The sequence below is a fragment of the Bactrocera tryoni genome, chromosome 2, assembly GCF_016617805.1.
Source record: "Bactrocera tryoni isolate S06 chromosome 2, CSIRO_BtryS06_freeze2, whole genome shotgun sequence".
In the NCBI taxonomy this organism is placed as follows: domain Eukaryota; kingdom Metazoa; phylum Arthropoda; class Insecta; order Diptera; family Tephritidae; genus Bactrocera; species Bactrocera tryoni.
Window position 1 is genome coordinate 45,313,931 of NC_052500.1, and position 72,089 is coordinate 45,386,019.

General features: G+C 35.7%; 5 protein-coding genes and 2 pseudogenes across 8 annotated transcripts in view; 2 read left to right on the forward strand and 5 right to left on the reverse strand.

Annotated features, from left to right (window-relative positions):
- Window positions 1-13,355: 13,355 nt before the first annotated feature.
- LOC120768524 lies at window positions 13,356-14,649 on the reverse strand (annotated as a pseudogene).
- A 4,000-nt stretch (window positions 14,650-18,649) lies between these two features.
- LOC120768523 lies at window positions 18,650-20,247 on the reverse strand (annotated as a pseudogene).
- Window positions 20,248-24,529: 4,282 nt separating this feature from the next.
- On the reverse strand, window positions 24,530-25,696 carry LOC120769336 (60S ribosomal protein L13). The gene is made up of 4 exons (XM_040096293.1): window positions 25,636-25,696; window positions 25,113-25,366; window positions 24,743-25,048; window positions 24,530-24,679 (listed from the first exon to the last, which is right to left on the reverse strand). Exons 2-4 carry the CDS (start codon window positions 25,350-25,352, stop codon window positions 24,575-24,577), a joined length of 651 nt encoding a protein of 216 aa, XP_039952227.1. The 5' UTR covers window positions 25,353-25,366; window positions 25,636-25,696; the 3' UTR covers window positions 24,530-24,574.
- Window positions 25,697-26,142: 446 nt separating this feature from the next.
- LOC120768945 lies at window positions 26,143-29,136 on the forward strand. Its single transcript, XM_040095733.1, has 7 exons — window positions 26,143-27,044; window positions 27,106-27,430; window positions 27,708-27,844; window positions 27,904-28,053; window positions 28,116-28,273; window positions 28,334-28,536; window positions 28,599-29,136. Exons 1-7 carry the CDS (start codon window positions 26,253-26,255, stop codon window positions 28,934-28,936), a joined length of 2,103 nt encoding a protein of 700 aa, XP_039951667.1. The 5' UTR covers window positions 26,143-26,252; the 3' UTR covers window positions 28,937-29,136.
- Window positions 29,137-54,365: 25,229 nt separating this feature from the next.
- LOC120769670 lies at window positions 54,366-57,795 on the forward strand. Its single transcript, XM_040096789.1, has 5 exons — window positions 54,366-54,882; window positions 54,950-55,234; window positions 55,289-55,908; window positions 55,971-56,142; window positions 57,220-57,795. The coding sequence occupies exons 1-5, from the start codon at window positions 54,586-54,588 to the stop codon at window positions 57,388-57,390; spliced, it is 1,545 nt and encodes a 514-aa protein (XP_039952723.1). The 5' UTR covers window positions 54,366-54,585; the 3' UTR covers window positions 57,391-57,795.
- Window positions 57,796-60,434: 2,639 nt separating this feature from the next.
- On the reverse strand, window positions 60,435-67,967 carry LOC120769668 (transmembrane protein 184C). Of its 4 annotated transcripts, none has more exons than XM_040096786.1 (7): window positions 67,317-67,966; window positions 66,979-67,256; window positions 66,689-66,824; window positions 66,541-66,611; window positions 66,393-66,486; window positions 61,400-61,802; window positions 60,435-61,348 (listed from the first exon to the last, which is right to left on the reverse strand). In XM_040096786.1, exons 1-7 carry the CDS (start codon window positions 67,614-67,616, stop codon window positions 61,002-61,004), a joined length of 1,629 nt encoding a protein of 542 aa, XP_039952720.1. In that variant the 5' UTR covers window positions 67,617-67,966; the 3' UTR covers window positions 60,435-61,001. The 4 variants fall into 4 exon arrangements, with proteins under 4 accessions (XP_039952720.1, XP_039952722.1, XP_039952721.1 ...); XM_040096788.1 differs by having other exon boundaries at window positions 60,435-61,258; window positions 67,317-67,965; XM_040096787.1 differs by having other exon boundaries at window positions 60,435-61,261; window positions 67,317-67,965.
- Window positions 67,968-70,824: 2,857 nt separating this feature from the next.
- The window catches only part of LOC120769194 (zinc finger CCCH-type with G patch domain-containing protein), a 1,901-nt gene continuing 636 nt past the window's right edge, over window positions 70,825-72,089 (reverse strand). Inside the window, exons 3-5 of the mRNA XM_040096089.1 lie at window positions 71,773-72,089; window positions 71,542-71,705; window positions 70,825-71,488 (exon numbers count right to left, since the gene is read on the reverse strand). The exon at window positions 71,773-72,089 is cut by the window's right edge and continues 155 nt beyond it. Coding sequence (XP_039952023.1) covers window positions 70,904-71,488; window positions 71,542-71,705; window positions 71,773-72,089 — 1,066 coding nt within the window. The 3' untranslated portion in view covers window positions 70,825-70,903. The remainder of the gene's footprint in view (window positions 71,489-71,541; window positions 71,706-71,772) is intronic.

Here is a 72,089-nt window from a genome sequence, read left to right on the forward strand (position 1 = left end):
AATTGCTTAATACGAGAAGTAGGCATGGTTATAGTCGCCCATTTTTGCACTGCAGTATAGGAAAGTCAAATTAATACTAGCTACCAAATTTTAATGAAATCAAAAGTACCGTTATATGGGGAGTGGGCAGAGTTATTATCCGATTTAAACCATCTTCACATTCTCACGTCGGTAGGAGCATATAATCTTGATATATAAAAAGTACGTCTCACGTTGTTTGTCCACGATGGACTCCTAAACTACTGAACCGATTTTAGTAAAATTTAGCACATTGTGTCCAGTTCGAACCAACTTAAAAGATAGGATAGTTAAGACAATTCATAAATAAAGAATACAGTAAAACCTCTCTTAAATGGACGCCCTATTAAGCGGACATATCCATTAACCATGAACATTTTTGATGTTTGTTAAGTACGATCTGTTAAACGGATAACTCTCTCAGAAACGCTGGTAACCAGACATTGAGAAAGCAGCCTTAAACTCGTTATTATTTCCAATGAAATTTATTTATATAAACACTAGCTGACCCGGCAGCCGTTGTCTTGCCTGAAATTATGTGTTTTGAAATGAAAAGAAAGTTGAATTTATGTTGTGTTAAAAATCATTTATTTTCGATTTTTCCAAATTTTTTCAATGTAACGAAGCTTGATAAACAATATTTTTTTGTTTCTGTTTCGGTGCGTAAAGATGGTGCGAGAAGATGGTTTTTCAACTCGTGAGCACGCCACGTACTTATATCTGACCGTGTGAAGAACATACCATTTCCAAATTTATGCCACACACTTCTAGCGACTATCCTTGTGTCCTATTGATTCTCATCTCAAATGCAATTTTCACTGGAAATGGAATGCGTTGGAACTGAAATGGCAAATCGTTAGAACTCAAAGGAATTCGTAGAATCAAGCATTCTGTCCCCTTGTATTTGATAGCGCAGATTGCGGAACATAATAACGACAGATCCAACTTTGAGACGCAAATGATGCGGTGGCATACCAAGCCTCTCCAAAGAGGCGTCCGCAAGGTCCATGAACCAAAGTGGTTTTCACCATTTGGTATAATACTGTATCTTTCTCTGCATCAGGAATTTCCGCAGAAATGAGTTCATCAGTTTGATCTGGCGTTACCACCATCCACCATCCAAAGAAGAATGTGTGCGTGCGGCTAACTTTTTTTTGCTACTCAACAGAATACATCCAGCATCTAACAGCACCGTATATATGTACCATATGTTGCTTCAAGATAAAGTCCATCAAACATCGCTGTTATTGTTTGAAAAGTCGTGCTGTGACATCTTGACGATCGCTTGCTGATTGACCGCGTTCCATAATTCCACATGTATGTCATCGCATCCTGGGAGTAGTCGTTCATGTGTCTTGGGCTGCCATACGTTGATGGCAAAAGGAACGCCGACCGATATTAGAGCGACCTCTTCGTGGCTTCGTAAGAAATTTAATCTGTAATTGATCACTTTATGTGAAACATAACGTTTTCACTGAATAATTTTCAATAATTTTTCTTTTGAATAGCCGGAATAAAAAAAGCATGCGACCGAAATTGAATGATTCAAATATTTGGCAAATAAAAATATTGAAAAACAAAACAAACAAAAATTGAAAAAAAAAAATGTGTATGGAAAAATGTTACTTTTTGGGAATTTTCCAATTTCCCTTAACATTTAGGAGGATGAAAAATAGATGTTGTCCGATTCTCCACCCTAGCCGATATGCACGCTAAGATTCACGAAAATCGGTCGAGCGGTTTCATAGGAGTTCAATAACGTACACCGTGACACGAGAATTTTATATATGTACATATATATGTACATATTAGATATTCAAAATTAAACCTCAAGCACAATCCCTCGGATTCTTATACATACATACGTCAAAAACATTTCGCATTTATTGGTAAATAAAATTTTTACTGTATTGAATAGTTTATTATATGCATATGTAAAAGTATAAAATGTATACCACAGCAACGCGTGGCCGGATCCCCTAGTAATACTATAATATTTTCTCTGAGCGAATTTGGTTGTTGTAGTTTTTAATGGTTTAGAAGATATGTTTGTACATTAAACATATTAGAAGGAGGGGTACGTCCACCTTTTCAAGACTTTTAGCACACAAGTGCTCCTTGCTACGGTGATCCTCTGTGCCAAACTATTGTTATATATCTAAATTTTCTCTTAGTTACGGCACTTTATACGTTTTCGTTTAATGGTGTTTTGTCGACGTGAAAGGGGGCCAATTACACTCATCTACGAACTCTTCCTTACTGTTTTGCCAAGGAACACAGCTTGCACAGACAGATGGACGGACACTTTCATCTCGTCTTCCTCTTCTTTTTAATAAAACTTTTGGTTACAGTAGATAGATAGATGTTTACATTGGAAATACATAAGTAAGACCCTTTAGTTTAATTGTTTAGAAAAGTGTTATAGCTTTCAAATATGTCAGCTTAAACCTTAGTTAAAATAAATACTAAAGAAATTGTAAAAGAGAACAGATAGTCCGTTACAACAATATGTATGTACATTGTTCAGGCATTCCTTAGTTTTATATGTATATTGTATGAAGGCTTCAGTTTACATAATACAGAGGTATAGATAAAAAATGCTTGAGCAATACCAGGCGGTTATGATGAAATTTTTTTATATTTATATTTCAAACCTTTTTTTTAGATTCTTCTATTAGAAATTTTAGAATTTACAGACACGCTATTAATAACCTAACACCACATATTTTAGAATCTGATATTGGAAAACATATCAAACGTATACCCAAAGAACAAAAATATTTACACACTAGATTCAACAACTGTAAAAAATATCCTTCGCAGACTTCACATAGAGCACAGGCATATATACATACATAAGCATGCTGATATAAACACATTCCATGTATGTATCCTACCCTACAACAAATTTGCTTCTGCGAAAATTTACAAATATGCAAATTTGATTAGCAATTGTAATTGCTCTATACACTTTCACTATAATAAAATTGGCATGCGTTGATTAGTTCCTTTTTATTGTGGGCTTTGGTCGTTTATTTGGCTTCTTACGATTTGTTTTTCTATTGCAAAAAAAATAAAATATGCAAATTAACCACCAGAGCACTCGAACACTACAGGGGCGTTATCGTAGTTTGGATTAATAACCAAATAAATGCTGGAACAAGATTGATCGATTGGCCGTATCAATTGGAAAATTTTCATTTATTATGCTCAACCACCAAATGCTATATGGTAGCAAGACCTCTCTTTATTTGCATCATTTGCGGGGTCGCCTAATTTAGAGGGTGATAGAAATAAATGCTAGGAAAATGCTTATTTCCATATCGGTTTATTTGAGTGTGATATTATCACTTATTTTTTTGTGACAAAAATCTTATTTTGCTGGCATTTTGGAAATGTTGTTTTTTATGATGGATGGGTATTTCATACGCTCACTTGCACTTCAGCCGGTTAAGGCATGCATTGTTCTCTCACTGTCCGCTGACTGAGACCGCTAGGAGTAGGGTGGTTAAGTGCATTTAAATAGAGGTTAGGTATTAAGGAGATTTATGAGTGGTAAATCATATGGTAGTATAATAAAAAAAAAATTAGTCAGAATATAGCTGTATTCTTATTGCAAACGGTTACAATAAAAAATATTGTTACACAAATTATTTGCATATAAATTGTAGTAACTCACCGCAGAGTCATGCGACTCAATATAAAATTCGAAATGGAATAAAATTCGTTTCTGAATTAATTCAAGTACACAGTAACGATGAAGCCTAAATTTTTACACTTAAGAACTTTGCAATATAAAATACCAGGCGTAAACCCGCGGCTCCGTCCGCGTGTAAGTTGGGACTGGCATCATTTCTTTATTGCGCTGTTGTCAAGGATATCTTGCATTGTAGTTATTCCGATATTACTATACTCCTGCAACATGTCGCTATGGAGTATACTAGTTTTTATTATAAAGGAGCGCAAATTTGGTGGTCGGATTCGTGGTGGGAGAGAGACTCCATCGCCTAGTACTGTCATTCACCCCGGTGGATGAACGTCTAGCCACAATCCGCATCAAAGCGAAGTTCTTCAACATATCGCTGATTTGCGCCCACGCTCCGACGGAAGAGAAGGACGATATGACCAAAGATGCTATCTATGAGCAAAGAACAGCACAATAGTCGGTAAATTCAGCCTCCACGAGGAAACATCCCCGAATGGGTGAAGTTGATCGACTTCGCCGGGGCCCGAAATAAGGTTATCTGTAGTACTAGATTCACCAAACTGCCTGACTGTCTATATTATAGCCGAGTTAACAACAGCGCGTCAGTCGCTTCTTCTTTGGGCTTGCCAATTGTCCTTCTCCACCTAATCTTTTCAACGAGTGGAGGACTTTCTCTTCATCTGCTTCCCCGGCGGGTATTTCGTCGAATACTTTCAGAGCTGGAGTGTTTTCGTCTATTCGGACGACATGTCCTAGCCAGCATAGCCGCTGTGTCTTGATTCGCTGAACTATATCAATTTCGTCGTATGTCTCGTACAGCTCATCGCTCCATCGTCTGCGATATTCGCCGTTGCCAATGCGCAAAGGACCATAAATCTTCCGCAGAACCTTTCTTTCTCTCGAAAGCCCGGCCTCTGCACAATATGATATAACATTGTTGTTTGTTAATGCTGGTTCCAAAATAGATGAAATTATGTACGACTTTGAAGTTATGACTGTCAACAATGACGTGGGAGTCGATTCGCGAGTGCGACGACTGTTTGTTTTATGACAGGAATTATTTCGTCTTGCCCTCGTTCACTTAAAGATTTTATCCAGTCGGGAGAAAGCGGAACTTGCGCGGTATTTGAGGCCAATGATATCAATATCATCGGGAATACCAACAGTTTTACACTCTTATAGAAGATTGTACCTTCCCTTTTGCGATCTCCTGCTCGAATTATTTTCTTCAGGAGTATATTGGAGAAGTTGCATGATAGTCTCCTTATCAATATCTACATTATCCCCTATAACAAAGCGACAAATCATATTCTCTATGAAAAGTTTTTTGAACCCGCAGTATGGCTTTCGCGAATTAGGATACAAGCTAAAATTCTAATAGAAGAATTGTGGCTAGCCGGAACCATTTGTACAAACAATTGAAACCATTTCGTTTAGAAAAACGATCCCAGTTCGCAAACAATCTGAACGACATTACACAGATACAAATTCCACGATGGGTAAACTATTCCCCAAACTTTAAAGTCGAACTACGTGACTTCTGCGCCGCCCCTGAAAAGGCATATTATGCCACCATCTACATACTTACATATGTATGTATGTGCTCACACAAACCGGTACCGCGATGACACTTATTTGTAGCAAAGGCAAAGCTGGCTCCGTTAAAAACATTAAGTGCACCACGACTTGAACTACTTATGTATGTTGCGCGTTCCTTCTTGCTTAATTATTATCCATGGTGCAAACACATTTGAACATAGCAAAATAAAACAAGTAAGGAATGGCTAAGTTCGGGTGCAATCAAACATTTTATACTCTTGCAACTTGCAAGAATCAAAGCCAGGGAAATACTATCAGGCGTAAAACCAATCATATTGAGTAAAGTCAGCCGGATGTTCGAAAATCCTGATATTAGTTACATACATATATAGAGGCTAGGTCAAGTTTTCGCTCAAATTTATCTATTTTAGGCACTAAGATACACTGTTATGAGAAAAACACGCTCTCTTTTCATTTCATTATGATAACTCACAAATTGGCCGATATACATATGCGGTACAAAGTCACACCGAAATTCGAAAATCTTTATATTAAGTATATGGTGACTAAGGTAAGTATTGATCCTATTCAACCCATTTTTCACATACAGACATACCATTATAAGAGAAGGATTATCCTTTATGAAAAACTGGTTTTCGCACGAAAACTTGTGTTTTCGTCTATGTAAAATCTGTCAAACGAAAACACAGTTTTCGCTGAAAACTACTTGCTCTCGTTTAATCGATGTTTTTGGAAGACACAGATTGTCACTTGATATTTGTTTACATTCCATATACAAATACAGCTGTCACTTGATATTCGCATATTAGGGGGATTCTCTTGCTCTTGCAAAACCTTTCACGGTGCAGAAATTGCAGAATTTTCCTCTTGGTACAACGGCACAACAACAAACACACGCAGAAAATTATTTGCAATGGCTGTAAAATATGTCAGACCAAACCCATGTTTATTTTCGTGCCGTCATATATCACTAGATTCTGCAATGGGTGCTCTCTTGGCCTTGCATATTTCGGTATAGGATTTTTGCATTTTGTGTCATCGTGCAATCTTGCAAGAGCAAGAGAATGCCGCTGTGAAAACTCATCGAAAACACACATTGTCGGTCCGAACGACTTAGATTCCACAACATACCAATGTGTTTTCAAAATGTTTTCAATGTCGGTCCGAACATAGTATTAATTTTAGTTATATCGGGTGATTTTTTAAGAGCTTGATAACTTTTTTTTAAAAAAAAACGCATAAAATTTGCAAAATCTCATCGGTTCTTTATTTGAAACGTTAGATTGGTTCATGACATTTACTTTTTGAAGATAATTTCATTTAAATGTTGACCGCGGCTGCGTCTTGGGTGGTCCATTCGGAAAGTCAATTTTGGGCAACTTTTCGAGCATTTCGGCCGGAATAGCCCGAATTTCTTCGGAAATGTTGTCTTCCAAAGCTGGAATAGTTGCTGGCTTATTTCTGTAGACTTTAGACTTGACGTAGCCCCACAAAAAATAGTCTAAAGGCGTTAAATCGCATGATCTTGGTGGCCAACTGCCCATGCATCCCGAAAAAATGCACTGTTTGGTGTGGTTTGTACGCTGGTGGAATCATTGGACCGTATTTTTTCAAAGATGCTGTTGGAACGCAACGTTACGGTGAATGGCGATCGCTATCGTTCGATGCTAACAAACTTTTTGTTGCCAAAAATGGAAGAACTGAACTTGGTTGACATGTGGTTTCAACAAGATGGCGCTACATGCCACACAGCTCGCGATTCTATGGCCATTTTGAGGGAAAACTTCGGAGAACAATTCTTCTCAAGAAATGGACCCGTAAGTTGGCCACCAAGATCATGCGATTTAACGCCTTTAGACTATTTTTTGTGGGGCTACGTCAAATCTAAATCTCAGCTAAAATCCAAGTTTTGTCAACATCCGAAGTAAATAGCTGATTCGAATATTGGTTTTGCATATGTTCGAGAGACGAAAATCTAAACAAATTCCGTGACACCAATGAAATTATCAAATGTGAATCGAAATCGAAATTAGTTATATATATCACACATTGACCGACATTTTCGATCAAAATTCAACTATAGGTACTGGGGTCTAAATATTCGCTACCTAGGGGCTTCAACAGTTTTTATTACATTTAAACAATTTTTGGTCATAAGGTGGCACACACTACCGACATTATTCGTGCAATATTCCGTTATAATAATTCCTCCTTGGTTTGTGTACTTTAACTCATTTCCGGCAGCACTTTGATTTCATTCAAACTTTATATTCTGCTTAGTATGAAAAGAACTCGATGCTTTAAATATTTTGAGATTTTTACATTAAGCAGTTTAGCCACGGGAATGTTTTCGAAAAGTCGACCATCAGCTGAAAACGAGACTTACTAAAGTGAAACAGTGTTTTTTTAGAGTTTATCATTCAAAACGTTTATTTTGTTAAATTTTTCAAATTTCACATTACATGAGATTTACACTAAAAGATATATACATGTCATAAGTAAGTTTTGAAAAACTTTTCTTGAAAGTTCAATATCTTATTTTTATATTTCATGGAATTGATTGAAACACAAAACATGTAGAACTACATCGCATTTTGTGCATTTATAAGTATGACGAATGTTTGTGGCAACGACGAGGCTTCTCTAATTTGTCAATGCCATGTCCAACTTTGTCTTTACGAACACTCTCCAGAGCGGCGTCTTTGGATTTTCGAACAGCTGTTGACGGTATTGCCATTCGAGGAAAACATTCTGCAACGTAAATACGGAACTGTATTTGATCCAATGGTTCGATTTTTTGTGCAATACATCTTTCGGTGGTGCGTGACATTCCCTTTTCATATTTGACGAGAGCACAATGAATTTTCCAAGCCTTCACCATTGCAGCATCAAATCCATTTGATATCTGTGGCCAATACCACTTTTTTTCTCGAACGCGAATTCGATAATTGTTCATGGCATTATCGAAGAGATCAACACCACCCATTCGATTATTGTATGCTCTTACGATGTGTGGCATATCAATATAATATTTCTTGCCGCCTTTCCATCACTTCACACGATGCAGTGGTGGTTCAATTGCCTCATGATGCGATGCAATGGTCACAACAGAATTGTCGTTCCATCGGGCTATCAGCACATTATTGTTTCGATCAAATGTGTAGTTTAAGCAGCCGCGTTCTTTCTTCTTAGATGATGAAACGTTTCGCTTTATTCGTACGATTGTGACGAATAGTTCCGGTAGCATAATATCCCAAAGAGGTGAGGTGACTCATCAATTTATGAGAAGTGAAGAAGTTGTCAAACGCAACACAATGTTCACGTGGATCGTCAAGTTGGTTCAATAACTTTAGTACGACCATTTCACCTAAGCCGCAGTTTATGTATTCGGGTTCTCGATTCTCATTTGCACCTATACGGAATGAACGAATACAAATAGCCATCAGACGAAAAAATCCCAGTAATTGAAGCCAAATCGAATGGGCTTTCCTTTGATAAACATTTTGCAAGAATGACGGCAATCATCTGCTCATTGATAGACAAATTGTGTGAGAATATGCCAAACTACATGAATTTTTTTATTCAAACGAATGTTTCACTGCGTCACTTTTCGAACTTATCACTGGTATCGATTGTATGATTATCGCACACATTGGAAATACTTCTTTATTGGTTTGAAACGATCACGAGCCATTGCGTCGTTGTGATAGATTTTCGCGTAGTTCATCATACATACATCGAACCAAATGTTTGATTATATCATCATCGATAAAACTTACTAAATGAACTACATGAAAATATAAATGACCATGAAATTGCAATACACACCATATTTGCTGTAACATTTTTTCCATTTTGTCAATCACCTTGTTCACCGGAAGAGAGAGTATTTCATCTTTTTTGCTTTAGTCCATTTTGGTTCAAACAGATTGACTTGTTTTCTGCTACCTTTGGAAGTCACACGCGAACTTGAACTAGATTCAAATTCAGTAGAATGTTTCTCGGTCTCGTCAAAATCGGCTGATGCATTCGGATTGTCTTCATTGTACGCGCAAGATAGTTCAATGTTCTCAGCTATTTGGTGAGACACAAACGCACTTCTATTGTTGAGTATTTGCGCTCTTCATCGATGTTTTCGGTGCCACGTACTGCATCTGTAGTTTCCGGAGGCAAGACCACTAAGTCGACCGTATCTGAATGAATCAAGTAGAATTCTGCTATATGGGAAGTAATCGTTGTTGTAGTCCCATTTTGAACAAAACTATAATACTCTGTAGCATCTAGTTGCAAGAGTTTAAAAATATATCTCTGGTTCGACTCTGAAATAGTAATAGGCTGGTTTAAAAAACAATCACATGTATGGAAGAAGTACTTACATACATATGTATGTATATCTCCAATCCAACGTCTCAAATATCGTTCCTGTGCAATATAATTGCACCAGAAAGTCGCAAATCGACTGCTTTCACACAACATTGTATGGTTGAACGATATTCATCGCTCCCCTGAGCCCTCAGAGTAATCGCCTACCTGCTAAAGTTCATAAAGCATCTCAAGGTTAAGGACAACCTCAGTACCCTCCGTGCGACACATACATAAATACACAAAGGCAAAATTCGTTTTTATCGCCTATACTTAAGATTGCCACTTTAGCCGCGAAATATCATTACTATTGATAAACAAGTAAGGAAGGGCTAAGATCGAACATTTTAATCTCTTGCAACTTGCAAGAATCAAATCTAGGGAAATATTTTAAGGTGTAAAACCAATCATATAGAGTATAGTCTGCCGGATGTTCGAAAATTCTGATTTTAGTTTATAGGGGCTTGGCCAAGTTTTCGCTCAAATTTATATATCGGGTGATTTTTTAAGAGCTTGATAACTTTTTTTTAAAAAAAAACGCATAAAATTTGCAAAATCTCATCGGTTCTTTATTTGAAACGTTAGATTGGTTCATGACATTTACTTTTTGAAGATAATTTCATTTAAATGTTGACCGCGGCTACGTCTTAGGTGATCCATTCGGAAAGTCCAATCAAGAAATTTTCAGTGAATGGGCCCTAGAAAAGTTGGCAGAAAATCCGCTTTTTTATCGACAAATTTTGTTCAGCGATGAGGCTCATTTCTGGTTGAATGGCTACGTAAATAAGCAAAATTAGCCGCATTTGGGGTGAAGAGCAACCAGAAGCCGTTCAAGAACTGCCCATGCATCCCGAAAAATGCACTGTTTGGTGTGGTTTGTACGCTGGTGGAATCATTGGACCGTATTTTTTTCAAAGATGCTGTTGGACGCAACGTTACGGTGAATGGCGATCGCTATCGTTCGATGCTAACAAACTTTTTGTTGCCAAAAGAAATGGAAGAACTGAACTTGGTTGACATGTGGTTTCAACAAGATGGCGCTACATGCCACACAGCTCGCGATTCTATGGCCATTTTGAGGAAAACTTCGGAGAACAATTCATCTCAAGAAATGGACCCGTAAGTTGGCCACCAAGATCATGCGATTTAACGCCTTTTAGACTATTTTTGTGGGGCTACGTCAAGTCTAAAGTCTACAGAAATAAGCCAGCAACTATTCCAGCTTTGGAAGACAACATTTCCGAAGAAATTCGGGCTATTCCGGCCGAAATGCTCGAAAAAGTTGCCCAAAATTGGACTTTCCGAATGGACCACCTAAGACGCAGCCGCGGTCAACATTTAAATGAAATTATCTTCAAAAAGTAAATGTCATGAACCAATCTAACGTTTCAAATAAAGAACCGATGAGATTTTGCAAATTTTATGCGTTTTTTTTTAAAAAAAATTTATCAAGCTCTTAAAAAATCACCCGATATGTAGTTTATTCACAAAGATACGCTATATGTGAGTTATCGTAATGAAAATAAAAGAGCGTGTTTTATTCGTAACAGTGTATTTTTGTGTCTAAAATAGATAAATTTGAGCGAAAACTTGGCCCATCTCCTTTATAACTTCTTTTTCTTCTTTATTGGCCAATTACGCGATTATAGCCAAGTTAACAACAGCGCGCCAGTCGTTTCTTCTTTTCGCTACGTGGCGCCAATTGGATATTCCAAGCGAAGCCAGGTTCTTCTCCACTTGGTCCTTCCAACGAAGTGGATGTCCTTCCTCTGCTTCCCCCGGCGGGTACTGCGTCGAATACTTTCAGAGCTGGAGTGTTTTCGTCCATCCGGATAACATGACCTAGCCAGCGTAGACGCTGTCTTTTAATTCGCTGAACTATGTCAATGTCGTCGTATATCTCGTACAGCTCATCGGTCCATCGAATGCGGTATTCGCCGTGGCCAACGCGCAAAGGACCATAAATCTTTTGCAAAATTTTTCTCTCGGAAACTCGCGACGTCGACTCATCAGTTGTTGTCATCGTCCAGGCCTCTGCACCATATAGCAGGACGGGAATTATGAGTGACTTATAGAGTTTGGTTTTTGTTCGTCGAGAAAGGACTTTGCTTCTCAATTGCCTACTCAGTCCGAAGTAGCACCTGTTGCCAAGAGTTATCCTGCGATGGATTTCTAGGCTGACCTTTATAACTAATATCAAGATTTTCGACCATCAGGCTCTAAATGATTGGTTTTACAACCAGGGAAATACTTGATTTTGATCTTGCAAGTTGCAAGAGTATTTAATGTTCGGTTGCACTGCAAGAGTTTAAAATGTTTCTTATTGCTTCTTTACTTATAGGTTATGTTTTGCATTTAATTATACATGTATTAATTTGTATATTATTTTATTATCTAGCTTGCCAGAACAAATGTGAGCTAGCAAATACTCCGAGCTAGTCGAGAAATATATTTGTACCTACCAGGTTGTTAAATATGTTTTGTCGTTCGAAAAGAGAGGACGTCACTACTAGCCCAAATTTTTTTTTTTTGTTTTCTTGGTACACTCTTCATCAGGAATAATGGGATGCCCAACTTATTCCAGTGTAGAGCGCCTCAAAATAAGCGTTTTTTATAACATTTTTCATTATGGCCAGATCGTACAAAATAACAATTTTTGGGCATTTATTAACCCAACACCCAACATTTAGTACGTATAAAAATTACTAAATAGTGGTTATTTATTATATGGAGAAACTATTTAAATCTTTTTAAAGAATATTAGAACAACTGACTTTTGTCCTTTCAATACCCAATAAAAGGATTTAAGCTTGTTAGCTCTCAATCATTAAATGTTTTTAATTATTTTCCATTGAAAATAAAACTATGATGCTTCAAATTACAAAACGTTTCATAAAATATCTTTCCTCAAGTGTACGTTCACAATAAAACATCATGGCCACCTCTGGTGAATAAGGGTGGCGAGAGGTCAAAACGGGTTGCAGAAAGCGAAAATGCTATAATATACAATTATAAATTTATAGTACTAATATGTACATGTATAAATACTTTTTTCAAATTTGGTTATAGAATGAAGTTTAATGCTGTTATCAAAAGATTTAATTATATCTTCTTGATATAAATAAATATGCTATATATTTTTAACCGTTGTAGTTATATTATTCATGGACAAATTGAAAATTATTTTTGATAATGAGTGTACCAAAAGAGATAACTATTGTGTAAAAATTTGGTATTACATATCATAATAATTCGTTTGAAGAGTAAAACATAATTTTTTACTGTAAGATGAATCAAGAGATAATTATAATAGCCATGTTTTCTGAATTTTAAGTATAAATTTTTGTTATCACAAACTACATACACGTTTTATATGTCGGAATTTAGCTATATGCCGGCGATCAAGAATCCTACTCGTTTCCAAATGGAGTGTTTAATTATTCTAACAGATTTACCACATTATTTTTTAGTTCTAAGCTAAGTTTTTAAATAAAAAGGATTCTTAAAGAAATTATTTTTTGAATTTGCAATATCTATGTATATAGTAGTAAAAAGTAGTTTAAATTAGCTTACGCAACACTATTTTGCCATGTTCAGTAGCAATACTGGCATAGTATTTAAAAAAAGAAATGATTGTTCGAAATATATTCCGTTTGAAATTATTCAAATCGATAATAACTTGTTTGGCCCAATTAAAAATACAACTCAAATTCCTTAATTTTTAATAGCGGTTCATTATTGCCAAATTACATTTATTTGTTTTTTTAAGTTTAAATATCAACTTCCACACCATTCATAATCGACCATAATTCACTAGATGTAAAGACGAATTGTAATTCGCGTGGATGCAAATGTTTCTTTTCAAATCGCTGCTTGGTCACCAACGCTGCCAACTTTCATTTGATGAGTGTTATTTATTATTTGCGTAGTTCTTCCCGATGTTCTATCGGTTTTGGTGGAGCTGGTTCCCCCCACTCTCCCAATTCGGCATCATAATATTGCGCAGCACGATATGGTCACAATTCCCATGGTACTTGCTCTTCCATGGAGGTCAATTGTACACCAAAATTTTTCAACCACGGTATGTCGGAGGGAACGACATCGGTAATACATTCGCGATCGATACGTTCCGTATGTAGCTCACCAATAGGTTGTCCAGGACAGATAAGCTCAGTGAACTTGGCTTTCAATAAGAAGGTAGGATCGCAACGCATGTCTTAACAACGGTATCCCCACCATTTTTCATTTTTGCGCATAACACGAACCAGTCAATTAATTCGCTCAACTGGTAACACTTTGGTCTGCAAGGTGGGTGTCTAGCATATTAGAAAGTATGTAAATTCAATTTTGCTTAAAACCTACCTAATAGCTTGATAAACCTGACCAGCAGTATCGGTATCCTTAGCGCAATTGACAATAGCTTGTACAACATCCGAATGTGCTCACCGGAGTATTTGCTCTTCAAAATGTTACTTCCACCCTCAAACACAAAGCTCATTGGTTTGGGACTAGCGTTTAAAGCAGACAAATAATCAAACGTTCTACACCAGCTTCTTTGCTGATTCTATAAAAAAAAAAATAAAAATTACATGTTAAATCTTTTGAAATAAAGTTTAATTTTAGCTTACTTAGCAATGCGACGTGCACCTTCCACAAGCACGTCATTGAATTTAAAATTTTGTCTCGAATTCACGACCAACTAAGTTCATAAATACATTTGAGTACTTCACAGCATCGTGTATCGCTTTTACATCTCTTAAATCATAAAATTGGAACAGCACCTGCCCCATTACGCAGCAGTATTAACGAGGCCATGTTTAGTTATTCCGTACTTTTATTGGAAGAAAATCCTACCCCGATCTGTTATTTATCGTCTCAAGGGAAATTTGCACACTTCCAGATTCAAATAACTAAATAACCCATCGTAAAGCATTTAACCATGAAATAAACTCAAACAAATTGCCTTGCAAAAACTTTCGTTACGATGGCTGTTAATGAGTATAATCTGGACCCCACTATTCGGCATGGTTGCTTATTTGTTCGTAACATTTTTTTGTGGTGAACATTTATTAACTTACCACAGTTAAAAAGAGGCATATATAAAAAACTTAATTTTTCATGTATTAGCTCATATTGTTCTCATCTTTAAGAATATATATTAAAATAAAACGATTTTCTTTTGAAAATATGTTATACTTTTATATATAACCAATATTTTTGGGACAACTTTTCCATAAATTTTAAGAAAATAACACAATGCAACCATTTTCCGGTTAAAAGTCGGCCATCTTGGATTCCAATAGAAACTCAACCCCGGACTACACTTGACGTTTCTATAGTGGCACCTCTCAGCTGTGCCTTTGTTTACATAACATCAGCTGATGGTGACCTTACTCCTCCTCTACCGTGCTTCAATGATTGAAATGATTGATAACGTTCGGTTTGTATCATTGTAGAAATATACAAGTAACAAAAGAATCATATGGTCGTCAACAGCTGAGATCACCTGATCGAAATAGTTGATTTTTCGGCACAGAGATTCAAATAAAAGGACTTAAAAATGATAAAGTGGTTGCAGTATAGGCACGTTATCGATATTTTTTTTGGATATTAGGAGGCCTATTTTCACCCATATAATTTATACAATACTAAACAAATCAATTTGTAATAATTTAAACAAAAATAGATATATTCTTCAAATATTTTTAATAAAATAAAGCAATCTTTCTGCCGACGATGTATGAATATGTAAAATAAATGAATACATTAGTCACTAACAGCGTTGCCGTTTTGATACAATTGTATCTTTTTTGACACTTTTTTCTCTAAATTTTGCGATTTGATACTTTTTTTGTTCACAAACGGCCTATTTTGATACTTTTCTGCTGATAGAATTTAATTTTTTGAAACTATGAAAATGTTAAACTAAAAACAAACCTATTGTATCTGGATAGTATTAAAAAGTTGTGGGAATGTAGGCCAATTAAAAAACCCAGAAAAATATAAACTGGATAGAGACATTTGTTTTAATTTGCTTCAAAGTAATGAGCTTGCCTTATAACTCTGTGGCTGCTGAACTGGATTTTTTTAGAATTAAGGGGAATTGTGAGTCGAAAATGGACTTCTTTTGAAAATTGGTTCTGAACTGAAAAGTCACCAATAAGGTTTCTATTATTTTTTTTACAGTTTATTGTTAATCATAATACTGGAAAAATAAAAACTCATTTATTATGACTTTCAGTTTTCGTTCCATGAGCAAACTGTTGTGAAATAAATTTAAATTTAAAAAAATTATACTATTTGCAAAAAAATACTTGAGTGTCTTAACTAAAATGTCTATATTTTTAATAAAAACAACCGGAAAAAACTGGTCTGAATTAGATACACAACTTTACTTATTATTTGTTTTTCATTTGCTGAATTTAAAATGTGGAAAAGGTTAAAAATCTTTTCTTCAGATTATATTTTCTAACTAAAATTTTGAATATATTTTCAGGAACTGGTTAAATCAAACAAAGAGATCCAAAACTTTTTAGTGCATCGTTTTTTTAAAGATTGGAGCAACAATCCCTATATCTGTCGCTTCAAGTGAACGCTCGTTTTCCTCACTTCGCAGGCTTAAAACACATTTAAGAAATAAAACTGGAGAAGCACGCCTGAACGGAATGGCTCTCTTGAATATCCATAGAGATATAGACGTGACGGAGGAAGAGATTTTAAATGTTATGGCCCAAAATAAAAGAAGATTAGACTTCAATTTGTGAATAAAATAATGAAACATTGTCTTTTTACATAAAACCCCCCCAAATTTTTTCCCTGCGTTCGCCACTGATATATATATATATACATAAAGAACACTAATTTTCGTATACATGCATGCTCCTGAACAAGCCGTAAAATATTTTTAATATCACAATATAAAATGGCATTAACATTTTCGTCGTCAAGGCATTGCGGCTGCTAGATTGTGGGCAAAGGACTCAACATCTGACATCTAACATAAAAAAATAGCTGTATAACTGCAGTGTTGATAAAAAGGTCTATTATAATTAGAGGTTTACATAAATATTTTCGAAGCAGTGCACAGAGCAGTGCAATATTTAAACGGAAACGATGAGCTCGGGGATAAAAGGCCGACAGTGGACATAGTTCAAGGATTTGAGTTTTAGATCACTGCGCACAATTACTATGTTTCATAGTATTTAAAAACTCATTTAATAATTATAGATTAATTATAGAACATTAAATTTCCTAAAAGACTATAAAACGAAATGTCTTTTCAAGAAGTTGGAAGCGAGACTTGAATATTTCTATCTAAAAATATGAAAAAAATAGAAAACTGTAGGGTGGGAGACTTTCGCGGTACAACAATAGCTCATACTTTGAGAGACTTTCTACAAGATGTCTAAGAACCTATTTTTCAGAGTGCCAAGCCAAAAATTCGTTTTTTGGACCCACCGTAATTACACGTTACGTACATATGTGAATCGAAACTAATGTACACTTAAATATATATTCGAGATTTCGTTAGAAAAGTCTGAGTTGAATTATTGTAATTTTATATTTAAAAATTTTCAGCTGATTATCTGCTAAATCTTGACTTTTTTAGGTTGATAATAATACCAAAAAATGCTGCGAATGAAATTTTAGTTATACATAGTTCTTAATATTTAGAAAGAGTTTTGTTGATTTCAAGTTGGATTGCTTTAACTTGAATTAACTTAACTTAAGTGGTAGAGTTGCAACTCGTAAAAGGGGGACTTTTCATGTAGGTACATATATACATACAATACAAAAGTATTACAAAATGCTTAGTTCTGGTTGTTGTCTACTAACCTCCAAGTCACGACTTCCGAAACTGCAATACATTGAAATAATTTTACGATTACTACTCCAAACCATACATACCAGAGAACTGCAACGAGTAATAAATTTTTGTTTATACTTAAGTACTGATACGTTACTCTGTCTGATTTTGTCAGTTCAGTACACGAAGCGAACTGTTTGTCTTCAAATCAGCGATAGAGAACAACTTTGTATCACTAGCGATCAGCTTATACTGGATTTGTTTATGAACGTTCGTTCAGCAGAAAATACCCGAAGTGATGCAAACTCATGCTTCAATGCATGGTATAGAGGAGTAGGGAAAGTCCCATTCACCATAGAAAAAAGAGCCATTCACAGTCCTTAACCTACGCCTCAAGTGTACGTTCACAATAAAACATCATGGCCACCTCTGGTGAATAAGGGTGGCGAGAGGTCAAAACGGGTTGCAGAAAGCGAAAATGCTATAATATACAATTATAAATTTATAGTACTAATATGTACATGTATAAATACTTTTTTCAAATTTGGTTATAGAATGAAGTTTAATGCTGTTATCAAAAGATTTAATTATATCTTCTTGATATAAATAAATATGCTATATATTTTTAACCGTTGTAGTTAATTTATTCATGGACAAATTGAAAATTATTTTTGATAATGAGTGTACCAAAAGAGATAACTATTGTGTAAAAATTTGGTATTACATATCATAATAATTCGTCTGAAAAGTAAAACATAATTTTTTACTGTAAGATGAATCAAGAGATAATTATAATAGCCATGTTTTCTGAATTTTAAGTATAAATTTTTGTTATCACAAACTACATACACGTTTTATATGTCGGAATTTAGCTATATGCCGGCGATCAAGAATCCTACTCGTTCCCAAATGGAGTGTTTAATTATCCTAACAGATTTACCACATTATTTTTTAGTTCTAAGCTAAGTTTTTAAATAAAAAGGATTCTTAAAGAAATTATTTTTTGAATTTGCAATATCTATGTATATAGTAGTAAAAAGTAGTTTAAATTAGCTTACGCAACACTATTTTGCCATGTTCAGTAGCAATACTGGCATAGTATTTAAAAAAATAAATGATTGTTCGAAATATATTCCATTTGAAATTATTCAAATCGATAATAACTTGTTTCATCCATTCCATTCATTAATCGGCCATAATTCACTAGATGTAAAGACGAATTGTAATTCGCGTGGATGCAAATGTTTCTTTTCAAATCGCTGCTTGGTCACCAACGCTGCCAACTTTCATTTGATGAGTGTTATTTATTATTTGCGTAGTTCTTCCCGATGTTCTATCGGTTTTGGTGGAGCTGGTTCCCCCCACTCTCCCAATTCGGCATCATAATATTGCGCAGCACGATATGGTCACAATTCCCATGGTACTTGCTCTTCCATGGAGGTCAATTGTACACCAAAATTTTTCAACCACGGTATGTCGGAGGGAACGACATCGGTAATACATTCGCGATCGATACGTTCCGTATGTAGCTCACCAATAGGTTGTCCAGGACAGATAAGCTCAGTGAACTTGGCTTTCAATAAGAAGGTAGGATCGCAACGCATGTCTTAACAACGGTATCCCCACCATTTTTCATTTTGCGCATAACACGATGAAACCAGTCAATTAATTCGCTCAACTGGTAACACTTTGGTCTGCAAGGTGGGTGTCTAGCATATTAGAAAGTATGTAAATTCAATTTTGCTCAAAACCTACCCAATAGCTTGATAAACCTGACCAGCAGTATCGGGATCCTAAGCGCAATTGACAATAGCTTGTACAACATCCGAATGTGCTCACCGGAGTATTTGCTCTTCAAAATGTTACTTCCACCCTCAAACACAAAGCTCATTGGTTTGGGACTAGCGTTTAAAGCAGACAAATAATCAAACGTTCTACACCAGCTTCTTTGCTGATTCTATAAAAAAAAAATAAAAATTACATGTTAAATCTTTTGAAATAAAGTTTAATTTTAGCTTACTTAGCAATGCGACGTGCACCTTCCACAAGCACGTCATTGAATTTAAAATTTTGTCTCGAATTCACGACCAACTAAGTTCATAAATACATTTGAGTACTTCACAGCATCGTGTATCGCTTTTACATCTCTTAAATCATAAAATTGGAACAGCACCTGCCCCATTACGCAGCAGTATTAACGAGGCCATGTTTAGTTATTCCGTACTTTTATTGGAAGAAAATCCTACCCCGATCTGTTATTTATCGTCTCAAGGGAAATTTGCACACTTCCAGATTCAAATAACTAAATAACCCATCGTAAAGCATTTAACCATGAAATAAACTCAAACAAATTGCCTTGCAAAAACTTTCGTTACGATGGCTGTTAATGAGTATAATCTGGGCCCCACTATTCGGCATGGTTGCTTATTTGTTTGTAACATTTTTTTGTGGTGAACATTTATTAACTTACCACAGTTAAAAAGAGGCATATATAAAAAACTTAATTTTTCATGTATTAGTTCATATTGTTCTCATCATTAAGAATATATATTAAAATAAAACGATTTTCTTTTGAAAATATGTTATACTTTTATATATAACCAATATTTTTGGGACAACTTTTCCATAAATTTTAAGAAAATAACACAATGCAACCATTTTCCGGTTAAAAGTCGGCCATCTTGGATTCCAATAGAAACTCAACCCCGGACTACACTTGACGTTTCTATAGTGGCACCTCTCAGCTGTGCCTTTGTTTACATAACATCAGCTGATGGTGACCTTACTCCTCCTCTACCGTGGGATAAACAACGTGACACCTAGTTTTTATATATGTATAAAGATATTATAATATTTTTATGTAGCACAAGTATTTTGATATTAAAAACACACTTAATTTGAAAAATTTATTCTATAAATAAAAAAAAATTCACTTGTAAAACAGTAATTACAATTTTCAGTAAAATATCTTACATTAATGATTGTAAATTTAAAGCTTAATTTTTATGTATATTTTATGTTTACTATATAATATTATCTAAAAAAACTATTTATTTTATTTATTAAATGAAAAATAATAATACAATCATTATCCTACAAAGTAAGAAGCACTAGCTGCCAGGGCTTACGGCTTATAATAAAAACTATTGGAAGCAAAAATTGCATATGTAGATCGTTTCACTTTTCATCCACCCACTTTCAGTACGGTCTGGAAACCTGCTATCTGGCATGCTAGTTACTATAAGATGAAGCAGTGGGCAGCGAGAAGCTTTGGCAAGAACTCCTAGGTATGTGCCATGCCAAGTTGCTAATGGGTGGTTACAACCTTATAAGGTTTAAATATGAATCAACTTCCCAAAGGAAAACTCTGGCTAGTTGTTGTTTTCTAAACTGGCCATTGTAAGCTCAAGAATCATTTATTTAACATCTTCTTGTTAGAATTGCCGGCTCTGCGATTTGGAATCTGAAAAAGCATAACACCTTCTAATTGACTGCACAGCAGTCTGCTCCTAGCAGTATATTGGAATTTATCAATTTACTGGGGCTAGTTGAGACGTTGTGGCTTTGAGAGGGCACAATAGACCTTGATTAATTGATTGATTAATATATGAGGAATGCACCGCGACCTTTGGTCTATTGTGCCCTCTCCTAACTTACATAGGTTCACCTAGCCCCAGCGCATTGATGAAGTTCAATAGACTTCCGGGCGCTAGTGAGGCTATGCGATCCCTATCCGGAATCATTGATCCTAGGGCCTTAGTCCTGCGTCTACAGACTGCTGTGCAGTCAATCAGCAGGTGCTCCGGGGTTTCAGGCTCCAAGTCGCAGAACCGGCTGTTAACGCAAGAGGACAGGCCCATGTTGTACATGTGCCTATTCAACTTGCAGTGGCCGGTATACCATGCGACCAGTAGCCTGAGTTTGTTCCTAGGGAGGTTTATTATAACCTTGAACCTGCTCAGATTGTATCCTCCCATCATCAGCTTTGCATGTCTCATACCACGCGTTTGCCGCCAATGCTCCTCTCTGCCCACTCCTTCTTCCTTGCGAAGTAGCTCCTTTATGGTATGTGGACCTACCCCAATGAAGGGTTCTGGTCCCACCATCTTGGTGGAGGCTGCGGAGCGGGCTAGCTCATCCGCCAGTTCATTACCGGCTATACCTCTGTGACCAGGCACCCAGATTAGGTGTACCTGGTTACGTTCTGCAAGGCTGTTTAGCCTTTCCCTGCACTCCTGCACTAGTAGCGATTTGATTTCGTAAGAAGAGATCCCTTTTAGCGCCGCTTGACTATCGCTGAGAATGGCTATTCTCTCATTGCGATAGTTGCGATGGAGGTTTATTTCTATACACCGACTTATGGCAAAAACTTCTGCCTGGAAAATGCTTGGGAACTCTCCCATGGGTATCGAGAGCCTAGTGCGTGGGCCCGCGATCCCCGCACCGATTCCCTCCGACATTTTCGAGCCGTCGGTGTACCACCTTAGCGTACTATTCTTCAGCATCAGTTCGAGATTGAAATCATTCCACTCCTCTTTGCTGCCAAGGGTGACCTTAAACTTCTTCTTGAAGTTAACTGTTTTGGTAGTGCCGTCCCCCGGGAGGAGGGCTGATGGTACATCGCCACTTATCTTTTCCATCCTCTGGGACGAGATTATCTTACCTTTGCCCCACCCCTCTGCCGTTATTTGCAGAATTGTGTGCTTGGCTACCTGACCAATAACCAAATGAAGCGGAGTAAGCTCCGTCGGAACCTCCAGTGCTGCCGTTGGACAGGTGCGCATTGCGCCCGTCATGCAGACACAGGCTAGCCGCTGCAGCTTCGATAGCTTGGTCTTAACCGAAGTCTGCGACGCTATTGAGGCCCAGGCAACCGCCCCGTATGTGATTATTGGTCGCACTATCATGGTGTACAACCACCTGAGGATCCTTGGCTTACAGCCCCAGGACTTGCCCGCCAGCCGGTTGCACACCATTAAAGCTTTTGTTGCCTTGACCAGGGTCAGGTTCACATGCTGCTTCCACCGCAAAGTAGAGTCTAGCATCAAACCTAGGTATTTGACACTGCTGGTCATTCCTATCTCTCTGCCCCCAAGTGTGAGATTCCTGAGACCGGGTAAGGACCTGCGTCTCGTAAACGGGACTACGGTCGTCTTGGAGGGATTGCTGTTTAATTCAACCTCTTTACACCACATCTTTGCCAGATTTAGACCTCTTTGTATTAGGTCACAGAGAGTGTCTTCGTATTTGCCTCTTGCTATAATTACAATGTCGTCCGCATACCCTTGGCAGCGGATCCCATTGTTCGTTAGCAGTACTAACAGGTCGTCTACGACTAGACGTGATAACACACCTCCCTGTGGGCAGCCTCTTGTTGTGCCAAGACGAATCCTCTTATCACCTACTGTGGTCTCAGCAACTCTGGTACGCAATACAGCTTCAATCCATTTGCGCACCGGTGCTGCCACATTCCTTTTCTCCAGTGCCTTGGCTACACTTTTATGAGACGTGTTGTCAAAGGCACCTTCGATATCCAAGAACGCGCAAAGCATCACCTCTCCATGCTCCAGTGAACTCTCTATTTCAGAAGTTATCTGGTACTGAGCAGTGTTGGTGGATCTACCCGCTCTGTAGGCATGCTGAGCCGCATGCAGGGGTGCTCTCTTCAGCACTGTCGACCTTATTTCATGGTCCACGATCTTCTCCATGGTTTTTAGTAGGAAAGACGTTAGACTGATTGGCCTGAAGGATTTCGGCAATGAGTAGTCTTTCCTACCCACCTTGGGTATGAAGATCACCTTCGATGTCCTCCATACTTCAGGGATGTACGCCATTGCGAGGCTTTCTCTCAGCAGCCGAATCAGGTGAGGCAGTAAATGCTGCTCCCCCTGTTGTAACAGCGCTGGAAAAATACCATCCACTCCCGGAGACTTGAATCTCTCGAACGAGGCCATTGCCCACCGGATCGAGTCCGCCGTAAAAAGCTGTTTGGCGATACTCCAATCCTCGCGGGATGGCCTGTGTTCGATCACAGGTAGACACTGGTCTTCCCGAACCGTCTCCGGGAAGTGCGCCTGCAGAAGCTCCGTCGCTCTGTCCTCTGCGCTGGTCGTGAATGTCCCATCTCCTCTTTTGATTACTACTACTGCGTCGTTTGTGCCTCTGGCCAGAGCTTTATGCAGCCAGGCCGCCTCTGGCGTTGAGACAGAGCTTCTCCTGAAGCTAGCCTGCTTTGCAGACCTGATCTCCTTATTGTATAAAGTGAGATAGCTCCTATATTCCTCCCAGACCCCCGAACGTTTCGCTTTGTTGAATAGGCTGCGTACTTTTTTCCGGAGGTCTGATAGTTTCCTTGACCACCAGGGACTATTTCGCCTGTCAGTGGTCACTTTAAGGGGGCAGCAATAGACCTTAGGTCGCACTGCAATATTCATGTACTTATCTACTCTAAGAGAATATAAAAATCGGGAAAGTATAATGCCATCGGCGGATATGGCAATTAATACTGGTATTTGGTAGACGTTTTGTAACCTTTCGGGGCTATAACTTTCTCCGTTTTTGTACATAAAAAAAGCTAGTCTCATAATTCAGGAAAGTAAGCAGCTCGGAACACAATTTTAATACCCATAATCAATGATGCCTCCTTTTTCCTTTGCAATGTGATTGGCATATGAATGAGACCCACAACACAACTCACAACACTTTTCCGTTGAGGCGATCTTGAATGGTGGACTTAGGGTGTTCCTAGATGAAGTGCCCGGTCACTGGCACACTTACCTTGCCTCATTAAAAAACTGGAAATACTTTTTGTCGTATACGCAAATGTTAAGATACTTTTTTCGAATGTTAAAATTTTTAAAATTCAAACCACCAAATTTTTTAAATTATGGAGAAGTAATAGAATTTTTGCTTAAAATATAAAAAATCTTTTGCACGAAAAAAATTATGTAAATTTTGGATGGAATGAACCATTTGTAGTCATGAGAACTTACAAATTCTAAATTCTGTCTATTTTCTTTGTTTTGAGTTGTTAACTTCTATATAATTTTAGTAAATTAAAAATTAAAAAATTCTGATAATTATGTAAAAATTATTATTTTATTTCAATTTGCAAAACAAATTTACTTTTTGGATTTCTTTACATCTTTACCAGCGTCGTCGACGTTATCAGCATTCTCCTTGGCACGCTTTGCACGAATACCAACCAAACGAGCGTCAGAACGAGCCTACAAAAAACATTACATACTTTAGAATTTGAATTTAAACATAAAATGATTAATTTGTATTACCTTGCGCAAAGTGGCAAACGCTTTGAATTTCTGTTCATCCTTGGCGATTTCGCGGTATTCAATGACTGGTTGTTCTTTCTTGATTGGCATAACTGGTCCCTTAATTTGTGTGGCCAATTTGCATTCCTCAACAGTAGACTCGCCCTTGCGGATCTTTTTCTCGTTGATGGGGAATAGAATCAATTTGCTCTTGTATTCCTTCAGACGCTGAACATTACGTTGACGAGATTCAAGCGATTTGTTCTTGCGTCTCTTATCAACGGCAATACCAATAGTTCTGGCAAATCCGTAGGTGAGACCAGCACCCTAAAATAAATAAGAAATCAATTCCACTTATATATACATCAAATTTTATATTAATTTGCAATACCTTCAATTCTTCTAGTGTAAAACCACGTCCTGCACGCAATTTCGTGTGATAACGGATGGTTGGACAACGTACTACTGGCCGTAAAGCTTGCGCTGGACGTGGAAAAACAGCCTTAGCCTTCTTGATACGATTTTGGCGTCTGCGGTATTTTCGTGCTGGCTGATTAAACCAGGTCTTCACATTGCGTTGCCACCACTTGTGAAAGTGAGCATTTGGAATCATATTATTTCCCTTACCCATTTTTGCTGTTTAGTCTAATAGAAAAAAAACAAAAAAAATACCACATAGCGTCATTCAATAAGATAGAATATAAACCAATATTTCTTGGTTAGACAGACAACAGTTCACCACGTGGCCCATAGGGCCATGGTTATTTTCACTGTAAATTGACATATAGACGACGTTAACCACATTGTTTTTCATGACCAATGATGAAATCACACATACATTATATTTCTTTTCATTTTTATTAGAAAGTGGAGGAATATTTTAACAAAAAATTAAATTTTACTTTTTTACGAACCTTTCCTACCCAACAACGAATTAAAAAGGAGAAGTGCAACCAACTTCACTTCATGGTTACTTCGAATTTCAAATGAATTCGAATTTAAAACCTTCTGAACATTTCCAATACCTTTCAACAGAGTTGCTTTGGAATTAAGAAAACTAACACCCTTCTCTTTATATATTTTTATATATATAAATATATAAAATATTTGTTAATCAGTGTTGACATGAGATTAAACATTAGAACTGCTTGATGTTTACGATTTTATACAAAATTTACCATTTGTAACACTGTGTTGTTATGTATTCTGGCTTTAGATTTTGATTACACAGGTAAGTATCTAATTTCGAAACTACTTCTTTAGATGTTTTTAAGAACAAAATAAATAAATTTCTAATTATGGATATTATAACGACATACGAAATAGATCAAACATAATTGAAAATGTCATATATACAGCATTAAATGACAGTGGATACACGTAATAATATTGATTTCAGCAACCCTGTGTCACAGCGTCGATTTAATTGTCGATATTAATATCGTTGGTAATATAATAATTTTCTGTTTTGCTAAAGATAAGTTTTGCTCTGTTATTCAAAAGAAATTATTGTAATTGATTATACATTAATATGAGTGATCCGCTGCAAAAATCTGGGAGAATGACTGTTGTCTCGCAAGAGCTATCAGATCTTAAGTTTGTAAAACTTCACAGCCCCAAGATGAAGAGTGTCTATTGGCAGCATTTTGGATTTCCTACTAATGAACATGATCGCATCATCACAAAACAAAACGTTGTTTGCACATTATGCCACAAAGTTTTAACGAATCATGGCAATACAACGAATTTGCGCGCACATTTACAACACCGTCATAAGGATATTTTTCAAAAAATTTGTATTGAAAATGGTATACGAATTCCACCACGTCGTCCACTCACAAAAGCTGGCAACGGTGGTACAGGTCCCGGTCGAATGGCCGTAAAACGTGATCCTCTTCGACAGAAAGTTAAAATGGAATGTAGGGACACCATTCAGGACACTTCAAACACAGGAAGCTTACAAGGAGAAGAACCATCAATGCTCTATGAGACAATGGTCCCTATGACATACGAAGACGATGACGTTATTGATAACGATCATTTTGTCAAAGTTGAAGTTTCAGGTTCAGGTAATGGGTTAAAACCAAAGAGTAACATAACTGAACATAATACCATGGAAGTAATAACTATGAATGCAAAGTATACCTCCGGGCCTAACTATCGGTCGGAAATGGGAGAGATGGTTAATCAATATCAATTACAAGATGCATTGGTAAATATGGTCATTAACGATGTTCGCAATGTGGATACATTATATGACCAGGGTATGTCTATATTTATACGCACACTCTGCGGCAACGTGGAATTACCATCTGATAAAAAGGTTTTAAAAAAATTAATTACAAACTTTGTTAAATATATAAATTGAACTTGTTTATTTTTAGATTGAAGAGCTTATTCGAGAATTGCATAGCGACAAACTAACAACACTTTCAAATCAAATTAAAATGCACTCACAAATTAAGCCATATTCATTGGGCTTTGAAATTTGGAAGAATGTTGAAAACAAACACTTCATGTCCATATATTTCAACTATACCACAGATGCACCAGAATACAATCTATTAAACCAATTATATTTTACAGTGGAATATAACAAGTTCACGTCTATAGATGAAATATTTGAAGAATTCAATTTGGAAAATTGTGCAGCAGCTATTGTGAGCTATGAATATGATGACTATCTTAAACACTTTTTGAAAAGCAAAAGTATGTATATATATTTTGAAACAGAAGTATATTTTCTCTTTGTTTATTGAAAACTGAATCTTAGTTTTAAGTTCTTTTCTCACAAATTAAGAATGTTATCGCTATTTTCGAGTCAATATAAATACTTAATCCTAAAATGTTAAAAGTATTAAGAATTATTAGTTCCCTATATTTTAATTTCAACAAACTATGAAAATCTACAACTATAAATGGTGGTATAATGGATTACTTAACACATCTACATAATTTTACAAAAAACTTTCTTCAATTCATACAGATATTCCCATTATATTATCCTACGATGTAACTGTGGACAAGTGTTTAAAATTGGTATTTTCTTTGCCCGATGTTATTTCAATAATTGATCAAGTTAAAGAAATGATAATGCGCTATGGATCAGAGATTAGCTCAAAGGTATATTTATAAAACACAAAAAAAAATTATTACTTATAACTTCTTAACTATTTTAATAGGATGTAGACATTCCTACAATAAATGATGAATTCCCTTGGACATTTTATGAACTTTTGAAGTTTTTTTCTGAGACTGTATCATGGCCTGAAGACGTAGACATATTGGTTGCATCGTCAAAAGTCATTGTGGATACGTTAAATATATTGGCCGTATAAGAAATAAAAAACCTTTGTCTTTTAAGCACACAAATTAAATCTGATTTTTTTTACAGATAACTTTGGATACACTAAAAGGTGAGGAAATTCCTCACAGTAGTATGTTGTCACCCATCACATCAAAAATAGTAAATAAGAAATTGGCTTTGGGCGATACTGATGACGAATTGGTGGCAAACATAAAAACAACAATTAGTAGTGAGCTTCAAAATGTGTAAGAATATTAACTTCGGAAGAGGAATATACATCTTGGGTAACGATATGTATTTTTTAGAGTAATTGCTGATCACCATTTGACTATTGCGGCTTTGCTTGATCCACGTTTTCATCGATTAACGACTGTTAAAAATCTAGGGAAATGTATTCAGATCTTAACCAGTAAATATAATCAAATGCATCAACAAGATGTTGGCACCATAGCAATGACTAAAGATACAATAGAACATAAACCAGCAACTTCTACTTCTAGAAAATCAAGTATAATTTAGTGAATTCTGATGGCTCATATATTTACATTTTTATTCATTTTTTTTTTTTAGATTTGGAGATATTTTTCGATATTCAAGACGAACCTGCTCCGATATCTGTGCCGCAAGAAGATTGCAACATAGAAAACGATCTGAAGCGTTACAGAACAGAAGTTTACGTAAATTTAGATGAATCGCCGTTTTCATGGTGGAATAAATTAGGACATGTGTATGGAAGCTTAAAACGTTTGGCACCCATATACCAGTGCATGCCGTGTGTTGTGAACATGAATTTTAAGAAGCCTGTAAAACAGCAAATTTATGAACAGCATAAAAGGTTTATGCTTACTGGCACTTTAATCGATGCCATACTTTTCCTTCATAATAATAACGACAACAAATTTGATTAGATTCAACAAGCAAGGAATAATTGTTAACTATCTCTTATTACATATAATCCACAATAAAAAAATGCAGTTCATAAGTTTGTAAATGGGCAATTTGTCCTAAATATAAGTAGAGTAGAGTATATAGGTATGTAAATGTACTATATACTTATATGTTCAAAAAATAAAAAAAATTTACAAAATGAATATATAAAGTCTAATTACACCATGTTTTCAATGTTTTCTGCAAATAGTACATTTTTTATCTTTGTATATTTGGGTGCTTCAGAAAAAATTTTTTAATTTTTTTTCAACTCTTACCCCCTCGAATGTTAGTGATAAATAAACAAAAAATCCTCCCTCAAGCCAGGCGCTGTATCTTAACTCTAAGGGGTCGCTATTTTTTTTAGGTTCCCATACATTTAACACAGGAATTTTCGTTTTTTCATTCAAACAAAAATTTCACCAACTAATTTTCGTTTCTCACAAATAACCATCACATATTCAGAAAGTTCACTCTTCAAACTTTAAAAATTTCTGCGACAAAGTTTGATTATCTCAATTAGGCGATTAAACATAGTGATTTGAAATTTGCAATTTTTTCAATAAAAATAAAAAAAGTTTCTGAGAATAATAATTTTGTCGCGGGAATTTTTAAAGTTTGAAAAGCTAACTTTATGAATATGTGATTGTTATTTTTGAGAAACGAAAATTAGTTGGTGAAATTTTTGTTTGAATGAAAAAACGAAAATTCCTATGTTAAATGTATGGGAACCTAAAAAAAATAGCGACCCCTTAGAGTTAAGATACAGCGCCTGGCTTGAGGGACGATTTTTTGTTTGTCAATCACTAACATTTGAGGGGGTAAGAGTTGAAAAAAATATTAAAAAATTTTTTTGAAGCACCCTATTGTATATATCCATATGTATATAAGTTTTGTATGTATAAGCTTTCAAAAGGATTTCCGGTTTTATTAAATATGTTTCCATAAAACATTTTCTGAAAGAAGTTTACTTCTCAATTAAAATTTATAATGTAACTTTTGCAAATAGTAAATGTATGAAATATCAAAAATTTTTAGTACATTGATGATGTATTACATAAATCTGATTAATGAATAAATGCTTATGGAAATAGTATCTACGAATAACAAATATTTTGATATACAATTTTTGCAATTATTATTTGAAAGACAGTTGTGGGGCGAAAGATATTCCCAAAACAATCTTAGGCACTGCTGTCGAGCTAAAGAAAAACGAAAAATGCACTGCTTGTCAAGTTAATTCGCATTCGAACCGACAAATAAGGAATATTGATTTTTGGCTTAAAATATCTTTTATTTAAAAAATTAATATTGGGTAGTCTATTTGTCAATAGATGTCTTTGGAGTTGTATATCTCCGGTGCTACCAATCATACCAAACAACACTATATGGTATGATTAGTAGGTGAGATTTTGAGCTTAAAAAAAATTAAATTTGACTTTAAAATTTCTGTATAAAAAAGGGAAGAACGCCACGCGAGCCACCAATGAAATTTGTGAAGTTTACGGAGGCGATGCTGTATCAGTTCGTGTAGCACAACAATGGTTCGCTCGCTTCCGTTCTGGAAATTTCGAAGCTTCGATTTACACTGATGAAAGTTTTACACCGATGGAATACTGTCTCTAGCGGAAAAATGGCAAAAACTGGTCGACCAAAATGGTACATATTTGTTTATTTATTTATTAGTATAAATATAAAAAAATAAGTTGAAGTTTGATTACAAATACGAAAAGACTTTTTCGACTACCCAATATATAATGTTCTTTATTCTTTTCGTATGTAGAATAGACAGTGTTAGGGTGCCTATTAGGGCTCTTAAAATTATTCGAATAACCTGAAAACCGTTTTTTCGAATTTTCGGTTTATAAGCGTTCATATGAATAGTAACAGATTATTACTATTCGAATAGTCACAATGTTAAGACTATAGTTGTTCTACTGCGACTATTTGAATAGTTGCTCTGCTGCGAGTGTTTGATTAAATGAAAATTGCTTGGAATCTTTCTCTCCTTTGATTTTTTCTTGTTTTAAATTTGTGAATAGCAAATTGTGCGTCTATGTATATACTACAGAATTTCTTTGAACTTATCTACATACGTATGTAGAATTTGAACGCTTGTTAATTGAATAGTTGACAAAGAACGGATAACCGGATAAAAGCGAAAATCAGTGGTTAACCAAATAGTCAATTAAAATAATGCCCTATCCACTTAATTCGGTTAGACGAGTAATCGAATACTAAGTCACAGGCTGCGCTGAGTGGAAGACGACCGAAGCTAAGCGTACAGTTAATCAACACAAGCAATTCCCACGACAGCCGATTCTACGCACCGGAATTGACTCGGATTTCATCCGACCAAGGACTGTTTTTTCGGCGATCTAACCCCGTTTGGTAAGTGTTAATCTAATCAACAAAAGAAAACAGTTTTTTCAGTTGAAATGCGCATATTATTCAGCTGATTTCTGATTGACTTGATTAATAAGTGAAGTTGCTTCTCGCCTTGCTCTATGGGAGCTTATCAAGAATGTAATCGAATGTTTTGATTCGGGTATACTAAAAACACTTTTGCTAAAATCTTTATAGAAATTATTAAATTTACGAATTTCATCCCGTCTTTTTATTGAATGGATTCTTTCCAAACTCTTTTTTGGTAAAAAAAATGTTTAGCACAGAACTGGAAGTACATATATGTATTATATTTTCACATGCAAATGCACAAATAAAATTACCAGATTAGAAAGCAAAAATTAACCAGTATAATTGTAGTAATTGTGTGTAAAGTTCACGTGGAATACAGTGCTGATTTTCGTATCCACTCTGCGGTATCTAAAATTGATAGGTGTGAGATTCAGCGCTGATTTCCGAGCGTGCTTGTCCTTCAACGTCCACCCTGCGAACACCCTTAGGGTATAAAAAGTATAAATACCAAATAAAATGAGTTTGAACATTTGTATAAAGACTGAAAAATTGGCATTTTTTAAATTTAAGAACGGGCTCACCTGTGCAAACCAAAGTTTTAGGCTTTGTTAGGACTATTTAGTAGATGGTTCATGTGAAGTTTGCACAAAATCGATCAAGCGGTTCTTCATTTATCAAATTTTTTGTAGCAAATGAATTCAATATAGATACTATCTATATATCACTACATAGTATAAAACAAAGTCGTTTTCTCTGTTCCTTAAAGCCACGCAACGGATTTTGATGCGGTTTTTTAATAGATAGAGTGATTGAACAGGAAGGTTTATATGTATAACAACATCCATTAAATAGTGGAGAAATACTGCTATTTTGGAGGTCTCTAATGTGATGTTGTACGAATCCTACGAGATTTATCAAAATAATGTACTGAATACTGTACACATTGAAAAGGTACAGAAAACTCCGCGATCTATCTCTTATGGATATCCCACAATAACATTTATTTGTCATTTACTTTTTACGACAAATAATGTCTAATTTTCGAAGCGATTTTAAATAATACAGCATTAATCCTTAGTCAATTAAATACCTTAAATACATTGTTGATTTAATATAGATATATATTACTTACATAATTGAATATTTTCCAAGATATTATAGATTTAAAAATTATAAATAGCGCGTCGGAGGCCGCGGTTCTCCCTATAGCACTTTGAATCTAACAACGATCGGACGCGTTTATTATCGAAGTATATGCGTACAATTTCAAACTGACCCTTACTCAAAAATAATATTGGGAATAGTAGAAAAGAACTGCAACCAAATACGCATCCCAAAAGACTGATGTCATAACCTTGCCAGCCGACTTTTTCGCCTTTCACGGTTGAGAACTAGTTCATCATGCGCAGTCCACTAGCGTGACTGTCGATTGGACTCCAGCGTAAAATGATGACGCAAAAATCCAAAGCTCCTCAAAATCAGCAATTTGTAGTTTTTGTTAGATTATGAACTTGCGAGGCACCCACTTTGCACAGAGCTTTTGTCTCTTTTGGGCGTCCACTTGGTAAATCTGTAAATCTCTTTACAACGGTTGATTTCCCTGGTGCAGAGCACAAGTACAACAGTACTTTTTCCCCCAAAAGGCAATGCTCTATTAACACACGAAATGCTTTAAAATCTATATGTACGTTTTGTACTCTGCTTCTTGGCAAATCGGGTGACGCCCCCAAAACGACATTAATCGAAAACCTCTAACTGTTATTGGGTGATACGTATCTGTGGTTTGAAGTCTTTAAAAGATTTAATGTGTATTTCTCCCAAACCATTCAAGCTATAAATAACCAAACTCGTTCAGGTCTAATATTGACTTTGTGACATGTTAACTAAACATACATATGTATGTATATATGTATGTACCTATGTTATAGGAAAATGCTTGAATAATTCGGATATAAAGGTAAAGATTCTATGAATACTACCGGGTAAATAACAGCTTCGGTTCGTGTAACAACTACATTTCTTTATGGATCGACGGCAAATATAGAAAAACAAACATTTATAAATTTCGCTTCTTTCATTGTCGAAGTCTATGTTTAGATCTGCTTAGATTGTCTCTGCTGTAAAAATGTAATAAGTAACGCAGCTTATGAATTTAGCATGTCATATGTAAATCAACCTTTACAATGAATTTAAGAACTACGAACAATATTTATTTTGGTTATTTCGTGCACCATAAAAAATATACACAGAATCTTCGTTACCACTACTAACCACTACACCGAGAGCTGCGCAATAAGTAGACCCTGATGCATTAGTTTTGCTCCTTTGACTCTTTCAACAAAATATAGTAAGTGTGAAAGTTAAATGGAGGATGGGGTCATGTGTAGAAGTTCACGCAGGAGGATGGAGTCTTGTGTAGAAGTTCACGCAAGTGAGGAAAGTTCTGTGATCGCCATTCACTTGGGAGTGGCCAGAAACGATTCTTTTACACATGGCTCAGGCAGATCACGACTTCCGGTCTTTGGCCACGTATCCTCTGGGTAGACTAAGAACATCCGTTCGAAGGCGAGCTAAAGTGAGAGGGCGAAACATCCCCTACATAGGGTTGTGCGCTGGGTTTGGGACCCGCCACGTAAAAAACTCTACCAATGAAAAACTACCAACAGCCTCAGAAGGTATTCTTGGCACTACGGTCGGTAAATTCAGCCTCCACGACGAAACATCCTCAAATGGGTTGATCGACTTCGCCGGAGCCCGAAATATGGTTATCTGTGGTACTAGATTCCAGCACAATAAAATACATCAAGCTACCTGGCTGTCTCCGGATCGAAAAGCCAAAAACCAGATCGATCATGTTGTGATAGACGGAAGACACGTCTCCAGTGTTCTAGACGTGCGTACGCTCCGAAGGCTTAACATCGACTCGGACCACAATCTTGTTGCAGCCAAGATTCACACCCGCCTCTGTGCAGCAAAAAACGAACGTCAACAAACACAAGGAAGGTTCGACGTTCAGAAGTTGCAATCACAATGCACACATGCACTCCTGCTCTCTGAGAGCAGTCATCAGCAACTCGGTATAAGGGAACTATGCGACGGCATTTCAAGCTCCTAACGTACGGCTGGAAACGAAGCCATTGGTTTTCGGAAAAGACAAAAGAACAGCTGGTACGATGAGGAGTGCCGTGCCGCACTGGTGAGAAAACAAAGTTACAATCGATCACAACACGTGCGGGATAGATACCGAGAGTTGAGGAAGGAAGCGACACACATTTGCTGACAAATAAAGAGAGAGGATTATAGAGGGAACACTTTTCCAGGTTGTTGAATGGTAACACAAGTAGATGGTGAACCCGATTCCTCAATCGGTGACGATGGAACGGACGTTCCATTGCCCGACTATAAAGAAGTTCAAACAGCAATTACCCGCCTGAAGACAAACAAAGCAGCGAGGCTATTTATATACGGCGGCGAAGAACTGATAAGGAGCATGCATCAGCTACTTTTTAGAATATGGTCGGACGAAAACATGCCCGATGATTGGAATTTAAGTGTTCTTTGCCAAATCCACAAAAAATGAGACCCCACAATCTGCACCAACTACCGTGGGGTAAGCCTCCTCAACATCGCATATAAGGTTCTATCGAGCGTATTGTGTGAAAGATTAAAGCCCACCGTCAACAAACTGATTGGACCTTATCAGTGTGGCTTTAGACCTGGCAAATCAACAACCGACCAGATATTCACCATGCGCCAAATCTTGGAAAAGACCCGTGAAAGAAGAATCGATACACACCACCTTTTCGTCGATTTCAAAGCTGCTTTCGACAGCACGAAAAGGAGCTGCCTTTATGCCGCGTTGTCTGAATTTGGTATCCGCGCAAAACTAATACGGCTGTGTAAACTGATGTTGAGCAACACCAAGCCGTTCGATAATAAACGAGGTTTCAGACAAGGCGACTCCTATCGTGCGACTTCTTTAACCTGCTTCTAGAGAAAATAGTTCAAGCTGCAGAACTAAATAGAGAAGGTACCATCTTCTATAAGAGTGTACAGCTGCTGGCGTATGCCGATGATATTGATATCATCGGCCTCAACACCCGCGCCGTTAGTTCTGCTTTCTCCAGACTGGACAAGGAAGCAAAGCAAATGGGTCTGGTAGCGAACGAGAGCACGACGAAATATCTCCTGTCATCAAACAAATAGTCATCGCACTCGCGACTTGGGTCTAACGTCACTGTTGACAGTCATAACTTTGAAGTAGTGGATAATTTCGTCTATCTTGGAACCAGCGTAAAAATCACCAACAATGTCAGACTAGAAATCCAACGCAGGATAACTCTTGCCAACAAGTGCTACTTCCGACTGAGTAGGCAATTGAGAAGCAAAGTCCTCTCTTGACGAGCAAAAACCAAACTCTATAAGTCACTCATAATTCCCGTCCTGCTATATGGTGCAGAGGCCTGGACGATGACAACAACTGATGAGTCGACGTTGCGAGTTTTCGAGAGAAAAGTTCTGCGAAAGATGTATGGTTCTTTACGCATTGGCCACCGCGAATATCGCATTCGATGGAACGATGAGCTGTACGATATATACGACGACATTAACATAGTTCAGCGAATTAAAAGACAGCGGCTACGCTGACTATGTCATGTTGTCCGGATGGACGAAAACACTCCAGCTCTAAAAGTATTCGACGCAGTACCCGCCGGGGGAAGTAGAGGAAGAGGAAGACCTCCACTCCGTTGGAAGTACCAGGTGAAGAAGGACCTGGCTACGCTTGGAATATCCAATTGGTGCCACGTAGCGAAAAGAAGAAACGACTGGCGCGCTGTTGTTAACTTGGCTACAATCGGGTAAGCGGTGTCTACGCCAATTAAAAAGAAGTGAAAGTTAAATATGAAATCAGCACATGTCAAAAGGTCGACTTTACAGCATTCTGATTGAGTTTTAAATATCAATATTTGAATTATGAATATCGGCTTGTGAGGAAATTAAATCTTAGGAATAACAAAAATGTTAGCGTTTGGACTGATCGTAGATCTCTTAATACGTTTGAATTGTAACAGCCATTAATCAAAACAAGCCGACCTTATAAGATAAAAAATATAATAATCAAGTAAGGAAGATCTGACTTCAGGCGTAGCCGAACATTTCCCTTGGAAGGTTTAAAGCCGAGGAAATACTAACAGGTGTTGGAAAGCCTTAAGTATATTAAAAAAGTTGGATAATAATTAAACTTTCATTTCATTGTTCGAAGTAATCTGGAATGAATTACAATCATATTTGGGAACTTATTAACATATATACTCACTGTTGTTTTTTTGCTCTTGTTCTTTTAGTATTGAATAAACCTTTATGTTTGTATAATTAGAATTCATGTGTTTTTCAATTTGAGCTTGTAATTATACGAAAACCAAACTTTCCATAGGGGTAGATTCACTTTTGACGCTCATAGTACATCCATTTATTATAGTTCATCGATTAACCTACTTTTATAGCTTTTCCGTCATGTCAGAGATATTCACATCAAAATCAACCTTAATATGGTATAAACGCCTTAATGCGCAGCACTAAGCCACAATACTTTTAAGAAAAATGTTACACTTAATTTCATTAAAATGTCATACATTTATCAACTTGACGGGTTTAACGTCTCGTCACATAATTCTTATTCTCAAATGAAAAATCAAACATTGAAATATCCAGAATTACAGTCAGTACGAGAGCTAAAAAGTGCAATCACTGAAAGATGCAGATTTTATGAAAGTTATGACTGTTCTGGAAAGTGAATCTCGGAAGTTCTATTGAAAGTCGAAAATTTTCTAGGTAACCAAATTGTGCAAAACTTACCGACAAACTACCAGAATCCAGGAGCAAATTTGAGTAACAAGCAGGGGCGGATAAAGAGTAGTATTTTAGGAAGGCTGGGGCGCTGGTGAACTATGTATATATGTAATTTTGTACTTGATTTGAGAAAACAACTCGGGATTCGCGCTTGGTAACAAGTCAAACTATCTCCGCAATCACCTGGATAAAATGTCGGATGATTTTGAAAGTTATAGTAGAGAACAGAGGAGCGGTGTAATCAGGATCTAAAAGTGATGGCGAAGAAAAGTATTAAGGTTGTTAAATAACAAGGTTGCCTGATCATATGATGGTAATATCATATTCATTCGATAAAATACTTTACATATTATCTGATATATGTACATTAGGGTGTGCCATTTTGAGGCAACTTTTTTTTTCAACTGAAAAACAGGCTCAAAACTTTCGAAATGTGTAAGAAAAAAGTCACTCAAAAGATGAGCTCTTAATATTAATATTAAGAGGTGCCTCTTTCAAATTTTCTGTTTTCCATATAAATTATATGGGGAAAAAATTATTTTTTTTATGGTGGTTATTGTGCGGAGATTATTCTATGGGCACGCGTTGGCTGCCAGTAGGGATGGTAAACTCGATTCCGATTCTACTCGAAAAATAATCGATTTTTCGGAATCGATCTTCAGTAGTCGAAGTCGATTAAGAATCGATTCTTGACATTCGAAAAATCAATTATTTTACGAGAAAACTCGATTTTCCAGTAGAATCGGAATCGAGTTTACCATTCCTACTGGCAGCCATCGCGTGCACATATAATAACCTCCGCACAATAACAACCACAAACAAGTAAGGAAGGGCTAAGTTCGGGTGTCACCGAACATTTTATACTCTCACATGATAAAGTGATAATCGAGATTTCATTATACGTCATTTACATATTTTTCAAATACCGTATTTTTGTAAAGTTTTATTCCACTATCATCATTGGTTCCTAATGTATATACTCGTAATATACAGAAAAGGCATCAGATGGAATTCAACATAGCGTTATATTGGAAGAAGGCGTGGTTGTGAACCGATTTCACCCATATTTCGTACATGTCATCAGGGTGTTAAGAAAATATTATGAAACGAATTTCATTGAAATCGGTCTAGTAGTTCCTGAGATATGGTTTTTGGTCCATAAGTGGGCGAGGCCACGCCCATTTTCAATTTTTAAAAAAAGCCTGGGTGCAGCTTCCTTCTGCCACTTCTTCCGTAAAATTTAGTGTTTCTGACGTTTTTTGTTAGTCGGTTAACGCACTTTTAGTGATTTTCAACATAACCTTTGTATGGGAGGTGGGCGTGGTTATTATCCGATTTCTTCCATTTTTGAACTGTATATGGAAATGCCTGAAGAAAACGACTCTGTAGAGTTTGGTTGACATAGCTATAGTAATTTCTGAGATATGTACAAAAAACTTAGTATGCCCCTCCCTAATGCGATCCTTTGTGCCAAATTTCACTTTAATATCTTAATTTATGGCTTAGTTATGACACTTTATAGGTTTTCGGTTTCCGAATTCCGATTTTGCCCATCTTCGAACTTAACCTTCTTATGGAGCCAAGGAATACGTGTACCAAGTTTCATCATGATATCTCAATTTTTACTCAAGTTACAGCTTGCACGGACGGACGGACAGACAGACATTCGGATTTCAACTCTACTCGTCACCCTGATCACTTTGGTATATATAACCCTATATCTGACTCTTTTAGTTTTAGGACTTACAAACAACCGTTATGTGAACAAAACTATAATACTCTCCTTAGCAACATTGTTGCGAGAGTATAAAAAAATGATTTTTTTTCCATGTAATTTATATGGAAAACAGAAAATTTGAAAGAGGCACCTCTTAATATTAATATTAAGAGCTCATCTTTTGAGTGACTTTTTTTTACACATTTCGAAAGTTTTGAGCCTGTTTTTCAGTTGAAAAAAAAGGTTGCCTCAAAATGGCATTCCCTAATGTACATATAAGGTATAAAGCCAAAAGGAATTTTGAAATACTTATTTTCGGTATAAGGGAGCTAAAGTTAGTATTGTCCCGATTTTATTAATTTTTGCATCACGGCAATTCTTACCAGAAATAGATGCCCTCTCAGTTTTATCAATATCCCGAACATATTGATCGATATACATACATATATACTTATATGGTGTTGAGGCAACCGCTTGTTTGAAATTCATTAGATTGTGTACATGGGAGTTATGGTGAACTTAGCCATGATTTCTTTTTTCGGTAAAAAAGCTAATCCGACTTTACTGACAGATGGCTGCTAATCACACTAAATGATTACTGTGAGAAAATAAACGCAATCTAATGATAACTGCACCCTAAACTAATATGAACGAAAGATAACCACAGATGGTAGATTCACATTCATGGCATTTCGCTTAATTGTTGCACTCAAATTTTGCTGCTTTATCTGGCTAGGACCCTCGAAACTCAACCTTTTAGTACCAACCCAATAAATTCTTTGTTTTAACTTCTCTAAGGTCGTCATGATTCTTAACTACCCTCCACTTGGACCGTGTTCAGTTCGCTGAGAACTAACGAAGTTCTAACCTTCGGAACACCAATAAGTGCTCGGGAGCTTTACTCATATTCGCTTTCCATATTCGATGCAAGCAACCACACACCAATTGTAAACTGATCCGCTCTGTACAATATGCATTCTATACTGAGCTTTCTGCATTCATCCAATTCCAGTTGAGAAACATATTCGTCAACACTAATGTTATCCTCTTCTATGGTCTCTCGCATTGTTCTATTTGCGTACATGACTTTGCACGCATATAGAATTTCAGTTATAATTTTTAATAAAAGAAGATCAAAACTAAAATCTATCTAATAGTAATGGTCTTTATAAAAAATAATTGTATTCAAATTTTATTTAGAGTTAGCTTAGCAATATTTCAAATATATTCAAGTTTATTTTTTGATGGCTACAAAATATCTACATAGACTGATAACCATGCATTACAAAAGAGCAATCAGCTATTTCGTTTCTAAGGCGAAAATCCGAATTTAAAGCCGTGAAGAAGGCTGCAAGCAACTTGATAATCGATAATAGTTTCAAGATGCCGTCGTCGTTGAACCCGTTATTATTCTTGAAAGTTTTGAGCGAAAGTAACAATATAATGGATTGATATACTTATACATATATTGATATCAATTTACGAATATAACGAAATACTCATGTTATCGCCAAATGCCATTTGTTTGCAAAACTATGTTATCAGCTGTTTTCCCTATGATGTAGTCGTGTTTGTGTACAAAGCATGATCTTCCTTCTTCTTATTTATTGGCGTAAACACCGCTTACACGGTCATAGTCAGTCATTCTTCCTTCTCACTGTTTGGCATCAATTGGAGATTCCAAGTGTAGCCAGGTTCTTCTCCATCTGGTATGTCCAACGGAGTGGAGATCTTTCTCTTCCTCCTTTTGCCCCGGCGAGTACTGCGTCGAATACTTGCAGAGCTGGAGTGTTTTCATCTATTGGGACGACATGACTTAGCCAGCGTAGCCGCTATCTCTTAATTCGTACAGCTCATCGTTCCATTGACTGTGGCATTCGCCGTTGCCAATGCGCAAAGGACCACAAATCTTCCGCAGAACCTTTCTCTCGGCTCGTAATGTCGACTCATCAGATGTTGTCACCATCCATGTTTCTACACCGTATAGCAGGACGAGGAGGATGATCGACTTGAAGAGTTTTATCTTTGTTCGTCGAGGGAGGACTTCACTTCTCAATTGCCTACTCGGTTCGAGGTAGGTAGGTGCTACATTGGCAAGAGTTATTCTGCGTTGGATTTTGAGGGTGACGTTGTTATTGGTGTTAATACTGGAAGAGGTGGTGGATGTTAGTCCTCTTTTCACGGAGTTTTTCCAATATTTGGCGCATGGTGAATATCTGGTCAATTGTTGATTTTCCAGGTCTAAAGCCACACTGATAAGGTCCAATCAGTTTTTTGACGGTGGACTTTAATCTTTCACACAGAACGCTCGATAGAACCTTATATGCGATGTTGAGGAGGCTTATCCCACGGTAGTTGGCGCAGATTGTGGGGTCTCATTTTTTGTGGATTGGGCAAAGAACACTTAAATTCCAATCATCGAGCATGCTTTCGTCCGACCATATTCTAAAAAGTAGCTGATGCATGCTCCTTATCAGTTCTTCGCCGCCGTATATAAATAGCCTCGATGATTTGTTTGTCTTCAGACGGGTAATTGCTGTTCGAACTTCTTTATAGTCGGGCAATGGAACGTCCGCTCCATCGTCATCGATTGAGGAATCGGGTTCACCATCTACTTGTGTTAACATTAAACAACCTGGAAAAGTGTTCCCTCTATAATCCTCTCTCTTTATTAGTCAGCAAATGTGTGTCGCTTCCTTCCTCGGTATCTATCCCGCACGTGTTGTGATCGATTGTAACTTTGTTATCTCTCCAGTGCGACACGGCACTCCTCATCGTACCAGCTGTTCTTTTGTCTTTTCCGAAAACCAATGGTTTCGTTTCCGGCCGTACGTTAGGAGATTGAAATGCCGTCTCATAGTTCCCTTATACCGAGTTGCTGATGACTGCTCTCAGAGAGCAGGAGTGCAAGTCGAGTAGAAAATCGTTCGGCTGTCTGTTGTGATTGCAACTTCTGGACGTCAAACCTTCCCTGTGTTTGTTGACGTGCGTTTTTCGCTGCACAGAGGTGCGTGCACTACAACAGATAACCATATTTCATGCCCCGGCGAAGTCGATCAGCCAACCCATTTTGGAATGTTTCATCATAGAGGCGGAATTTAATCGTAAATCAGCGATATGTTGAAGAACTTCGCTTTAATGTGGATTGTGGCTGGAGGTTCATCCACCCGGCTGAATGCCAAGACTCGACGACGGAGTCTTTCTACCACCATGTAAACCACACCGAATTTCCGCTGTTTTATATATGTGACCTGGTCTACGAAAAGGGAGCTGTTTTTCTGGGAAACAGCTGTTAAAAATAAACAACTCGTTTCGTCAGTTTCTCGTTATCTCATTAATTGTTCTCCTTTCCAGAGGCTTCAAGGACGTCCAGTAAGCGTTGTTTTTGGTCGGAATATTATTATAGTTCATCGTGTAAGTTGCTTGTGTGGAACATTTAAAAAAGTAACACTGAAGAAGTGACGTTTACTCTAATACCGCGCAGCTGCTGTTGTCTTGTTTTCATTCGTCTCTCTTTCCGGATGTTCTGTTATCACATTTGTGTAAGTGTCTCTGTTGGTTATGAGGCATAAAATTACATTTACCTTCTACAGAGTACCTGTTTGTCGTTCGTTCTCAAACCAGACGAGGAACCAGGTCCATCTTCCTCAGGATCAACACGTAAAAAGATCTCAAGGAAAACGACAACAAAGAAGAATACATAAACTACTCAGCATTATTATTTTTGGCCCATAATACGTTTTTTTAGTGTATAATCATGTCTTTATAGCTTATAATTCAATGTATTTTGTTCATTACAAAAAAATTATATTTTTTCGTATTTTTACTCTTCTTTCTCTACATTTTTAGGGAACTTTCAAACAAGTTATGACTTTTTGGATTCTATCACGTAAAAAAGCATCTCATCTTCCATCCGAATCAACTAAAAAGTGAAAATTTATTTTTTGACACCTAAGCCCCCTTTCCGTAGACCAGGTCACATATATTATAATCTTGATTAAATTGGGGTGTTGAGTCAAACCAAGTCATCTACATTATAGATATTTTATCACAATCCATTTGTTTAAATAATAATGTTTTACATAATTTTTTGTTAAAAAATTTTTCATGTGTTCTTCACGTTAAAAAAACTGAAAAGTATGTGACACAACGCGGAAAATATTCACCTTTAATAATCTGCAAAAAAGTTTTTGTTCATTCATTCCATTCCAAAGATATTGAATTTTTTGTCCTCCTACCGCTCTTAAAATGTATGGCACATCCATCGTTGCGCAATCCGCTTCTGCTTTTCTTGCAGCACAGACCTGGCTTCGCTTGGAATATCCAATTGGCGCCACCTAGCGAAAAGAAAAACGACTAGACCGCTGTTGTTAATTGGACTAAAACCCCCTAAGCGGTGTCTACGCCAGTAAAGATGAAGAACTTTCAATTTAAAATTATAAAAAAAATAATCATTGATACATTTCGTAAATATTTTGAAACAAAGTCAATATGTACTTTTGTTTTTATTGGTCACTACATATTTATTTTTGTTCTAGTTTATATATGTACATCTATATAAATAAAAATTAATCGCCAAAATGTATGTACTCATAATACTCATAACTCAATAACGCCTGGACCAATTTGGCCAATTCTTTTTCTTAAATGTTCGTTGAAGTTCAAAGATGGTTTTTACGGCGAGAAAAATTCGAATAATTTCCGGAAAACCTCTAAAAACAGCCTTTTTCTTACAATACAAACCTTACCATACAAACGTTACATGCATACATACATACATACATATGTATGTACATATGTACACATATAAAAATGAATGTTTGTTTGTTGGTAACACTAAGAGAACGGTTGATGAAATTTTTAAAGGTTGTTTGTTGTGGATCGGGAAAGGTTTAGAAACAAATACCTTATACTTTTCATGAGGAGAAGTCGGAAAATTGGACAATTCCAAAAAGTAACATTTTTCATACACATTTTTTTCAATTTTTGTTTGTTTTGTTTTTCAATATTTTGATTTGTAAATTATTTGAATCGTTCAATTGCGGTCGCTTGCTTCTTTATTCCGGCTATCCAAAGGAAAAATTATTGAAAATTATTCAGTGAAAACTTTATGTGTGTTTCAGACGAAGTGATCAATTACTGATTGAAATTTGTTACGAAGCCACGAAGAGATCGCGCTAATATTTGTCGGCGTTCTTTTTGCCATCAACGTATGTCTAATTCACATTCAAAACTCATGTCAATGTTGAATATTGTAGATTGGTGAAATCGATCAAATACGTTTGCAAGTACGTCACCAAAGAAAGCAACATAGCGGTTATTGGCCTTGAACAATATGAGATCAGCAGTATCAAATGGGTCGATATGTGAACCGCAATAAAGCGCTTTGTAGGATATTTACTTTTGCAATTCATGAAAGTTTTCCGACTGTTGTGCGTCTCGCGGTTAAACTTCATTTAAGTCATTGCGTATTGTGAATGGTACAGTGTGTGCAACTTTTTGAGAAGCATGCCAGCAGTTGCGTTTGCTGGAATATGTTAATCACTGGAAACAGACGAAGGACAATGCAATAGTTACTTCGCATGCCACTGAAGTTCGCATACTTTTCGCGAAGATCATTTCGACATATCAGCCTTCAAATTCGCGTTAATTATGGGATACGAAAAAATGACATTGCCGATGACATTTTACATTGTATTCACTAAGAATTGGAAATGGGCAAATTTCGGTTGATACTTCCAGTGGTTTGATATCAATTTCACATCCCTTTTGTCAATTTACTTCAACGGAAGATGAACTCATCACGAATGTTTATCCGCACATTGGCAAAATTATCGTAACTGCAATTGCTTGAGTGCACGCGCAATTTTAGTTGCCAAAAATACCGATGTTAATGACTTAAACTGGAAGATTCAAAGTCAAATTTCGGGAGGTTTGCGCTCATATAAATCGATCGATCGTCTTGACAAGAAAGACGAAACCGTAAATTATCCAATGAAATTTCCAAATTCTTTGGAGAGCCTTGGTATGCCCCAGCATCATTTGCGTCTCAAAGTTGGATCTGTCATTATTATGTTTCACAATCTTCATGTGCCGAAACTGTGTAATGGAACCCAACTGATTATGACCCAGTTATCGAATACAAGGGACAGTCATTTCATTTCAAACGTATTCAATTTCCATTGAAAATTGGCCAGATATATGTGGCGTGTTGACGAGTACATCTTCCTTGTATATTTACGCACCAGAACAGAAATCAAAAAAATTATGTTTATTAAGCCGCGCTACATTAAAAAAATGTAGAAAAATCGAAATAAATCATTTTCGACAGAATATAATTTCAACTTTTTTTTTCATTGCATATAATTTCACGCAGGACAACGGCTGCGGGGTCAGCTAGTCTCTAAATAATAAATATAAAGCTTATTAGACCTGTTCGTTTTCAATTGAGAGATTCTTGTGATCTTCCAGTACAGAATTGCAAAAACGTCTCAACTCACAAAAATTGTATATTACTATCAGGGATAATGGGATACCCAACTTATTCCAGTGAGAGCGCCTCAAAATAAGCGTTTTTTATAACATTTTCCATTATGGCCAGATCGAACAAAATAAGAATTTTTGAGCATTTTAAATTAAAACACCCAACATTTATTACGATTGCAAATTATTATATATTGGACTTTTAATATATGACGAAACTACTTAAATCCTTTTTTATGATTTTATGGTATATTAAAACAACTGACTTTTGATCTTTCAATACTTAATAAGGTGAGTTAAGCCTGTTAGTTCTCAATTATTAAATGTTTTTAATCATTTGTAATGGAAAGTTTATTCTATTATGCATCAAATTACAAAACGTTTTATGAAATATATATTTTTTTTTTTTTTATTTTTTTTTATTTTATAAAAGCTTACATAATAATACAATTATTATACAAACTTAAGAAAATACGCAGCACTAGCATCATGGGCTATCGGCCGACTGGTTATGTTATATGCGTCGAAGAAGGTCGCTGTCTTTCAAAAAGTTGTAGATTTTCGAAATGTTGTTGCTTGAGGGATCCATCAATAAAATTATTGGATCAGTATTATTGAAGTTTGACAGTCTATGAGTTTGAAGTGCTGGAAAATGTTGCAGAAGATGCAATAGATTTAAATCTGAATCACAAAATGGGCATTGGTTGATCTGAGTGCCATTTAGTATGTGAGCGTGTGTGATAATGGAGTGGCCAATGCGAAGTCTGATATATGGAATGATATAATTAGATGAAAGCGATGACGGAAAGGATGGTTTGATACGATTTGAATTTATTCTAGAGTAGTGGTGTCTGTAATTCATCCAATCAAGCGCCAATTTAGTGGATCTTTGTTGAATAATAAGCCGTTTTATATCACTCTTAACAAACAAGGCAGATGTAGTTGTTGGAGTGATGCACACCTCCTTAGCCACCGAGTCCGCAAAGTATTTCCAATGATTCCAGAGTGACCGGGTATCCACATTATTTTTAGTCTATGTGCTAACGAAAACAACAGCGATCTAATGCCAATAATGACGTCATTGTAGTTACTGCGGTTTTTTAAAGCTTGAAAACACGATAGACTATCTGTACAGATGATGAATTTACCAAGGTTTTGTTGGGCATACTGGACAGCTTTGAGAATACCCGTAGCTTCAGCGGTAAAAATTGAACAAAATGGAAATAATAAACCATACGATATTCTTTGTTGGTTATCATCAACTACAGCAAAAGATGTATGCGACGATTTGGAGCCATCAGTATATATAAACTGCCAACCAAAAGATTTGAAGTGCGCAGATAATTCCAAAAATCGAGATTTATACACAGTGCTTGGAGTGATGGATTTGCGAAGAAAAGTAAGATCACTAATGAAAGAAGATTCATTTACTTTCCACGGTGGAATATATTTACTGCAAGGCAGCAATATTTTAAGCGGCAACTCATTGGTTTTAGCAAACAAAGCACTTTTAAAAATAGAAGACGGTATTTTAGGAGACCTCTTTCTGCAAAGTGATGATTGAAAGTCCTTTTTTATAGTAAAGTTCGTGCTGAGTATGAGTTTTGAATAAAGCTTATTTAAGCTATCTTCCACTGCATCTTTTAGAGAAGGTAGGCCAGCTTCCGTCAGTATGTTTTTAATTGGCGATGTTGGAAACACTCGAAGAGAACAACGAACTGAAGAATGATAGGGCGCAGCAAGCATCTTTAGATGATTCTTAGAATGATGTCCATAAATTTCCAAGCCATAATTAATTACAGATGAGATGAGGGCTTTAGTGACGTTGACCAGTAAAGCCGAGCCGATGAGTGAGCGCTTACATGAGAGGTATTTAATAATATTTAAATTAACAAAAAGTCTTTTTCTTATATACTGACAATGTTTCTTAAATGTATACTTAGAGTCTAATACAATACCAAGGAACTTAATACTATCTGTACACAAAATGTTTGTATTATCAAATGTGAGCGTTGGGATAGTACATTGATGTTTTTTACAAATATGAAAAAGTTTCGATTTAGGAAAAGATATTGATGTGCCTGAAGTAGAGGACCAACGAGAAAGACGCAATAAAATTTCAGAGAAAGTAATTGTTACTGAAGTCAAATTTGAAGTTTTTGAGAATAAAATTAAATCATCAGCATAAATCTGATGCCGGATAGTAACAAAATCTGATAGAATAGTACTGATTTCATCAAATGCAATAGTAAATAGGATCACCGAGAGCGGTGACCCTTGTGGGGTACCATTATCTAATGGTAGAACAGAGGATGAAACATTGGATATGATAACACTTAATTTACGGTTGGATAGGAAAGATTTGACAAAGTTAAAAATACGAGAACCCACTCTCCACCTACTAAGCTGTCTTAACACTACATGAATCCCAATCCTGTCAAATGCTTTTAGGAAATCTAAAGAAAGAATAGAAACATGATTTTTGTGGGACAGAGTATCAGAGATAAAGTGATCAAGGTGCAGGAGAGCATCCAACGTACCCTGCCCCCTCTTGAACGCAACTTGGTTGTGCGAAATGAGATTATTAGATTGAGCATACCAGGCGAGTCTAGTAGCAATAATCTTTTCAATCAATTTACCAAGGAAAGGAAGAAGGGAAATGGGACGATAATTGCTGACCACACCAGGAGGTTTACCAGGTTTTAAAATAGGAATAATCGCGTTAGTCTTCCAGAGGACAGGGTAGTTGCCACTGAGAAAAATACTATTGTAAAGTTTGACTAGACGGGATATAAGGAATGGAGGAAGGTGCTTGATGATAAGGTAAGAGATTTTATCAATGCCAGGAGTTTTGCCCTTGACTGACGAGAGGGCTAAATTAAAATCAAGTTCAGATATATCGGCATCTAAATATTCAGCTGATTGAGATAAGGTGGAAGGAGGAAGGTAAGGAGAGCAAAGAGAAGAAAGTTTACTAGAGGAAAAATCAGAAGAGAAATTGGAGTCCAAAGAAATATTGGAAAAGTGGGTGGCAAACTCTAAGGCTATATCTTTGGGATATAGTAGAGTGCCCCGAGGAGTATTTAAATAAGTGATAGGAGAAGAAGGTGATAAACCAGCCAGTCTTTTCATATCAGTCCAGATTTTTCTAGAATCCGAAGAAGAAGTGATATTATTCGTAAATTCTTGGAAACAATGAACCTTAGCAGCCTTAGCTTTATGGCGACAAAGTGCATTGGATTTTTTGTAAGCTATTAAGTTTGCACTAGAACGTAAACGTTTAAATTGATGCCATGCGATCTGTTTCAGATTTCTTAGTGCAGAAAGCTCATTATTCCACCAAAGAGGAGCAAGCTTGACTGGTTTAGAAGAAGAAAGGGGAAAAGAATAGTTAGAAGCAGAACGTATAATTTTTTGGATTCTAGAAGCCTCTTGATTTATATTGGAAGAAAAGGGGAAATAACGTGAATGCGAAAAACAGGCTTCTTCAAACCTATCCCAATCAATAGCCGAATCAGTTTTAAACCGAATCCTGGGCTTAAAAAAATGAATGAGGGCGAGAAGTAGATATTTTTAGGAAAGGATGGGGAAATGATCACTGCCATGGAGATCATCAATACAACACCAGGATATTTTTGAGGAGAGGGAAGGCAGAACATATGGAAAGATCAATATTAGTGAAGGTAGAGTGAGTGGAAAAATGGGTGGGGGAACCATCATTTAAAACAATGCAGTTGGATCTTAGTAAGGCATCCTCAATGCTACGTCCCTTGGAGTTAGCCGAAGCAGAGCCCCAAAGGGGACTCCAAGCATTGAAGTCACCACACAAGATAAAAGGATTTGAACCGGAAGGAATAAGATTTAAAAATTCAGTAGTAGAAAATGATTGATCAGGAGGGGAATAAGCACAGATGATTGAAATTTTATAGGGGGCGAGGATCTCAATAGCTACAGAAGAAAAAATTGAAAGGGGTATGGGAAGTAATACGTGAGGTAGATTTCTTTTAACTAGGATGGCAACTCCCTGCTTGTTGGTGGTGTTATGTGGGAGATTAATAAAATATCCCACATAAGCCCTAGGGGTAAAAGCTGAGGCATTATAAGATAGGTGAGTTTCATTCAACAGGATAATAGATGGATTGTACGAGTCCCATAAGTAACTCTAAGTTAATATAATTATTAACATAACCGTTAATGTTCCATTGAAGAAGTGTAATCATATCATATGTAAACTTATAAAAAGAAAAAAGTTAAGCTACGAATATTTTATTTAAACTAAATGTCTTCATTGTAAGAAGGAAAATTGGGTAATGCAAGAGGATCTTGCGAGCAGGAGAGGGTGGGGGGGAGGGTGTGATAGGACAGGAGGAAAGGATATTGAGAGGAGAGTCAGAGATGGATAAAGGGGAAAAGAGAGGGGAAGGAGAAGTGACAGAAGAGGAGGTAGGATGGGTTGGAAGGGATTGTTTAGATGAATTGATGTCTGTAGTTGTTGTTAGATTAGTTTTGGTAGGATTGTTGGATTTGTTATTAGGTGTTGTTTCATTATTGATTTGATTAGTATTGTTAGAAATTTTAGCTATAGAGGCAAAAGAGTTTGCATTAGAAGTTGTATGAGAAAATTGAATTTTATACTTGGTAACAGCTTCACGCATACTACATTTTTATAAATAGTTTTAATTTTTAATATTTCTTTGGATTGTTGATATTTAGGGCAAGTATTAGATGATGCCGGGTGGTCGCCCGAGCAATTTGCACACATTATTCTCTTACATTCAGTAGGTGGGGTATGATCGGAAGGGAGGTTGCATGAGACACAAGAAGGTGAATTACGGCAGTATTTTGCTGTGTGGCCAATTAATTGACATTGCTTACAACGCATAGGATTAGGGTAATACGGACGGACAGTGAGGTTCCTCCAGGCAACATCAATTCTTTCAGGAAGTTTGTATTTATCAAAAGTTAATAAAACTACACCCGTAGGATTACGGGAGCCGTCAGCAATTCGTGAAAACTTATGTACAGCAGAAACACCCTGCTCCTTAAGACCATCAACAATATCTTCTTCTGATAAGTTATTCAGGAATGGGGCGTATATGGTGCCTTTAACCGTATTCAAAGTATTATGAAGCTTGACATTGATATGACCTCCGCCAGGTAAAATTTTTGCAGAAAGAAATTTGCTAGCTGTTTTGTTGTTATTTACAAAGAGCAGTAGGCTACCATCACGTAGCTCAGTAACTTTACTTACTTCCTTACTGATTGCTTGAATACCTTTATACGTAGCGAAGCATGATAACGAATTAAGTGGCTTGTTGTCGTCCAGCGATGACATGACCAAAAATTTTGGATCATCCGTGTTTGAGACTGGTAATTCTGGAAATTGGTCTAACGGGATCGGATTTGGTTTTTTTTCTTTTCTTTTTCATTATTGGAGATAATAGGGAAAACCTATTATCCCCTAATTTGGTGGCCCCAGGGGCCATAGTAAACGCGAATTTTAGTTTAACAAATTAAGAAATTAAGTGATTGAAAAGATATAAAACGATAAAAAATTAATTCACAAACAAAGCACGAGCGTAATATAAACGCAGAACAAACCGTTATACCGTTTTAACAAACTCAATAAGCACAGAGCGAAAAGCAACCGGTTACGATGACAGTTCGACGGTGTATGAGAAATATATTTAAATTTCGCATTTTCTTTGATTTTCATTGTTTTAAATTTTTATTAGCGATCTTGAACAGCGGCAACAAATTCCTCCGTTCACATATATTTTTGGTATAATTTCAATTGGTCGTTCCAGTCATTCCAATTACAAATCGTCAAAACCTACCCAATCCAGTCAACTGTCAAAGTTCGGTAGGTGAGCGGTTCTCACATTTCCAGTGACAGGAGAGTTGGAGATCTCTTTATCTCTGATTACTATGTTCGGACCGTCATTGAAAACATTTTGAAAACACATTTGTATGCGTGGATTCTAAATCGTTCGGACCGACAATGTGCGTTTTCGATGAGTTTTCACTGACAACTATCAATAGCGGCATTCTCTTGCTCTTGCAAGATTGCACTTCTTCTTCTTAATTGGCGTAGACACCGCTTACAACGTTATACCCGAGTTAAGAACAGCGCGCCAGTCATTTCTTCTTTTCGCTACGTGGCGCTAATTGGATATTCCAAGCGTAGCCAGGTCCTTCTCCACTTGGTCCTTCCAATGGAGTGGAGGTCTTTCTCTTCCTCTGCCTCCCCCGGCCGGTACTGCGTCGAATAATTTCAGAGCTGGAGTGTTCTCGTCCATTCGGACAACATGACCTAGCCAGCGTAACCGTTGCCTTTTAATTCGCTGAACTATGACAATGTCGTCGTATATCACGTACAGCTCATCGTTCCATCGAATGCGATATTCGCCGTGGCCAACGCGCAAAGGACCATAAACCTTTCGCAGAACTTCCTCCCAAGTGAATGGCAATCAGAGAACTTTCCTCACTCGTTACACCATGAGGAAAATTCTGCAATTTCTGCACCGTGCAAGGTTTTGCAAAAGCAAGAGAACCCCCTTAATATGATTTGTATATGGAATGTGAACAAATATCAAGTGACAATCTTGGGCCGGCAAAATATCTCTTCCAAAAAAATCGATTAAACTAGAGCAAGCGCCGATTATAATGAGTGGAATGTAAGTTTTCAAGTAGTTTTCAGCGAAAACTAGGGGTATTCTCTTGCTCTTGCAAAACCCTTGCACGGTGCAAGAATTGCATATATTTCCTCATGGTGCACCGGCACAACAACGAACACACGCATAAAATTATTTGCAATGGCTGTAAAATATGTCAGACCAAAACCTTTGTATATTTTCGTGCAATGTCACGCAAAAATATAATTGCAACAATGTTTTAGCTGTTATTTTACTTAAATACATATTTTGATGTTAAATTGTTGAGAAAGGTAAATTTCTATTTAAATTATAAAGATTTGTTATAGTTTTTTTTTGTTAAGAATGAATGCAGAATGTGCGCCAATTCACAATAGCCATGCGCAATAGTCATTTACAACAAATTGACCGAACCAGCCGTTCATATATCACCAGGTTCTGCAATGGGTGCTCTCGTGCTATTGTATATTTCGGTATTAGATTTTTGCAATCTGCAATCTTGCAAGAGCAAGAGAATACCACAAGTTTTCGTGCGAAAACCAGTTTTTCCCATGAAAATATATTTTCAATGTCGGTCCGAACATAGTATAGGCACGATTCCGATTACTTTGGCGGCGGGGTAAAAAAAACGAATTTCCATATAAATGGGGTATGTGCGGATAGGGTAGCTTCTCCAGAGGAGGAATATCCGAAAAAAATGTAAAAATAACTAATATTTTTTGAAATATTCACGTTTAAAAATTCAAAAATTTGCACTAAGAAAACATGTTATTTCTCTATGTTTCTCTAAATTTTTTCACATTTTTCTCTTGTTATATTTAAATATACACTTTAAAGATTGAAATAAGTTCACATTTCACTTTTATTTTGTAATATTTTACCTATATTTATTAATTTAAAAATCACTTAGAACACTCATCGTTGCAAAGGCTAGATTGTTTACAATTATGAGGAAAACGAGCGTTGCCACATCTCAAACACCAAATTGTATATATACATATGTATACATATATACTATACATATGTATGTATATGTATAATATGCGATTTATGTTTAATAAAAATAAATAAGTAAAAATCTATAATAATATTGTAAAATTTATATCATATCGGGGTGACTGAAGTACTTTCGCGTAGTACTCCTTTCTGCGTTGGCGGCCTTCGGCCGCTTTAAAAAATAACCCTGGTCGAGAGAATACCCGGGGTAACTGAAGTACTTTCGCATGTTGGCGGCCTTCGGCCTGCTTTAAAATAACCTGGTCGAGCGATGCCGGGGTGATTGAAGTACTTTCGCGTAATACTCCATTCTGCGTTGGCGACTTCATTTGCCGCGCTTTAAAAAAATAACCCTGGTCGAGCGAATACCCGGGGTCGCACTGAAGTACTTTCGCGTAGTACTCCTTTCTGCGTTAAAATAAAAAAAATATATTGAGTTTCGTTATAAAGTGGTTATATTTTTTGGTTATCTTGCACTAATATTCAAACAAAGTTTGAGTTTTCATTACAAAATGGTATAAATATTATTATATAATATTAGTATATAATATTACATATTTGTTTATTAAATTAAATAAAGAACATATCCATATGAATGGATAGAGGAATTTTTGGGAAAAAAGGCATTTCAGCGAATTTCCTTATTATCACATGGCAGCGCTCCATTTCGTCGTAATTTTAGCACACACATGATGTTCACTACAGTGTAAAAATGTAATTTTTTAAAATAAAGATTTCTTCGGTAAAAAAACTGTTAAAAGTGTAAAATGTGGATTTATTTAAAAGTTTATAGTTTAAATTAATTAATTTGAAGTGAAAAATGTGAGTAAAGTGTGTTTAATGCGGTAAAATAGCTTGTTGAAATGCTCGAATTTTAGGAATTTTTGAACTTTAAGGTCGAATATCTCGTAAACTAAGCGTTTGCGGTACCTATAACCCTATATATTTTTTAATCAGGAGGACTTCCTCTTTCCAACGGTACCATCAAATCGCGGCGCCAAAGAAATCGGAATTGTGCCATAGTATATAATTTAAAATTTCAATTTTAGAGACTTGTGACTGTATCACAGTATGTATAAACTATTAATATGGAGAACTTCCCCTTTCCGCCCATATCCATTTTAACACTGCAACGAAGGACTATATTTTAAAATTCTTCCGAAAGTAACAATAAATTTATAAGTTGTACAAACTTTAATTGCATACAGAAAAAAGCAACCTTGATACTTTCGAATATTTATGCAAATTTCGATGACCAATGATAATGACAGCTGATACCAATCTTATGAAAAAAATACGAGATAAGATTGAAAATTTTGCCATTTGAATTGTTGGTGTCAGGAATAAAATTTATCTCTGGTTGGTGTTGTGATCACGGTAGAGGAAGTTGCGATAGACGTTGTGGTTGCCGTAGATTCTACAAACTTTTTTGTTTTTAATAAAGAAGAACGCACTTTCTGCAATATAATTTCCAAGCGTGAATGTTTGCAGAAGCAAATATAAATACAAACCAATGGGCAATTCAAACTCCAGGAGTGACTCCGGAAGCGATGGGCCGAATGGAGGGTCAGGTGGTGCTAAGGAAAAACCACCCAAATCCACGCAAACTATTCCTATAGGTGATGGAAATTCAATTGTTAATAATAATGCTATGTTAAAGGCAGAGCGATCCATGAGTAGATCTGCATCAGGTGCGGATGTTACGGAAAAGTACTTAACTCAGCTCGTGCCAATAGAAAAGTTATCTGAAATTCTTAAAGAAAAGTCTGCCAAGCACGGGGTCAATGGCATTGTTTCAGACGTGTTTGTGGTAAGTAATATTTTTTTTTCCTTATCACACTATTTTGAGACATAAGACATTGTGTCACTTTTTACAGTCACAAGTTTTTCCTCAATATGCTGATTTAGGCAAAAGATTATTTCGCCTAATGCATTTAGCATCGAAAGCTAGAACTGCTTATTTAGGTACAGTGGCATTCCGTCAGCAATGCGAACGTTTTCTTGGTATAATGGATGATGAAAAAATATTAGAGTGTTATATAAAAATGTACGCGGAGGAAGACAATCCAGACTTCATTACAAAGGAGGGTGTTACACGCTTACTTTTCATTTGCTACACAATAGCTATGCAACATTCGGGCAACGCAGTTCTCTGTCCAGCAGTATGTAACTCTTAAGCTTTCACCTTCAAATTTCAATAATATTTTTTATTTTAGATTAACCGTACATTTGGTTCGGTGACTAAATCAATATTTTTTAGCCACGACAGCCTTAGTGTCGGTTTTGTTTGTCGATGGTTTGAACAGAACCTTATTCGTTTAGTATTGTTGGTGCACAAATACTGTTTACACACATTATCAACTTCATATAGAGGTCTCGAACAACAAACTCAATCATGCGGAATAGAACTTCAAACACCAGTTTTAGAACAACGAAATCCATTCCCGGATGCAGGTAGTAAGGATGCTGGTGTCTCGACCTTTGAATCTTTAATGCCGTTATCTCAGGCATGGTTATTGGCTGGAGGACTACCTCCCCTTTTTTCTAAGCCACAAACGATACAATCACCAAATTCCAATAAATCATCTGCAGCTCAAATCTTTAAGGAGAAACTTTCTATGATGCCCTCGCATTGGACTTTACTGTATGACTCAAATGAACATGGTTTAGGCGCTAATCGCTTTTTGCATCACGTGCTTGGTTATCGCGGCCCAACGCTTGTGTTGATACATACCAAGGACGATCAGACGTATTGCATCGCTGCGCCAAATGAATGGAAAGAAACTCATTTATATACAGGAGGCGAAGGCAGTTGTATAATTCAACTTTTTCCAAAGTGAGCAGTTATTTTATTTACTTCAAAAGTCTATATAAATTGTAAACATGCTTTAATTTAAGATTTGTGATATTGGAAAAAAAGCCCAACATTTTATACTTAAATACCAGCATACGTGGCTATCCAAAGGGGCTTCGTGCTGGTTCAGATCCACGTAAACCTGTTATCGCTGTGGACGAACACTTCGAAAATGTGGATTGCAAAGGATTAGCTGCTGTGCTAACTGCTATTGAGGTCAGTATAAATTAGATTAGTCTGAAAATTGAGGAAATCAATGAGACCTTTTGTCTATCCAGTTATCTCAAAGAGGTTTAGTAAAGTAGTAGAAACTTACATAACTCAATTGTAAAAAATTTTATTCTTTATAATCATCGTCATTATATATTTTTTGGTTAACGGAATCGTCCTTACACAAAATGTGTATCAACTTTATTAATAATGTTCCCTTGGATCCAAGTTTCCAAATAGGAATCACATAGCTTCGCTAGCCCCCAGCAGAATATTGGACGTTATCAATATGCTGATGCTCTGTGAGTCTTAGTGATTTAGGAGAGGAGACAATAGACCTAAGGTCGCGGTGGAATTCTCATGTATTAATTTAATCTATTAATAACGTAAAAATTACTTAGTAGTGGTAATGTAACTATTTTTTATTTTTTTTTGAAATGTAGTCCTTACATGTCTGTATCACAACTTTATTAATATTTCTACAAACCATAAAATAGGTTTCCTCTTTGTTATTTCAAAATCCTACATCGCTTTGAAATATGTTAAAACCATCTAAATTCATCAAATAATTTTTGAATTTGGCTAACTGAAAAGTTGTTATATGTCGCTAATAGTCTGATGCTTCTGTGAATTCAAAAATATACAATCTTACAATGAAATATTTTCATTCATATAATTAGTTTAAATAATCCACAAATAATGGAAATTTAAGTAAAATATTTCAGTTATATCGATAAAACATAATTCTTTTATTTTACTTAATTTATACATGTCAATGTAATATAATAAATACAGGCAAAAGTGGAACGGAATTTCAGAGTAACGGGATAATACATATAGGAGTAGCTACAAGAGTTATTTGGGTTAATATGCTTACATATGTACAATGCATACAAAGTTATAGTAGGAATGACACACCTGCTGTGCATACATATATATTGGTATGTTTAAAATATACATACGAATGCAGGTTTTTTAGCAAATTTTATTTGTATATAAGTAGAAAGGTTGGCAATGAGCGTACACGCACTCTTATTATCAGACGGCATATCTCATTCTCTCTTTTAATGGATTTCTTAACAGGTATGGGGCTGTGGTGACAAGGCATCACGTGATGTGCAATTGGATATTAAGAAATGGCAAATCAAGGAAGCTGAACGGCAACGGACTGTAAAATTAACTGCAGCTGATTGGATGGATCATCCTGATCGCTACCTATTAGAGCTAGGCGGTCGCACAAATTACAACAATTGATTAATATACACCTTTTGTTGATGAATGCCTAATTTTTCGTGCCTTTAACCCCTGGCGTTAGTAATAGTTATTAACAACATTTATACGAGTTTACGAGTACATAACCAATCAGTTTTGTTTCGCATATTTATTATGTTTGGGTAATTGAAGACCTTAAAGCAGAAAAGACATGTCTCGACGTATTGTTCGGTCAGTCAATGATTCCAGTGTTCTAATTTTAAGTGTTTAACGTTATTTCGATCTGTATTTTGTGTTTAGTTTGTCGTTAAAAATGTTTTAGTATGGGTATTTATGTATGTATATACTCGGTGGACAGTCATTTTGACTGTACAATAATTTTAAAAATTTTTTTCAATTTCTAATAGACGACAAACATATGTATACTACCGTATATATATTTATATATATTGGAAAGGATTAGCTGCTGTGCTATATACATATATTCGATTGGTACGTCCGAAAGGTCTTTTGTAAAATAATGTCGTTGCATTATTAGTCCAAATATGTACTTAATATTCCGATATTTTAATAATTTTTGAACTTAAACGTCCATTTTATTGTTAATTGTAATAATAATAATAATAAAACGATAAAAAATATTAAAGAGTAAATAATATTAATGGTTTCATACTATGACTACGAAAATTAATTTATATCCGAATAATATGTGACACCAATGCTGAATCGGCCAGAATTTTTTTGCAAGCACAAAAAACATCACTTTATCCCTTTGACTATTCTGAATATTCTATTGCATTGCGTTGATTTAGCTTGACTCTTTATGTTGAACTTGGTATTTCTAATGCGGCTAGTTTTCATTTATGATTTACATACAAATACACGGAATTAAGGGAACTGTTGTATAATATTTTATAATTTTATTTCGTAACTAAGCGCTTTACTATTTTGCTATAAGACCATATTATTATTTATAACCCGTGTAAGTGTGCTGCATATATTTCACACTTTTTGCTAATTAACTACACTGAATTTACAAACTTTTTCTCTACATTTTCAACTTTTGAATTAGAATGTGAAAATGTAAATATAAATAATATACGATATACAGTGAATCAAAACAATTTTGGCACACTTTGATTTTCTAAAGAATGATAGTTAAAAAGCAACAAAAAATAATCTCATTCAATTATTTTTGTACATAGTGTAACTGGTAGAAACAAAACAAAATGCAAGCGAAAATATACCGTTACATTCACCCCCCCCATCAAAAAAATATTGGCACCCATCATGTTTTTTGCATATTCCTCTTTAAGTCAACTTAAAAGTTTCCTTTGATCCCGTTTTTGGTGACTTCTGTTAGATATTGCATATTAATGAATAATTAGAGCAATTGACTTTTAGTAATATGTTTAGCCTTGACATAGATTGAGCAAAATGGGTCACGGAAAACAGATAACCGTTGATGTGCGGAAACTCATTTTCAATCTGTACTTGGAAAAAAAAATCATTGCGCGAAATAGGAAAAATTGTCCATAGATCATTTTCCAGTGTAAGGAATGTAATAAACTATTACATAAACAGCGAAAAAATAGAAAGCAATTACAGATCTGGGAGGCCAAACACTTTCTGATCGGGAGGAACGATCCATTGTTGGCGCAGTGGCAAAAGACCCAAAAATTTCGGCTGTAAAATTGAGTGAAAAAATGCAGAAACAACTGGGGATAACTGGGCGGTTATCATGGTCGTGTACCTCGACGAAAGCCTCACATTTCAAAAGCTAACAAAAAAAAAGAAGTTTATTTCGCTAAAGCTCACCTACACCAACCTGAAACTTTTTGGAAAAACCTGATTTTTAGCGATGAATCCAAATTCAATTTATTTAGAACGGATGGGTCTCAAAATATATGGCGAAAGCCCAACATGGAGCTCCAAGAAAATAACATCTTAAAAACAATCAAGCATGGCGGCGGAAACGTAATGGTGTGGGGGTGTATATCGGCAAGTGGACTTGGGAATCTTGTTTTTATAGACGAAAAAATGGATAAGCTTGTTTATTTAAGCCTTTTGAAGAACAATTTGCTTTCGAGCGTAACTAAATTGGGCTTAAATGGACAGAAATGGCAGTTCCAGCAAGACAATGATCCCAAACAAACTTCGCGTTTGGTTAAAGAGTGGTTAGTTTATAACTGCAAGCAGCTGAAAACACCTCCACACTCCCCTGATCTCAATCCCATTGAGCATATTTGGCATTTGCTTGAAAAAAAATTCGCAAGCACCAAATAACTTCGAAAGAATCCCTTAAAAATGCTCTGAAGGAAGAATGGGCCAATATTCCCAGTCGGGAGATTTCCCATTTGGTCGCAAGTATGCAAAGGCGTTTGCAAGCGATTATTAAAGCCAAGGGAGGTGCAACAAAATATTAAACATTTTCAATTTTTTTTTCTTCATCTTTTGTATTACCATTTTTATATTTTGTGCCAACACTTTTTTGATATGCATATGACTCTTTTTCATTATTTCCTACTTGTATGAATTCTGTATTATTAATTTTTGTATATATGTATTAAAAAAACATTATTTAAAGAAATATGTTTGTTTTTTGTTTGGTATGTTCAGTTAATTAAAAGTTATATTGAAGCAAAGTGGAAAAACTGAGGTGTGCCAAAACTTTTTTGATTCACTGTATATTGTGTACCAACTTTTCATTTTATCCCTCTTGACGGATTCACAAATTTCGAGTCATACTAATATAGAATTTTTTGATTTTGGTTTTAAAAAAAGCTTAATGATCGAAAAAGTAAAAAAAAATCCGCTTTTTAAGCAGTTTAAGAATTTAATCCTCCAGTCTTTTTGTAATAAAACTTTAATTTCGCTACGATTTTCATATAAAAAGGCCACATTATTACGCTACTGATAACTGTTGTTATTATTAGAATGCATTTAAAAAGTATGAATTCATAATTTACTGTTTGAACAACTTTAAAACGGATTGCAATCGGCAAGCGGGCGATTAAATGCAAATTGTAAACAAATAAAAAAAAATCGAGCTTACAAACTAAAAATAATTGAAATAAGACGTCATATTGCCAATATTAACAAATCATAATTGATTACTTTACATCATGACTACAGTGTTTTCAATGTATATATTAAGCATATCTAACTCTAACAATATACAGAAGAAGTAATAATAAGTAATACAAATTATGCAAGAAATTAAAATTTGTGGAGGATCGTCGCCGTGAAATTTATGTGATGTGCTCGTTGTTTGTAGGTCTTTGTCGTGATCGTCTCATGGCTACGTGGTTCGGTGAAATTTCAATGCAACCATGCTGCTCAACATTATAAGCAACATTTGCACTACCAACAATGTTATCCCCCCCTAAGTCACTCATTTGCCGAATATCACGAATATTAGCATCGTTCGGTATTAAGTTGTTGTCATCGTGGTGGTCGTTGCTGTCATTGTCGTTGTTATCTTCAGAGTGCGACGTACTTAGCCAATCAGAGGAACTGCAACTGCCACTCTCGCCTGTCGACAGTTTAAGACTACTAGAAAAGTTCACCGAAGCCGATACAGACATTGACGTCGATTCGACTGCCGATGAATTGATATTCTGACTGCGGTTATTACATTCGAAATTACGATGTCATCTGCCAGCCCCAATTAAAGAGACAAAATCATCATCTGCCTCGGGAATGCTGTCGGAATGCCCACCTATATTTCGTGCCTGCAAGAAACTATTGCCACTGGGTACAGGAGCCCCATATAATTGCTGTGGTGAGTATTCTCGTGAGTGCACTTCCCGTTTCTGTATATTTATACCGAAATTGGAATGCGTTCCAGCGGTTGTTATGTTGGTGGCTGTCGGCGCTTTAGTTGATGCGCTGTGCGGTGCACGGTTGCCTGCTAAGTGGATGTGAGATGTAGAATCAGTTGTTAGTGCGACCTCGCCAACAGGCAATAAAAGATTATCAGTAGCTCCGTAGCGATTGGCTTTAACCAATGGTTTACTAGCGAAATTCGTATAATATTTGTTTCTATTACCTTTTTGTATAACAGCGCCACCTCCGCCAACTATCATTACATCGCCGATCATAGAGCTTGTTGTGGGCATGTCACTAACTATACCGTCAGTGGTGCTATCACCATCTTCTCGCTTACTCATCAAATATTCCGTTTCACTACTGGAACGGCGGGGTCCACGAGAGAGAGGCTGGTATGTGTTTCGACCTTGAAAATGTCGACTAATCGAACTACTTACTACTCCCAGATGCTCCGTCACATCTTGCTGCATATCCGATATGTCCATCATTGAGAGGAACGCACGGCACCAATTATGATTTGGATTATTCCAGTATTGAGGCGAATTGATATGAAACGGATAGTGCGGGAAACTGTAAATATGGGCCACTGCGGCGATGAACATTTCAATACAAATCAGAAAATTCTAAAATAAAAAATAAAGTTTTGATTATTCTCACATAGCGAATTGAAAAGGAGGTAACGGAAAGTCACTTATATTAAATTGTGTAAACTGTTAGAATATTTGTGTTATATTAAAGAATGTAGCATGCTAGTGCCCCTCTTTAGCATTTTCATTGGTTTATGAAATATAACATTTTAAATTTATTCTTTAATTAGAAAAGAAACACTAATCGAATAAATATGAATGTAGTACATGATAAATATAGGGAGGAAAACACAAGACCGAATAGTAAATAGAGGCAAGTGCGAATGATATCTGAGGAGAATTTGTTCAAATTACTTGAACAATAATATACAAAATGCAGCAAACAAAAGAAAAATATGTGATAAGAATACAATACAGAAAAACAACCCCTATGGTGATTATTAAATCTTCAATCAAATAGGCTAAGAATTTTGTATAAAAGGAGCTGCTCAACAAAAATAAAATCAGATTTGATATACAATCTCAGCTGAAAACATTCTTTTTATTTAAATATTTTACTTCCAGTGGTAAGGGGTAAAAGAAAATAACAAAGGAAATATTTCAAGTAAAAGGCCTTTCACTTATATATCAGTATATGGTGACCAGATAACACTACGTACTTAAGTATCGTTAGAACTAGGGAACGACACAGGATAATCAAGGTGCATGGAGTGTGGAAGTGTCCCCTGGACTTGTGAGAGTCCCAGACTTTAACCCTTTCAGTGGAAAAAAAAATCTAAAACTTTATTTTTAAGGTAATATAATGCTCCTAAGTTCGAAAAAAATATTTATTTTTACCTGTGATATCGCAATTTACAGTTAGGGCATGTCGATTATATTCGACATTGACACTGGAAGACACCAAAATTTGTTATATGAAAAATGCAATTCTCTCTCAAATTATATGGCATATTTATTGAAAATTAATTGATTTTATAATTGTACTTATTGGTTTTTGTGGTATTCCAAGAAACAATTGGCTTCTCGTTTTACACAGAGATAAACGTTACATTTTTTACATATTATAAAGGAACTTTTACCACAATTGTTGGCTTTGCAACGTCCTGCGCTTTTAACATTTAAAAATTCCGGTAAATGCCTTATTTGATCCAAACGAACTTCTGGCGGTGGTTGTGTTTGGACATTTCTTTTATGCTTAGGCGGATTAGGCGACATAGAATCATTGTCGCTTTCTGTGTTACTTTCAGAACGCAAAGCTATTTGGCTGCTGCCCCTTGACTTTGTCTTCGACGGTCTTCCTCGTTTACGTGCTATGTCCCCTTGTGTATTTTCCTGTTCTGCAGAAAGCAATTTTGTTGCTACAGCGATCCTAAAACTCATGGAGTCGCGTCTATATTCCAACCATGCCGCTGCCAAAGACAATTCCACAAGTGCATTATCACGCGAAGTGTCCACTTGACAGAACGAATGTCAATGCGGTAATATTGAATCATTTGATCCAGTAAATCCACTGCGCCCATGCTCTCGTTATACATACGTACAACTTGTGGTCTGTCAATGCATATAAATTCATTAGAATCTTTTTCCCACCGTTTAGCCTTATCTTTAACTCCAATTCCAACAAAATTCGACCCCAGGTTGATGATTTTATTGTCATACCAACGAGTGATAAGTACAACACCATTTGCGTCAATGCATTCAGCAGAAAACACTCGCCCTCTTGATTTCATTTCTTTCTCACTAGGAAGTTTGGGATTAGCGAATCTATTAACACGAATGGTTCCGGCGGCATTAATTTTGCGCTGCTTCAATATTTCGAAAAGCTGGTAAGAAGGAAAGTAGTTGTCGAAAAATAGATTGTGACCAATGGCCATACTTGGAATCCGTTGACATAGATGAAGAACAACAGCAGAATCGAAACCAACATCCTTCACTATTTTTTTTATCTAATGGAGTTGTCAATCCTTGATAAATAAGAAATCATACGGCTCCAAAGACGATTTCTCACTGTGTTTATTATTGATTGAACTTTAAAAAGTCGATCTCTATTCTGCCCTTTTTTGTCCATAACATCAACCAAATGTAAATTATTTCTAATAGAAAAAAAAACGTTTTCTGGTCATGTTCTCTCTGAAAAATGATACGCAGTTCCAATGAAGAAATCATCAGTAAGGTATTTTTTTAAAATATGAATATGGTGTACCAATTTCAATATCTGCAGCATCTTATGTGCGTTCAAACTGAATTGCTGTCGAAGAATGTTCTATTCGATTTTTTCTCCAAGAAATAGCTTTCTTTGCTGTGAAGGTCAATGGAGTTTGTATGCTTGACCTTGGCTGCTCATTATCAACTGATATACCCATTCCAGATATTTCGGCCTCAGTGATAAGCGGCAATTCCATATCTAACACTTCATCTAAGGCTTCACCGCAATCTGGAATAATTTCCCGTTCTATCACTTCAAAAGTATTTCCATCCACCTTTTCGACATCATATTCCACCATATCTTCACACTGGCACTCATTTCCATCTTCAATATCAGAACAATTTGCAAGAATTTCAAATATCTCATCATCATTTAAAGCTTTATATGCCATATTTTCTGAAAATTTATTATAAATCACCAAACTTTTATATACATTTTTTTTCTAATCGGAAAAAAACTTACTTTGCGGGTCAATGTCAATTATATTCGACAACAATATATTGGGAATTATAGGTATACGCTAATTACTTTTTCTTTGTTTTTTTGATAAGAACGATTATTTAAACACTATTGATTAACATATAATTTTGTCAAACACTTCTGATAAATTGTAAATACCTAAATTTATGTTGAAATATAGCCGATCGAACAATCTTGTTGATAACCCAGCAAAAAGATCAAATTAACTAAGTAACTAAAATTTAGAAAACTGAATGTAGCTTATGTTCATTAAAATGCTCTCTGCCTGACTAACTAATTTAACAACAAGAACTTATGAGCACGTTTACAGTTACTTTTTTGACATGAAAAAGCGCGCTTATCCAATGTCGAATATATTCGACAAATCCACTGAAAGGGTTAAAGGTCTGCAAGAATATTCTATTTACGTGTTTCACAAAGGTGAACTTTTTCACAATTAAGTTTATATGTATATTCAAAGAAATTGTTCAGATCGAACCATTATAGCATATAGCATAAACTGACCGATCAAAATCAAGTCCTTGTATGGGAAATTTTATATTTGTGAGAGAATTATAGCAACCGAATTTAACGCTTTTCTTCTTTGATATTCACAGATGAAGAAAAGTATTTGCCACTGAACATGCTATGCATGAATTAGGCTCAAACTATAAAAAAATATTCTAAATGTCAGTTTTTACTTTATATTTCAATAAACTATATTCCAAACAGTCATTCTTGACAATAGACTGTTCGCAGTAAATGGGGCACATTATAAATAAGCCTAAGCCGTACAAACTCAGCCGTATACTTGGGATCATTATCATGTTGCAAATAAAAATAATTTCCCAAGCAAAGGCTGTCAGCGCTGGCTTTCAAATTTGTTTTTAAAATGGCCAAGTAGTTTTCTTTTTTCATAGTCTCATATATTACACACGCCTGCAGCTGCCATACACCCCCATACCATAACCCCACCACCACCGTGCTTCGTTGTGGTTTGCAAGTTCTGAAGTTCCGGTTCTGTATTTTTTCCGCCATGTTAAAATACGACCATCTGAGCGGTAGATATTAAATTTACTTTCATCGGAGAATAACACTTTTTCCCAAAAGGAAATATTTTTGGATTGGTGCTCTTTTGCAAAATCCAAGCGCTTTTTCTTATTTATCTACTTATGCAAGGTTTTTTGCGACAAACCCTGGCATTGAACCCAGCTTCATTCAGCACACCTCGAACTGTGTGAGGGTGTACGGTTATGTCCAAATCTTCAGTTATTGTTGCTGCAATTTTTGAAGATGCAGTTTTGGGATTTTTTTCACACTTCTTTTATAGATTTTCCACTAGTTAATAAGTTCACGATTATTTTTCTCTCCTCCTCTGTGGTTTCTTTACCCTTACGACCCATTTTTACTTGATTGTGCAAAATACAAACTAACGGTAAATTATTTGACACATTCTCACAAACGATACAAGCTATGATATTGCCAGATACAAATTTTTATGTAAACGCAGCAGCTTCTTTAAGTCGACCATAAGCTTCGTATACAGGAAGTGGCGAATACTTTTGTCCAAGCAATTTTGAACTTTCTGGAGTTTTTAGCTTAAATATTAAGATTTACTATCTTTCATTCGAGTTTTTTGTCAAGAATGAATGTATTAAATATAGTTTATTGAAATATAACGTAAAAACTAACATTTAGAATAATTTTTTTATAGTTTGAGCCTAATTCATGTACATACATATAGCATGTTAAGTGGCGAATACTTTTGCCCATCTGTGTATATGTTTAAAATTATCATTTCAATAGTCTAGTAACCGTTTTTTATTAAAAAGTTCTAGTTTAATTTAAATTTCGCAATAACTTTGGCAGGTTTTTGTAAAAAATAATACGTGAATTATATATGTGAGAAGGCTAATTTTAATTTTGCAACGCAGTATATGACATTCGTATAATTTGCATACCTGCAGCATTGACGCCAAATTCGTATTATCTCCAAGTGTGATTATTTTCTGTAAAAGTTGATAGTAGCCTAATAAAAATAATATTACACCTTGGCTGCAAAGAAAAAAGTGTACTAAGTAAATGAAATAGAGTAATAAAATAACTTACAAAAACGAGAAGAAAACGACTGCTTTGATACAAAGGAACTTGGGTATCGGTTTCATTGGTTTCAAATCCTCCTGCAAAAATTATATATATGGAATAATCATTGTCATGCAAATATTTCGATCTATTATATTTATATATTGTTACTAACTTTATTTGCTCTATAAAATAGTACTAAGCAATACATAGCCACAAACTGTGAAATGTTGTTAATCACTACGATGTAGGGGAATGCCACATTTCCAGCAAATGTGCCTTCTCCATAGACACCACATATCTCGCAAATACTAGAAAAATGTAAATTAATACTTTATATTTTTCCTCAAATTAACTGGTTATATTGTTGTTATATATTATCAAAGTTCATATCTATTCACTCATATGTATAAGAAAGCAAGAAATTAAGCAAAACAAATCATTTCTTAATTAACTAATACTTACACAGAAATAAAGGCGGTAATAGGCCGAACAACGGTATATTGAAGAATTCCATGTTTGCAATTGTGTATAAACTCGCGACCCATTACCCAAGGTCGCATACAACAAAGTGGGAAGAAATGATACACCTGAGGTTTATACTGCATCGTTGCTTCTAGATCCATACCCAAATTGAGATAGTGTAATAGGTAGACCATAAAGTTGTAAATCACATAAGCTTCGTAACATTCACGAAGAGAGTCTACATAGACGGAATGCTTTGGAAAAAACAGACCTATCCACTGCAAAATAGTGAAACAAATAATAAATTATAACAAATATATTTATAAATGTAAGCTTACCGCATTTAGGGCATATATTGGAACCATCCATAAAATTCTAATAATGTGCTTCTGCAAAATCGGTTTTGTAAAGTGTATGACATGTTGAATAATATGCCAAATAGAAATTGGTACCGCTGATAATACAAATAGACCACCAATAAGTATAAGCTGGTCATTGCGCTTGAAGCCATCCTTTACAGAATTTACAATAAGCAGGGGAACCACGATAATTAAAAATATGCAATACGTGACGATTAGAAGTGGTCGTATCCAGATACGCCATTCCTCACAAAAACGTCTCAGATTTATGGGACACATTTAATTAAGAACTTATTAATTTCTACAGTAGATACAATTTTAAAAATGTTTAGGTATTAATTTTTACAGTTAAAAAGTCCCAGAGTAAAATTTCCTATCTGAATCGTAATCGAGTTGGCATCTGCCGATTGGGCATTATGGCCCAATTTAAACATTTGTATTTTCAGACGGAGAATTCTTTATATCACTTATATTTGAGAACATATTCACTTCACTAAGGTATTAATACTTAAAACTTTTTTCTAATAAATTGTATGCACACGATTTTAATAAATTTTAGTATTCATAAATAGACTTAGGATCTATGAAAACAATCTCAACATAAGTATGTACATATGCAAATTATATGCACGGACAACAAAAAAAATGTTAAAATTTTACAATTTCTTGTGTCAATGTTGATCTAGAAAAAAACACCTCTGATTTGTTGACTAACCCCGCCGTTACACGTTCAAGAATTTCCTTTAAGTTGCAATACACACACTTTTATACTGCCACATTCTATCTTTTCCAAATTTCCATTCATGTCAAGTTAACAGCACAGCCCTATTCTTGTGCCCTCACAAAAATCTCCACCCTCACTATTGGCAGGTTTTTGTTATTTGCGAGGTTTTCCGTATGCTGAGATAATTTCAAAAGTACAAATGCTCACAATTACCTCACAAATTTGTGATGTGTGCAAGCAAACATCACAATACAAAATCGGTTCTTTGTTTTGATAATTTCAATATTTTTAGAGAATTTTGCAATTATTTTATTGAAATAGAATGGAGGAACTTTTCTTCCAAAGGTGTTATCTATTATAAATGAAAGTATTCTATTACAATAAATATTTAACTTACGGTGTTTGTACATTTTACTTCCTTCTCAGTATTAATAAAAAGTCATATACATATGTATGTTGACATAATTTGGACATACTATTTTATTTGTATTTATGTACATATGTATGTATTTAAAACATGTGCGAATAAAGAGATATTTATGTTTAAATAATATACTGTGTGCTTCAGCTGCTCCTAAGTTGTTCTTTCTCGTTTTAAAATCCGAAAAAAATGAACCAAATTTAATAGATTTGTAAAACTACTCACCTTTATTGGTTGTCCATTTCTTTATTTTGTTTTTGTAAAACAGTTGGTTCAGAGCAAAGTGCTTTTCACCTCCTGTGGTGAGTTTTTTTCTTGTGAAGTGTGAGTAAGAATAACCTCACAAAATAAACCTCACCAATGAGTTGTAGGGTTTTCTCAGTATAGGGCTGTAAGGCAGTCGATCATACTGTTTTGTAAACAAATGAGATCCAATTGTCGGGAATATGAAAATTTCATTATATTCATGTATTGATATACAAGTATATTAATCCAATATATTATTAATTCGTGCAAAATTTGGTTCTGGTGCAGATGCTATTCTAAAATTTACCCTGCAAATGTAATAAATTTGGTACATATATAATACTTTCATCGTTTTTAGGATTTTAAAATATGAAAGAACAAATATCCATAAACAAAAATATCTTTTTATTCGTACATGTATTAAATACATACATACATACATAAATAGAAATAAAATATTATGTCCAAACTATGTCAACATAAATATGTATGTATGTACATATGTATATGTCTATTTATTCATACTTAGAAGAATGTAAAATGTACAAACACCGTAAGTTAAATATTTATTGTAATAGACAAATACTTATATTTATAACAGATAACGCCTTTGGAAGAAAAGTTTCTCTATTCTATTTCAATAAAATAACTGCAAAATTCTCTAAAAATATTTAAATTATTAAAACAAACACAATTAATTTAGTATTGTGAGGTTTTCTTTCACACTTCACAAATTTGTGAGGTAATTGAAATCACGTTAGCGTACGGAAAACCTCACAAGTATCAAAAACCTCACAATAGTAAGGATGGTGATTTTTGTGACGAAACTAGAATAGGCTGTTAGATTCATGTTATCCCAAGTTAAATATTTTTCTTAAATAAATAACAAACCACAGAACTAAAATTTGTTATGAACAATTATGTAATTTTTAAACAAATTATTTACATATTTTATGTTTTACCAATTGAATAAATAGCAAATCAAAATAACATTTTTTATATAAAAAAAAATTGTATTTTGTAGAACATTCCCTCCTCCTAATAACCTCACCTATTCGTTTAGACATGGATTCAAACAACGTTGAAGATCATTTTTATTAATTTCTTCATTCCACATAGCTTCAATAGTTTTTTCCATTTCTTTTAGACTTTTTGGACGCTTTTTCTTATCCTTTTGCCCATATAATGCCAGCGGTTCTCAACTGGATTGAGATCTGTTTCCTGGCCCCGTGAGGGACTTAATTTCATAAAAAAAATCTTATTGTTTTGTAACCTGTAAGTGTATGTAATGAATTATTGAAAAATGTATCTCAATATTTTTATGCTTTAGTTAAGGTTTTGGATCTATGGCAAGGTGCTCAATCATCCTGAAAATAAACTTTTTGGGTGTGTTCGGAGAGCTGTTCAATAGTTGGCTAAACGCCAAATTCCAATATATTTTTCGGCATTCATAGATCTTTTTAGAATAATAAGCTGCCCAACACCAAACTTGGTTAGAGCCCATCATACCATTAAATAGGGCGAATGCTTTACATTGGACGAAACGTAGTTTTCCAAAAAAAAAAAAAAACGCTCTCCTTTCCTATGACGCACTGTAGCATTTCCGTCGGGTCCAAACAAATTAAATTTTGATTCATCGAAAGAAATAAAATTTCTCCAATGTGATGTAGTCCAAGTTTTGTGTGATTTTACCCACTCTAGTCGCTGTTTTTTCATTCGTGTAATGAGAAGTGGCTTTTTGGCTGGACGTCGCGCTCGTAATCCAAGATTATTCTGAACATTTTGCACAGAATAATGAATTAAAATTCGTATAATTTTTAATTATATTGCGCACGCTCCAATCACTTATGCCAACCATTTTACGACTTAACTTTACTTGTTTTCACAACTTACTCAAAAGAAAATACCGCAAATACTGAAATAAAAACGTGCGGAGGCTAACGATTTCAGAAATAACGGAAACCTAATGTAGTCACATAACAAAAAAGCCAAATAGTGAATTTTGAGCAAATAGTGACAACGTGGGTTTTTTCTCGACGAGTGTATATCTTATTTTGAAGTCATTCCTCATTTGGACAATAATCTCGAAATCATAATTTCATATACATACATATATATGTATGTAGCTTTAAATTTTTTTTTATATTATACGCAAGAAAGCATTTACAGTTCATCTTAAAATACGCATAGTTTATCTTTAGTTTTTCGTGAAACTTGTTCTTTAGAAAGAATAGTTTCCTCCTTTTGTAAAGCTTTCAGTTCCTGTGCTTTAATTTGCAATTGTTGTTGAGTCCGTTTGTATAGGTCTGAGCCAACAGAGTTACGATCCATCGATTGATGTAACTTTGCAATTTCTCGCTCTTTTCGTCGTATGTCGTCCGAAATGCGCACACTTGCTACATTTAACGATTTGGTGGTTTCGTTACTTAGTGTTACATTTTTCACTGCTTTCCTTATTTCAGATCCTCCACCCAATATATTATCATTAATAAAGGAAAATACATCTGTTCGCTGTAATTCTCGTTCATATGATTTCGCATTCATCTTTTCCTGTTTTTTCTTTTGACGTTGCAGTTTTTTCTCTATACTGAAAAAGTCTTTATCTCCGTTAGCTGCTTCGCGTAACTCCATACAATGATCAAGTGAGCAGCCTTGAGGTAATATTTGTGCTGTAACAGGTATGACAATACCACTTCCGTCTGAGCCTAATCCAGAACCGTGAACATATCCCATTTTCGCCATTATTTTAGATGCGATGCCCTATTTAATACATACATATAGATAAGAATGTTATAAGGAGTTTTATTTCCTACCCGCGTGTGTTTTTCCCACTCGCCAAGTTGTTGTGTTGGTTTATATTCAAACAATCTTTGTTCTATTAAATTTTCTTGCCTTATGTTTTTGATATCTCCTGAATCTTCTAATTCTCTCAATTCGGTAGAAGATTCGCTAGAGCTTCCGCTGGATAAATCATCATCTGTTCATTTAAAAATGTTACATTAATTTTTAATCCATACAATCTGTGTCTTAAAAGTATTACAAACCGTGAAATATTGGTAGCAAATCTTCAAAGGGAAAATCCCTTTCTCGTTTATCATCATCTTTATCAAGACGTACACGGCATGATTGATCTATAAAATTAGCGCAAAGTACACGACCTTTATGCCAAAGGCGATTTGGCAATTTTGCAAGCACAACGCAATTGCGAGCAAGTCGTGTAAAATCTGGTTCAGTATATTCACCTAATTTTTCGACATCTATAAGCTCGCCATGGGAATAGTGACACTGTGCATCGTCAAATCGGCAGTCTCCTTCCAGGTAGAATGAACAAGGCAACATTTCACGATGAGTGGGATTAGTA

What these genes read in the sequence shown, in the direction of transcription:
- LOC120769668 (XM_040096785.1), bottom strand. Translation starts at nt 67,616, where the DNA reads ATGTGTCCCATAAATCTGAGACGTTTTTGTGAGGAATGGCGTATCTGG. An exon ending in CAATATATGCCCTAAATGCG is followed by an intron (nt 67,257 to 67,316) that starts GTAAGCTTACAT and finishes ACTATTTTGCAG; the next exon opens with TGGATAGGTCTGTTTTTTCC. An exon ending in GTCGTTTTCTTCTCGTTTTT is followed by an intron (nt 66,487 to 66,540) that starts GTAAGTTATTTT and finishes TTTTCTTTGCAG; the next exon opens with CCAAGGTGTAATATTATTTT.
- LOC120768945 (XM_040095733.1), top strand. Translation starts at nt 26,253, where the DNA reads ATGAGTGATCCGCTGCAAAAATCTGGGAGAATGACTGTTGTCTCGCAA. An exon ending in AATTACCATCTGATAAAAAG is followed by an intron (nt 27,045 to 27,105) that starts GTTTTAAAAAAA and finishes GTTTATTTTTAG; the next exon opens with ATTGAAGAGCTTATTCGAGA. An exon ending in ACACTTTTTGAAAAGCAAAA is followed by an intron (nt 27,431 to 27,707) that starts GTATGTATATAT and finishes CAATTCATACAG; the next exon opens with ATATTCCCATTATATTATCC.
- LOC120769336 (XM_040096293.1), bottom strand. Translation starts at nt 25,352, where the DNA reads ATGGGTAAGGGAAATAATATGATTCCAAATGCTCACTTTCACAAGTGG. An exon ending in TTACACTAGAAGAATTGAAG is followed by an intron (nt 25,049 to 25,112) that starts GTATTGCAAATT and finishes TATTTATTTTAG; the next exon opens with GGTGCTGGTCTCACCTACGG. An exon ending in CGTTTGCCACTTTGCGCAAG is followed by an intron (nt 24,680 to 24,742) that starts GTAATACAAATT and finishes TGTTTTTTGTAG; the next exon opens with GCTCGTTCTGACGCTCGTTT.
- LOC120769670 (XM_040096789.1), top strand. Translation starts at nt 54,586, where the DNA reads ATGGGCAATTCAAACTCCAGGAGTGACTCCGGAAGCGATGGGCCGAAT. An exon ending in TTGTTTCAGACGTGTTTGTG is followed by an intron (nt 54,883 to 54,949) that starts GTAAGTAATATT and finishes CACTTTTTACAG; the next exon opens with TCACAAGTTTTTCCTCAATA. An exon ending in CTGTGCTAACTGCTATTGAG is followed by an intron (nt 56,143 to 57,219) that starts GTCAGTATAAAT and finishes ATTTCTTAACAG; the next exon opens with GTATGGGGCTGTGGTGACAA.